The sequence below is a fragment of the Lathyrus oleraceus genome, chromosome 3, assembly GCF_024323335.1.
Source record: "Lathyrus oleraceus cultivar Zhongwan6 chromosome 3, CAAS_Psat_ZW6_1.0, whole genome shotgun sequence".
Classification (NCBI taxonomy): Eukaryota; Viridiplantae; Streptophyta; class Magnoliopsida; order Fabales; family Fabaceae; genus Lathyrus; species Lathyrus oleraceus.
The window spans coordinates 345,192,196-345,264,284 of NC_066581.1; the positions used below are offsets into that span (position 1 = coordinate 345,192,196).

The following is a 72,089-nucleotide window of genomic DNA, read 5'->3' on the forward strand; positions in this document are numbered from 1 at the left end:
ATTTGATCAGTGGGCTCCCTAGCGGGGTTTTCATTCACTTTGCATTTTGCATGTAGTGATCATTGCATCCTCAAATCGCGTAGCATTTCCATTCATAATGGAGCATTACGCCATAGAAAAATTCAAACATATGCATTCATGTGTTAACCCGATCAGACCGTCTCCCCGGCAGAGGCAGCTTCTTGTTCGACGTCTGTACAGCGCTTTCGCTACAGTTGCTCCTGACGGCACTCAGGATTGGTACCCCCAGAGAGGTTTATTTCCTCATCCGTTGGTGAAAGAAAAACCTGGTTCTACCCAGTAGCCTCCTAGTAGATGTGGGTGTGTCTGATCTCTCCATGTAGAGTCTACCCCTTAAGCAGAAAGTGTCCATCCTTTCCTGCCATTTCCCCACTGAGATACATCCTCGTGGATGACGGTTGCTTCCGTTCCCTCCCTAATGGGATGGGTTTTCCCTATTGAGTTCTTTCCTCATTAGGATGAGTCTTGATTAAGTTTGCCTTTTTGGATCGATCCTAAATTGGCTTCTTGTTGACTGTCTCTTGTGTTGCCCTGGGGCATGAATGAATAGTGGCTCACTAACCGGTACTCATTCATCTTATCCTCAACGGAATTTGTGGGCTTCTACCTACAAACCGGTAGTTGTAAGTCCTATCTTTGTGGTTTTCTACCCAACCGGTAGTTGTAAAATCCCACTTTCATCCCCTAGCAGAGGTAACCTTTGTGGTTCATTCTATCGGTTGGCTTCTACCTACAACCTGGTAGTTGTAAGTCCTATCTTTGTGGTTTTCTACCTACAAATCGGTAGTTGTAAAATCCCACTTTCATCCCCTTGGTGGAGTTAACCCTGTGTGCTCATCTTATCGATGACTGGTTACTTTTCCGTGGTTTTCTGCCTACTAACCGGTAGATGTAATCCCCTCTTTGCAGTTATCAGTATCCGGTTTGCGGTATTGATATTCTTTTCCCCTCTGGATACTCGCCTTGATCAAGCAGTATTGTCCCCAGTGGGTCTCCCCCTTTCTTTTGGGTATTTGCTCCGAGTCAGCAACTTTATCCTCTTTTGATTGGTCATCTTTGCATACCTGTTCCTGGTACACGATGCCTTTCTTTTCGGTCGTTTATCCATCTAACAACCTATAACCCGGTTATGGATAATCTTCCATGCGAGTGTGTTATCTACGTTTTGACGGCTATAGATAATATGTCTCATGCACTCTCTGGTCAGTCTTTTGATTGTTTTCTCCAGCAGAGTAAGATTCGTATTCCTTGTGGAATCGAATTTCCATCCTTTAACAAGTTTGCTTTCGCTCTCTTCAGGATGATTTCGGTCGTTTTATCCATCTAACAACCTACAACCCGGTTATGGATAATCTTCCATGCGAGTCTATTATCTACGTTTTGACGGCTATAGGTAATCTGTCAAACGCGCTCTTGGGTCGAAGTCGTCCTCCCCAGTCGAGTAAGATTCGTATTCCTTGTGGAATTGAATGTCCATCCTCTAACAAGACTGCTTTTCTAGCCCTCTTCAGGATGTTGAGTGTTTTTGAACACAAACCAATTCACGTTTTGGTCGGTCACCTGTTTTCTGCCTACAACCCGGCATCCTTGGTGTTCCTTCCTGTCTACTCTCTGTCATGACTTTGATCCCCAGTGATTTTCCTCCTCTCCGTTGGTGTCAATAAACGTCGAGTTTTTCCCCATCATCCATTGATGATTTGGTTGTGTTCGCCCTCCCTAGAAGAGTCCTCCTCTCCGTTGGTGTCGATAAACGTCGAGTTTTTCCTATGCGTCCGTTGGCGTATAGTTGATATCTTTCCCCACAGGGTCTTCCCCAGTTGAACCTCCTCTCCGTTGGTGTCGATAAACGTCGAGTTTTTCCTAGTCGTCCGATGATGTCTAGTTGCTTATTCCCTACAGATCATTTGGTAATACCATATGATTCCCCTCAGAGTTTTCTCCTCTCCGTTGGTGTCGATAAACGTCGAGTTTTTCCTATTCGTCCTATGACGTCTAGTTGTACCCTTCCCCAAGTGGATTTACCTCCCCGTTGGTTTCAATAAACGTTGTGTTTTTCTCTTTCGTCCGATGACGTCTGATTGTATACCCTATTCCCAGTCATTCATTAATGTCTGGTTGATTTCCCAGCCAGAATCCCCAGTAGACGTCCTATTTGGTGTCCGGTTGTGGTCTCCCTTTCGTCCTATGACGTCTGGCTGAGTTTTCTCCTTCTCCGTTGGTGTCGATAAACGTCGAGTTTTTCCTATGCGTCTGATGACGTATAGTTGCTTATTCCCCGCAGATCATTCATTAACGACTGTTGATTCCCCTCAGAGTTTCCTCCTCTCCGTTGGTGTCGATAAACGTCGAGTTTTTCCTATTCGTCCTATGACGTCTAGTTGTACCCTTCCCCATGTGGATTTACCTCCCCGTTGGTTTCGATAAACGTCGAGTTTTTCTCATTCGTCCGTTGACGTCTGATTGTGTACCCCATTCCCAGTCATTCATTAATGTCTGGTTGATTCCCAGCCAGAATCCCCAGTAGACGTCCTATTAGGTTTCTGATTGTGGTGCCTTTCCCTCGTGAAGTGGCTTTCTCCTTCTCCGTTGGTGTCGATAAACGTCGAGCTGCTCCCTTTCGTCCGATGACGTCTGGTCGAGTCTCCCTTTCGTCCGTTGGTGTCTGGTTGAGTTTTCTCCTTCTCCGTTGGTGTCGATAAACGTCGAGTTGCTCCCTTTCGTCCGATGACGTCTGGTCGAGTCTCCCTTTCGTCCGTTGGCGTCTGGTTGAGTTTTCTCCTTCTCCGTTGGTGTCGATAAACGTCGAGCGTCTCTCTTTCGTCCGATGACGTCTGGTCGAGTATTCCCAGTTCATTCATTAATGTCTGGTTACCTCTCCGTTGGTCTTGGTAAACGTCGAGTTTTTCCTGGTCGTCCCAGCTGATTCACCTCTCCGTTGGTTTCGGTAAACGTTGAGTTTTTCCCATTACGTCCGCTGACGTATGGTTGTATCCTTTCCTGGTTATCCCCAGTAGAGTTGATTTACCTCTCCATTGGTCTTGGTAAACGTTGAGTGTTTCCTAGTTGTCCGTTGGCATCTAGTTGAGATTTATGTTCCCATTCATCGTGTGTCGATGTCTGGATGTGGTTGTGCTTCTGAAAGAAGAAAAACAACAAGAAAAATCCCAGCAGTGTGCAAATTTCTACGGTTCTTGGTATTCAATCCCTGTTTACCCTGAAAGTCTGACAGCCGTTGCTCTCATCCGTTCAGGTTCCCAGCTGATTGAATAGGGGCAGCTGTAGCACCTCAAATTTGCACCCTAACATTTTGTACATTCATTTCATATTAGGTCATAACATAACATAGGCCACTGCATAACATTGCATTGTCCATTTGCCCAAGTGCAAGCTCAGCTGACCAATTGGGTCAAACTGATCAGGAGATCAGGTCAAACAAGCAAGCATGTGCCATTTCCATTGAGAAAAAGCCCTAGGGTTTGGCCCAAGATTGGATGCTCAAAGCTCAACAGTCAAGCTGGATTTCTTCAGAAACCCTAGAAAGTCAACTATGGTCAACTGTGCCTGATTTTATGGATTGGAAGGTGTGAGATGGTTTGAAAAGCTTCGTTCATGTCCTTACAAGTCTCATTTGACATATCAAAGACCAAGGTTGAAGATTTGGAGGTCAGACAAGAAGTTTCCAAAAATAGCAGGTGACCTGTAATTTCAACTGCCCGAAATGGAAAGTTTTTCTCCTCAAAATTACTTCATCATACAAGCTTCAAATGGAATTTTGTCCAACATGAAAGTTGAAGATCTTGATCTCACCATTCCAAAAGGTCCAAGAACTTGAAATTCCCATGTGTGGTTGGCAAGATATGGTCCATTCATTTTCCAAAAATGCCCAAATTCAAAGTGTCATAACTTTCACATGGAATGACCAAATTGGATGGTTTTTCTTTGAGCAAACCACATTTGATGTGTACTTTCATAATCCATCATCACATTTTGCCAAAAGCCTTCACATAAAAAGGCCATTTTTCAAGTGCACTAATTAAAATCCAAGGGCAAAATGGTCCAATTTGAGAAATACTTGGAATTTTGAAATGAGGCTTTTTGCAACACTTTCTAAATGTCATTTGTGACCTGTTGGAACCAAGTTTGGAGAGAAAAACCAGCTGCATTAACCAAGGGCATTTTGGCCAAAAGTGGTGAAATTGCACATTACACTAATCATCCTAATTTGCTTAATTTGGATTAATTTGTGATTAAGCCTTGGTATAAATAGATAATTGTAACTGTAATCACTAACCACTAATCATTTTTTAAGATCCAAACAGAAAATCACAAAAAACTCTCTCAATTCTCTCACTTTTTCTCCATTGTTCATAAACTTTTTTTCTCAAATTCATCAATAATTCATCATTTTTCGTGCAATTTCTTGGTGTAGTTCTCATTTGCAGGTGTTAATCAAGAGCTGTTTGCATCAATTGGAGCTCAAAACCATCAAAAACTCCAACTGTCCAAGATCGTTCATCAATGGCAAATCAAGAATTCGAGCACCTGGAGTATTGTTGAGCTACCAAAGCTGTACCAATCATCTTCCTAATCAACATACTTCACCTGTTTTCGTGAATTGAAGCGAAACAAGCACAAATCCGGAACTGCACTCGAACTAAGGTTGGAATTCGACTCTAACGATTTTCAAAATTGTGATGTGGATATTGTAGATCTTTGATTGTAGAATGCATTGCAAGTTGTGGAATCAAAATCCGTTAAGATTTGAGAGAGATATCTTGATCCAAAGTTTGCATGACGAAACTTCTTTCGATCGAATCTTCGCGTGTGATAATCTTTAGGAAATTTCGTTTGCATATTTGTAACCTACGTTGAAAGACGAAGAGATCCGTATATCATCTGCGTATTTTCGTTGAGATTGGATCGTAACCGAAGCTGGCAATGGAAGAAGCTATGAACACGGTATGAACATGAGAGATTCTGGGAAAATACCGTGCTTAATCCGTTCCAAGGCCAGGCGAATTTTGAATTTTGTTTCCCACCACATGCCAGCGAATCACCACGTGACAGCGAAATAATGCTGCTATGCGTTTTGGCTTGGCAATGGATTAATCACGTTACTGCCATTAATTTAATTAACTAATTCGTATAACTTAAATAAATATCTTAATAAATATTACAAAACTTAAAAAATTCATAAAAAATTCAATATTAGTCCAACATAGGTGGGATTTTTTTTGTTTGTTTCCAAATTTTATCTACTTTTTTTTAGGCATAGTAGTGTAAGTTGTGCCTGATAAAATTTTGGAATGGTATATTGATTTTTGACATGTGTGCAATATTCATATGTTTTACCATTTTAATCACCAAATAATCATACTAGCTCCAAATTAATTGAAAATTCATATGATGATTCTTGACACATTCCTGGAGATTTTTGATGTATAATTTGTAATTTTTGGATCTCTGGTTTGGTAGATATGATTTATTCAATTTGAGTGTGACAATATGTATCACACTATGCCATGCTGAGTTCATGAATTAATTTACCATGCTTCCCCTAGGTCTATGGCCCTGATTTTTTGCATGAGATGACATGTATATGTTAACTTTCAACATGAATTTTTGTGGATTTAATTAATCCATTTTCCATTTAATTAGGATTTTTGATTGCTGTTTGGCATTTTTTGGTCTTTGCTTGACTACTTGACTTCCATGTCTCATGAAATGCTCATACTATATCATATGAATGTGAAATTTGATGGAGTGATTCATAACATGTTTAGGTGTAGTTTGGCTTTGATCCCATTAATTTCTTAATTGTTTTCACTGTTTGGCATGTGATTAAAGTTGATGCTCATTTTGTTACCATGTGATGACTTGTTTGGATGTCTGCTGACTTTTTGATTTTCATTGACCTACTTCCTGTTGTCCAAATGGTATGAAAATTGATATGTAGCTCATTGAATATGTTTTGTTTAGACATGAATTTTTGTGGAATTTATCGAGATGTTTTGGTTTGGCTTTAATTGAAATCATTCTGTTTGTGTATATGTGGTTCTTACTTGCCTAGTTTGACTTAGATTGTACATGAAATTAACTTGGTGTATAGTTTAGACATGAGACCAATTGGATTCTCTTTGTATGTGATTAATGTTGATGTTGATCATGTTTGACTTGCTGTTTTGACTTTTTTCCTCCTTTTTGACCCTAGGCTTGTCCTAGTGGTCTTGTATCTCATGTTTGAATGTGATTTTCAGGTTAAGAGGCAAAATACCTTAAGGAGGTGGATTCACTTTTGATTGAGATATCATTTGACAATTGTACACTAATATGTTCTGTTTTGTAGGATGTTTGGCTTTTGAGTTGCTTGCACTTTGGTGCATTGGATTGTGTTTGTCTGTTTATAGTTAATTGTGAACCATTTGCTGTTTAATTCTGTGATTGGTATACTGATGATATTTGATTGATTTCAGGTACATTAGTTGCTAATATTGCTTTGCTTTGCTTGATAAGCAATTTGCACTGAGGTATAACATTCTTGTCTCCATGTAGTCTGGAAGACCTGGCCTGTTACTTGGCCAGGCAACTGTCTGAACTCCTCCTTAAGAGGCGATGTTTGTGCTTGTTTACATTTGTGCCAAGCAGGGAAAGTCCTTATTTAAGGCAATTGGCGGAACCCAAGGGATATGCAATCTATCCCCCGCTATTCTGTTGAGTCGTCCCTCTGCTCACACCACTGTGTTGATGCATTGGGACACAAACCCAAGATCTTGTACAATGTACAGTGTGTCAGAGTCTTGAGTGTAGAAGGGTTCCTCCTTTCTGAACCCACGCTCCTTTGTCTATAGCTCTCCCTGGCCAGGGATAAGAGCTGTGAAGTCTTATCTTCACTCTCCTTTCATCAGCTTCACCTTAGCCCCTCAATGGCAAGGTTAAGAGCTAACACCACCCCTGTACAGATGACTTGCTCTTGCAGTCTTACCCCTTGATTGAGACCCTTTGGTGTGCATATAGTGTGTGCTACGTGTGAATGCTTGATTTGCTGTTTACTTGTGTTGAATAGGATAGGCTTGCTTCCTGTGCAAGTTAGCTAGGAACCTTGACTTAGGGACAACTTTGCATGATAACAGCTAGGCTCGAGTCGTAGTCTCCCTAGTTGTGTTTCCCTCTGTCATCTGGTTAGGCTAGCCCTGTGTCCCTTCGTAGGGGAACTACGTCGCCCTGATCCTCATACCAGATGAGGTACGTAGGCAGGAGATGAGCAGATCTCTCCGGGCGCCTGTGTCTTTGTTTTGTCTTGTTGTGTGCTTGGAAGCTGATGTAAGTCCATCGAGTGGCGTTCGGGTTCCAGTGTGCGTGTGTTTTGGGTTCGGATGCTGATGTAAGTCCAGTGATTGGCATTCAGGCTCCATGTTTGCCTTTGCCTGTGTTCGTTTGTGTGCGTGTTAGCCGGGCTACGGATGCTCTGATTCTCCTTCGTCCAAGAAGATACGTATGCATAGGATGCGACATCCTAGCGAGCATGTGTCGTTTTCCCCAGTCCGAACTACTTTGACTCTGATGTCTATGCCTGATAGACTAAGTAGGCCCAGGATGCGATATCCTGCCGAGTCAGTTTCAGTTTAAGTCTCGTTTGTTTTCTTGTGTCTCCTTCAGCCTGTGTAGATGTTTGTGAGCAGTGTTTTAGCAACCATTTTCCTTCCTATTGTGCGTGGATCCCGTCGAGTACGACGGATGCGTAGGGGTGCTAATACCTTCCCTTCGCATAACCGACTCCCGATCCCATTCTCTTTGGTCGCGAGACCATGCTTTTTCCAGGTTTACTCTGAGCGTTTCCTTTCCCTCTTTAGGGATAAATAACGCACGGTGGCGGCTCTGTTGTTCTTGTTTTCCCGCCGGTTTTTCGCGTAATGCGACAGCTGGCGACTCTGCTGGGGAAAACCGAGAAGTTGACCTGTGCTGGTCCTTCTTCCCTGAGCGAGTCTCTCCTAGCGCTCTCTAGGTTAGGGCTTTGGTTGCTATCTGCTGATATTTATTGCATTCATTTCATTTACTGTTTGCATTCCATGTGTGCATTAATGTTTGCATTCATTCATTTCATCTGCTGTGCTGGCTGTGTGTTCTATGATTGGGGGTGGGAGTTCTATGAGGTAAAAGGCCCAATACCCAGGCTATGAGTGCAATCTAGGAAACCTAGGAATAGAGTGATTCATGGGAAGCGGGTGGTGTACGCCACTTAGCGGAACATCGATATCACGAGCAGTTCAGACTCTGATGGGGTATTATCGGTGCATACATCTGGTGTGCACAGGATGATATTCTTGAAAGGGTTGTTTATCCTGTGTTTCTCTCAACCTTACCCTGGCCTAGATGACACCCGTGAGTGGGGAGGGAATGATCATTTTAACAGGTACAGATGGTGACTGTTGGTGACTTGATGGTGACTCAGTGTGTTCCAGTTGGTGACTCAGCTTTCCAGATTGGGTTCAGACGACAGTTGACCAGTTGACTTTGGGTTTCAGATGATTGTTGTTCAGATTTCGAGCCGAAGCTTCGATCCTGTGTTCAGAGATGCACAGCTTGCCAGTCGTGTCTGCATCATGTGCATCACATCATGTTTATTTTTCAAAAGAAATGCAAAAAAATTTTTTGAAAGAAAAATGAAAAAAAGAAAAAGCTAATCTCTGCATGCATATCATTTCTCGGATACATTCCAGAGTCTGTTCACTGATGGATCCGGGTGCTCATTTACAGATGAAATTGTTGGTACTCATTGCTCTTGTATACCGCGCCGTGTTGTTGCAGATTGCTATCCTTTAAAGATGAATCAGGCTCTTTGAATGCCTGAGAAATGATCATTATCATGTGCATCATATGCATTAGCATCATATTCATATCATTTGCATAACAGGGGTTCTAATTCGGGCTCCTCACTCTGGTTCCTGTGTCAGGCAGGATAGATGATCAGAGACCGCATCGTTACTCAACCAGACTCAATCATCAGAAGCATGGATCAGGTTCAGACGGAGTTGGCTGAGATGAGGGCGAGCATGGCTCAGTTTATGATGATGATGCAAGGAGTTGTTCAGGGGCAAGAGGAGCTGTGAGCCTTAGCCCAGAGACTGGAAGCCGTGATTCTTCCGTCAGACTGTGCTTCACCAGCGGGTGTACCCGTTCATGAGAATGTTGCTGTCACTATTCTTGTCGGTGATTATGCCGTGGGTGATGAATTGAGGGGGATCAGAATCAGTGAACAGCCTCTTGCTGCAGAGACTGTTAATGTCAGAACAACCCGGGCTCCGGTTCGCCATCCTGGCTCTTCCAGTTCTTCCGGTTCTAAGAAACCATTCTCTGGGGCACCCAGAAGGGGAGAAGGTGAAACGAATGTTGTGCAGCATAGAAGAAAGGCAAACAGAGGACAATACCGTCAAGTGGCCGCTGTGACTATTCCAGCAACCCAACAGCAACAGAGAAGACCAACTCAGCAATATCAGCATCAACAACATCGTCCTCAGCAGCAGGCTTACCAGCCTCACCATGGTAATCAAGCCAGTACAAGTAATGATAGGAAGAAGATCATTTTTGATCCGATCCCTATGTCGTACGCAGAGCTGTATCCCTCTTTGATAGAGCGGAACTTGATTACTCCCAGAGACCCGCCGGCTATACCCGTCAACCCCCGGTGGTGGTGTAGGCCTGAGCAGCAGTGTGTGTATCATTCGGGTGCTCCTGGTCATGATGTAGATAGTTGCTTTCAGTTGAAGATGAAGGTTCAAGACCTCGTGAGGTCAGGTATTCTGAACTTTGAAGACTTGGGTCCCCGTGTTAATCAAGCTTGAAGATAACAAGTCACGGGCTGGCGCTGACTTGTCTTCCGAGGTCTTCGACAAAGAGGGTTGTTCAAAAGCAGAAGCTGCTGATGCAAAAGTTTCTGACAGTTGTTATCCCTGGTGGGATCTATCACAATTGGGTCACTGTGGGCTTTCCTACAGTTGTTCTTAAGTCAGAGTAATAATCACTTTGTTTAAAAACCCTTCTCCCATGCCAAAAGGAGAAGTGATGACATTGTGGGCAACATTTTGTGCAATGATATTTTCATTCAAATAAATTCATGTTAAACATTTGTTTTTCCGTTTGTTTTCCCTTTTCGCTTTTCGCATGAAATTGGTGATCACAAAAAACCTTAAAAACAAGAATAAAAACAATCTTTTCATCTGCATAACGATTGTCTTGTTTGATTTCCAAAAAGCTTTTCATATCAAAATCATTATGCAGGTTGTTTCTTAAACCCATTGAACATAATGATCGGACGTCATCTCCCAATTTTGAATTCCCTGTATTCGAAGCAGAAGAAGATGATGTTGAAAGGATTCCTGACGAGATGCCCCGACTTCTTGAGCAAGAAAAGAAGATCACTCAGCTGCATCTCGAGAATCAGCAGAACAGCCAACTGGGGCATATACATATAAAGAAAAAAAGGGAGGAGGGTGCATAACAAAAGAAATCAAAAGAAATCCAAGTCAAAAGAAAGAAACAAAAGAGAGATAGCACCCTCAAAGTCCCAAGTTGACTGATGCTGAATCGAGAAGGAGAGATTGACTGCCATGTATCATGGTCAGTTATATCAGCAGAGAGTGAAGAAATCATTCGATAAGAAGGTCAAGCCTCGTGTGTTCCGAGAAGGTGACCTTGTGCTCAAGAAAGTCTTGTCTTTCGTGCCCGATTCCAGGGGCAAGTGGACTCCAAGCTATGAACGTCCATATGTTTTCAAGAGAGCCTTTTCAGGCGGTGCTTTGACACTTACAGCAATGGATGAAGAAGTTCACTCGTCCTGTGAATCCAGATGCAGTCAAGAAATACTTAGCCTAAACAAAAAAAGCAAAACAGCTCGCTAAGTTGAACACCCCAAAGGGCGACTTAGGCAAAAAGGAGCGTCTCGGTGGATTGAAAACCCGAAAGGGCGATCCAGGCAAAAGTTAGAGACATGGAAAAAAAAGAATTTGCATCCCGCTAGATTAAACACCTCACACTGGGGCAATCTAGGCAAAAGTTAGGGATTTGGCAAGTAACTGCATCTTGACAAGACCGTGTTCTATATCTGTCATCCGCCAGGAATTCTCTATGCGTCGTCGACCGAAGCTCCGAATACATCGAGATTCAGAATGGTAGAGGAAAGGTCATTATGTTCAATGTAGCCCTCTCCAATATATATCACCGATTTCAAACTTGTACAGATCTATGGAGTCTCGCCCTTTGCAGACTACCATTCCATCACATCGATTTGAGCTTTTACCCCATTATTTGCACTCTTATTTGTTTCAACTCAACAAATGTTTTGCATGTTTTAATTGATAAAGTATCATTGTTTTCAAAATAAACAAAATTTTTCACAAAATTGTTCTTAAACAAAGTGAACATTCACAATGATGAAAGGATACCTAGGAGACCCGTAGTGCTCTCCCAAGGGTGGTATGATTACCGACGGGTAAGACAGTCGTTCGTATCTCGAGCATAACTGTATCTTTGTCATGTAGAACCTTTTCATGGTCTCTCCTCAGCGAGGTTGCTCAGTGCAGTGTTGGTTGAAGTTGTTCATCTTCACGTCCCCGACAGTGCAACATGTTTTCTCCAAGTCTCTGTTAGCCCTATGGTGGGGCATCCCTAATAGAGTGCTGTTTGAGCCCTATCGTGGGGCATCCCCAGCAAGGTTGTTGTTTTGGACATTATCGTGGGCCAGTTCTCAAGCAGTAGGTGTACTGAAGACTTCAATTTTCGTCTCTCCAGCAGAGCAGTCTTCTCCTCTCCCTGGCACGGATGCTTTTCTGCAACGATTCGGTATTTGGAGGATTGACGTCTCAGTATTCCGTCATTTTCTCAGGTAGGTCCTCAGCAGAGTGGTTGACATGAGGAACTTCATCGATGCCTATCTATTTTCACCAGAGATCTGGCTGATTCTTGGTATCTCTGTTCTCCAGCATGAGTGAGAAGTCAGTGCTCTCCCTATAGAGTTTTCATCAAGCAGATTTCCTCAGCAGAGTCTCCCCACAGAGTGGAGTATTTGATCAGTGGGCTCCCTAGCGGGGTTTTCATTCACTTTGCATTTTGCATGTAGTGATCATTGCATCCTCAAATCGCGTAGCATTTCCATTCATAATGGAGCATTACGCCATAGAAAAATTCAAACATATGCATTCATGTGTTAACCCGATCAGACCGTCTCCCCGGCAGAGGCAGCTTCTTGTTCGACGTCTGTACAGCGCTTTCGCTACAGTTGCTCCTGACGGCACTCAGGATTGGTACCCCCAGAGAGGTTTATTTCCTCATCCGTTGGTGAAAGAAAAACCTGGTTCTACCCAGTAGCCTCCTAGTAGATGTGGGTGTGTCTGATCTCTCCATGTAGAGTCTACCCCTTAAGCAGAAAGTGTCCATCCTTTCCTGCCATTTCCCCACTGAGATACATCCTCGTGGATGACGGTTGCTTCGTTCCCTCCCTAATGGGATGGGTTTTCCCTATTGAGTTCTTTCCTCATTAGGATGAGTCTTGATTAAGTTTGCCTTTTTGGATCGATCCTAAATTGGCTTCTTGTTGACTGTCTCTTGTGTTGCCCTGGGGCATGAATGAATAGTGGCTCACTAACCGGTACTCATTCATCTTATCCTCAGCGGAATTTGTGGGCTTCTACCTACAAACCGGTAGTTGTAAGTCCTATCTTTGTGGTTTTCTACCCAACCGGTAGTTGTAAAATCCCACTTTCATCCCCTAGCAGAGGTAACCTTTGTGGTTCATTCTATCGGTTGGCTTCTACCTACAGTCCGAACTACTTTGACTCTGATGTCTATGCCTGATAGACTAAGTAGGCCCAGGATGCGATATCCTGCCGAGTCAGTTTCAGTTTCAGTCTCGTTTGTTTTCTTGTGTCTCCTTCAGCCTGTGTAGATGTTTGTGAGCAGTGTTTTAGCAACCATTTTCCTTCCTATTGTGCGTGGATCCCGTCGAGTACGACGGATGCATAGGGGTGCTAATACCTTCCCTTCGCATAACCGACTCCCGATCCCATTCTCTTTGGTCGCGAGACCATGCTTTTTCCAGGTTTACTCTGAGCGTTTCCTTTCCCTCTTTAGGGATAAATAACGCACGGTGGCGGCTCTGTTATTCTTGTTTTCCCGTCGGTTTTTCGCGTAATGCGACATTGAGCATACCACGTTAAACTACGCGAAACATAGATTAATAAAACGGATGTCTGCAAGATTGATTAGGATATTTTTGCCCTCTAATTTGTCACACATTTGCATATTGATTCAACCGGTTTACATGTAGATCCGAAAATTTATTTTGACTGACATTTAGGCATTATGTAGTATGAAATGCATGTTATGAGATGCAGAGATGCAACAACTATGACGTATGTATTGAATTGGTGATTCAGGGTCAAAATTATGGTGTGACAATTGCCCCTATTTAAGTATTTTTCAACTAGAGAATATGAAGCGGGACACTTTTCATATGATCACAGAGGGAGATAGTTAAATACTAAGAAGACACGAATTTTGATCCTGAAATGCACATGTCATGATATGATATGATATGATATGATATGCACGATACGAAACTCTCTTTTCTTTATTTTGGTTTGATAGGGATATGATGAACCCTGGCTGGATATTTCATGATGGGTGAAGAAAGACAGACAAAACTGTGGGGAATGAAGGAGACACAGGGTAAAGGTGGCCCACAGGAAACGAAAATGAGGGCAGAAACTCGTTGGGGATAACAATCCTGCTGGAGAAAATATACACTGGGGAGTATTCAAAGTGAAAGTTGACAAATAAAACTTTAGAATATAAGAGAATTCAAAATTCATAGATTTATGACAAGAAATATATTCTACACGAAGACCTGGAGTTTTCTAACAAGAAAAGCATTTAATAAAACAGAAATGGTGATCCCTAACAAGGAATACAAACAAGACAAAACTGAGAGCTAGAAAAGCATCCACACAAAAGAAATCTGGAGATTCTTCATAAAGAAATCATCCAAGACAAAACTTGGGAATTTTCTGACAAGAAAAACACCCAATAAAAAACTTTGGGGATTCATAATAATGAACCAATCGTTGCAATGTTCTAGAGTTTTCTTACAAGAAAACATCCAATCAACAAAAAGGATTCTTAACAAGGAACTCAAATAAGGACAAACTCAGGAGGTTTCTTACAAGAAAGACATACACACAGAAAGAAACATGGAGATTCTTTACAAAGAGATCGTCCAAGATAAATCTCGGGAATTTTCTGACACGAAAAACATCCATGCAAAGGCTATGATGATTATGTACAAAGAAATCAATCAAGACAAAAAGTCGAAGTCTTCTAACAAGAATGACATCCAAAATTATGGGAATTCCTTATAATGACAAGTCATACATGACTTTCTAGGAAACATCAGGACAAATAGGGTATAAAGCTCTCTGTAGGTGCCAACAACAGTTGGACTTGGACCGTAAGTATTGGTTACATCCAGCTTTTAACGGATCAATGTCATTTACAACTAGAATTTTTAAAATGGGGTCAGTAACAACTGGACTTTAAAGGTGCCAATGACCGTCGGACTTTTCAAATGATGATGGTGACAACCAGACTTAAGTTACGAATTAGAATTGGATTTTGAAATAGAATGTCAGTTACAACTGGACTTTAGAAAAGATGTGAATGACAATTGGATTTTTCGAACAATGTTGGTGACAACCAGACTTAAGATACCAATTACAATTGGATTTTGAAATAGAAGGTCAGTCACAACTGGACTTTAGAAAACATGCCAATGACAATTGGACTTGCAAACAATGCCAGTAACAACTTGACTTTAAAAGGCACCAATTACAATTGGATTTTAAAATGTGACAGATACAATTGGACTTAAAAGGTACCAATTACAAAGGGATTTGAAAATAATGTCAGTAACAACTGGACTTAAGATACCAATTATAATTGGATTCCAAAACAGAATACCCGTTACAACTGGACTTAATATGGTACCAATAACAATTGGATTTAGAAAAGGTGCCAGTTACAATTGGACTTTAAAGGGTACCAGTAACAATTGGATTTTGAACAACAAAGTGACAGTTACAACTAGACTTAAAAGGATAGTGTCATACGGTGAACTGGACTTTATTGGATTTTTAATCGCAATGTCGCGGTTAGCAAGAGTCGCCACCGACTTTTCTTTTATCCCATAAGGAAAGGTGGAAAAGAACAGGAAAGACCTTAATTTTAAATTCTTAGGTTCGGGAGGTACTTTATACAAAGGGAAGGTATTAGCACCCTTTGTATCCATGGTTATCCATGGGCTCTTAATTGCTCAATCATTTATGTTTTCTAGTTTGAAAAAGGTGGTTGAGAAATGTGTGAAAAATGTTTTGAAAATGAGAATTTAACTTTGTAATGATTCTTGCATGAATGTATACAAAGTGGTTATCTCGTATAGTTTTTGAAAGTAGTTTAGAAAAATATAACTCGGCAATGATCCTAGTACGGATGTATGCTAAGTGACGATTTTCCAAAAGATGTTTGAAAGGTGTGAGGTGTGAAAAGTATTTTTTTTGTTATGAATGAGCAATTAAGGTTATACCTGTCCGAGGTCTTTCCGGGCATTTCCTATCCTTATGAGGGTAAAACTGTCCTGACTATTGAGAAGTAAGTAGTTTTATCCTTGGGATGTAGAAGGGTCATCGTAGGGTCATCGGCTGGTCATTGAAGGCAACAGTTGTGAGGATACCTTAGCATTCGAAGGGACTATCATCATTTAACCGTAGGCTACACCGAAGGGTCATCGAGGAACAAAATCGTGCTTTCGAAGGCAACGTCCGAGGGACTATGATGATTTTACCGAAGGGTCTTTGCTAAGGATATCCCCATATTCGCGGGACATGACCGTAATATTGTAATCGTGGGGTAATAAAGAGAGGTCCGATATCATTTATTTAAAGTCCATGTTTTAAGTTCATTAGGTAATTATGGTGATACCGCATTAAATCGATACATTAAAATCAACACATTAAGGATCACTACATTAAAATTAATTAGGCAATCAATATGAATCTTCACATTCAAGTGAAATAATTTAGAATCCCTCTCCATGAAGGCTTCCCATGCATAAAGCGGAGTACCTAGCCGGCTATTTCTTCGGAAGTATGCTAGCCCTTACACCATGAACACACGGATTAAAGCATCGAGGTAAAATACAATTGGAAATTGCACCATAAGATAAATATAACAGCCAGGACTTTAAGCCAAATAATGCAGAATCATCATCAGGTAAACATGAACTGGGCAGCAAAAAGGCAAAGCAGCCCCTGGCCCGGTCGCCTCTGCTTCGCCTAGCGAAGGCTCAGCGAAGGCTCGCTGCGGGCTCGCCTAGCGATGAGCTAGCGAGCGGCCACGGGTTTGAAATTTGAGAACATTATGACCTCAACCTGCAGCATGGCTTATGGCATCCAACACATAATTATATGGTTCAATTTCACAATATTCAAGCACATTTAAATTCTCATGCTCAACTTCAAAATGTTTATGAATTCAATTATAATATCCTCCACAAATTAAGAACGTGGAGTGGTACCATATGCCAAATGAGAGTACAAAACGATATCACATGCAAATTAAGGCACTAAAGCGGTACCACATGCAAAATAAGAACACAAAGTGATAATCATATGTAGATTAAGACCCTAAAGTGATATCATATGCCAATTAAGAAACTAAAGCGATAATAATGATGCAAACCTGTTTGCAAATCGAGTTGCAACCTTGAATTGGCGAGCCGGATTGAGTTGGGCGGCGGTAGCTTCGGAGCGGGTAAGCGGCCTTCAGGGTTTCCGCCTTCTGAACTCTTTGGATCAGCAGGGTTTCGGTGCTAGGGTTTCCTCCGGGTCTCTGTGTGAGTGTCTCCGTGTGGGTGAGTCCCTCTCTGTCTGTTCTTTTTCGTGGCAGAAGAGCAGGTATTTATATTAGTAGTGGTGGTGACCTAATGGGCTTAAAATGAGGTCCAGAACTTCAAATTTTCGCAAGCTTCGCTAGGCGAAGGAATTGCTCGCCTAGCGAGCAAACTAGGTCTGGGCTTTTTCCTGGATCCAACGCTTCGCTGGGCGAGTGGCATGATGCAATGTTCGCTAGGCGAAGAAGCTGCTCGCCTAGCGAGCCAGTTATTTTGGGCCGCCTGTGGATTGGGCCTGTTGTGAGTGGGCTTTTGTCCATTTGATATCAGTGCCTTGCAGAACAAGTCAGAGGGTCTTGGAAAATGCTTTGTAATATCAACGGGCAAATTTTGGGGTATGACAGCTGCCCCTGTTCAATACTCTTGAACCGAGAGAGTAGAATGGTATGTGTCGTTCGTGATCTGGAGGTGAAAGATTATTGAACACTAGAATGCCCCAAAAATTTGCGCTTGTCCATTAGGAGCTAGTCTTGATGGAGATGGGCTTAGAGATGCCATCCGGGAAACTTGATGAGGAGATTACCAGATTGCGCCGTACGTTAGACGATATCTGGAGACATGGGTGTCACACCGGGTCGTACATCAGACTGTATAGTGAATCATCTATCCTGCTGTTGACTTCGTTGGGGAGTCAGAGTATGTTATATACTGCTGGGGATAAGGGATCAGAATGGACCGTATATTAGACCGTGTCTGAATACCAGAGTGAGTTATTCATTAGGCGGATGACTTTGTTGGGGATGAAAGATCAGAATGGATCGTACGCTAGATCGTATCTGAGTTGCAGAATGAGCCGTACGTTAGGTTGAAGCTGCTGAAAAGGGAGTAGTCGTATACTAGACTACCATTCAGAAATGTACCTGTCCGAAGGTAGCACCTGAGCAAGGGAGTAGCCATATACCAGACTACCATTCAGGAATGTACCTGTCCGAAGGTAGCACCTGAGCAAGGGAGTAGCCGTATACCGGACTACCATTCAGGAATGTACATGTCCGAAGGTAGCACCTGAGCAAGGGAGTAGCCGTATACCAGACCACCATTCAGAAATGTACCTGTCCGAAGGTAGCATCTGAGGAGGGAGTAGCCGTATACCAGACCACCATTCAGGAATGTACCTGTCCGAAGGTAGCACCTGAGGAGGGAGTAGCCGTATACTAGACTACCATTCAGAAATGTACCTGTCCGAAGGTAGCATCTGAGGAAGGGAGTAGCCGTATACTAGACTACCATTCAGAAATGTACCTGTCCGAAGGTAGCATCTGAGGAAGGGAGTAGCCGTATACTAGACTACCATTCAGGAATGTACCTGTCCGAAGGTAGCACCTGAGAAAGGGAGTAGCCGTATACTAGACTACCATTCAGGAATGTACCTGTCCGAAGGTAGCACCTGAGCAAGGGAGTAGTCGTATACTAGACTACCATTCAGAAATGTACCTGTCCGAAGGTAGCATCTGAGGAAATGAAGGTCAGAATGGATCGTACGCTAGATCGTATCTGAGTTGAAGGAGTCATATGTTGGGCAGAATCAGAATGAACCGTACGCTAGGCTATATCTGATAGTATTTGTGTATGCTGTATTTGCAATAAATGTCTGGGATGGGCTTATAGATGCCATCGTTAGGAGGATGTCTGAATGAATGTTGTCATGGAGTGTATCTGAAAGATGTATCTGAAGAAGAAAGTAGTCGTACGCTAGACTACACCTCGGAATATACCGTACGCTAGGCAGTATCTGAGGGATATAGTTGAATCTTGAATGTAATTGATAAAGATGTCCGTCTGAACGGACCTTTGTGTTGGTTGTATCAAGAGGATAATTAACCTGAAAAATAAAGTTAGCTTCGTGCCATGTCATGATGCATGAGATGCAAATGTTGTATGTATGCGTGTGCCGTGAAATGATGTAAAGCATATGATGGGGTATGAAGTGAACGTGAGCATTGTATGCATGTATATGTTATGAAATGATGTAATGTATATGATGCGGAATGGAAATTGTATGTAGGTGTGTAATATGAAATGATGTAATGAATGCACTATGTGTCTGAACATTCTTCCAGGGAATTCTACTGGGGGAATAAATCTCAGTCTGCTGGTCGGAGATATTTGTATTGATGACCCTTTCTTAGCTGGGGGATGCTTGATTTCTGTCTGATGGTGAAAACACTCCACAGAGCCTGGCTGGGGATAGAAGAGATGACCAATTCGTCTAGTGATGCCCATTTCTTCTGGGGAATAACTGGCTTAGCCGGGGAATCGAATTAGCAACAGATTCATTGGGAAGCATGGTTAGACCTTCTCCTCGATCCTGAAGTCGTGTAGTAATTGCTATTACTATTCTAGGCATGCATTTTTGGTAAACATTGATCATATTCAAATGCATATATCAATTCAAGTTAAATCAATGGACGTTTATGCAATCAAAACGGAAAAAGTAAAAACAAAAGCATCTTTTTTTGGAGATAAAATTGTATTGATTTTGAAAGAGGGCCTATAAACAGGCAATTTGTGTACAAGGAGACAAAAATCCTAGTAAGAGGAAATTGTCAAGAACACAAAGAGAAAGCTATGCAGAGAAAGTCCTATTGATTTTAATTCCACTACTGTCATCATGTCTTCAAGCATCTCATCTTCTGCTGTCGGATAGAGGTGATTGGCTTGTTCAGTCCCTTGAACTTGGTTGAAGCTGACAGAGAACGGGGCATAGTCATACGCTTTAATCCCTAATTTTTGCCTGGACCGCCTTTTCAGGTTTTCAGTCCACCAGGATACCCATTTTTGCCCAAGCCGCCTTTTCAGGTTTTCGACTTGCCGGGTGTACATTTTTATATGTTTATCCCTAATTTTTGCCCGAACCCTTTTGGTTCGCCGGGATGCCCTTACTTTTGCCTAGGTACGTCGACCTAGCGGGTCTCTGTTATGCGTAGTATTTTTTAACTATGTCCGCGTTCACAGGATGCGGGAAGTCTTCGCCATCCATTGTAGCAAGTATCATGGCTCCACCGGAGAATACCTTCTTAACCACAAATGGCCCTTCGTATGTGGGAGTCCATTTGCCTCTGGGATCCCCTTGTGGTAGAATGATACGCTTGATCACCAAGTCGCCAACTTGATACACCTGTCTCTTGACTCTTTTGTTAAATGCTTGGGTCATGTGCTTCTGATATATCTGCCCATGACAAACAGCCGCCAGTCTCTTCTCATCAATCAAGTTTATCTGATCGAGTCGAGTCTGAATCCATTCATCTTCATCTAAGCCCGCCTCTTTCATGATTCTTAGAGAGGGAATCTGGACTTCCACTGGTAAAACAGCTTCCGTTCCGTAGACTAAAGAGAAAGGAGTTGCCCCTGTCGAAGTGCGTACTGAAGTGCGATAACCATGGAGAGCAAATGGTAACATCTCGTGCCAGTCTTTGTACGTTACTGTCATCTTTTGTATGATCTTCTTAATGTTCTTATTAGCAGCCTCCACGGCGCCATTCATCTTTGGCCGGTACGGAGAAGAGTTATGGTGCTTAATTTTGAACTGCGTGCAGAGTTCAGTAATCATCTTGTTGTTCAAATTAGTACCATTGTCAGTGATAATCCTTTCAGGGATGCCATACCGACAAATAAGGCTATTCTTGACGAACCGTGCCACCACATTCTTGGTGACAGAAGCGAATGAGGCTGCCTCTACCCACTTGGTGAAGTAATCAATAGCGACGAGGATGAAGCGATGTCCATTAGAAGCCGTAGGTTTAATTTCTCCAATCATATCGATGCCCCACATTGCAAAGGGCCAAGGAGCTGTCAACACGTTCAATGGAGCAGGAGGCACATGTACTTTGTCCGCATAGATCTGACACTTGTGACAGGTTCTGGAGTGATGGTGGCAATCAGCTTCCATGGTAGACCAATAATACCCTGACCTCAGAATCTTCTTGGCCATTGTATGTCCATTAGAATGAGTCCCAAAAATACCGTCATGCATGTCTTCCATAATCCTTTCTGCTTCCTTTTTATCCACACAGCGAAGCAGAGTCGAGTCATGATTACGTTTGTATAATACTCCATTACTCAGAAAGAATTTAGCGGAGAACTTCCTCAGGAATTTTCTGTCATTGATGGATGCCCCTTCAGGGTATTCCTGAGCTTCTAAATATCTTTTCACGTCGTGGAACCAAGGTTTCCCTTGTACCTTTTCAGTGTGAAGTTCATAACAGTATGCCGGTTCATCCAATCGTTCAATAGTAATCCTGGGAGCTTCACCGTCCCATCTGACTCTGAACATAGATGACATGGTAGCTAATGCGTCTGCCAACTGATTCTCCTCTCGTGGAATATGTTCAAATGTAATCTCTTCAAAGTATGGGATTAATGTCATCACCCGCTCTCTATAAGGGATGAGATTTGGATGTTTAGTCTCCCATTCTCCGTTGATCTGACTGATTACCAAGGCCGAATCTCCGTACACACTCAAAAACTTGATTCGCCAATCTATAGCAGCTTTGAGTCCAAAAATACATGCTTCATACTCAGCCATATTATTGGTACAATGAAAACATAGTCTAGCTGTGAAAGGCGTATGGTAACCCTCGGGAGAAATGAGTACAACCCCAACACCATGGCCCAATGCATTAGAAGATCCATCAAAGACCATAGTCCATCGGGCTCCCAATTCGGGTCCTTCATCTGGTTTAGGTTTTTCGTAATCAGTAACAAGCATGACATCCTCATCCGGAAACTCAAAATTCATAGATTGATAATCGTCCACCGCTTGATGAGCCAAATGATCAGCTAGCACGCTTCCTTTGATAGCTTTCTGGGTAGTATACTGGATGTCGTACTCTGTTAAGATCATCTGCCATCTCGCTATTCTTCCGGAGAGGGCAGGCTTCTCGAACATGTATTTGATGGGATCCATCCTAGAAATCAACAAAGTGGTATGATTCAACATATACTGTCTTAGCCGGCGAGCAGCCCAGGCCAAAGCACAGCAAGTTCTCTCGAGCAGTGAGTATCTTGTTTCATAGTCGGTGAACTTTTTGCTCAGGTAGTATATGGCATGCTCTTTTCGACCAGACTCGTCATGTTGCCCCAACACGCACCCCATTGAACCTTCTAACACGGTCAAATACATGATTAGAGGTCTTCCTTCAACTGGTGGTATCAGAATTGGAGGTTCCTGGAGATACTTCTTGATTTTGTCAAAGGCTTCTTGGCATTCGTCATTCCATATCATCTCTTGATTCTTCCTCAGTAATTTGAAGATAGGTTTACAGGTAGCGGTCAAGTGGGAGATAAATCGGGCAATGTAGTTCAAGCGTCCCAAGAAACCTCTGACCTCCTTCTCCGTACGGGGAACTGGCATTTCTTGAATAGCCTTCACTTTAGCCGGGTCAACCTCAATTCCTTTACCACTGACAATAAAGCCCAAGAGTTTACCGGATCTTACTCCAAAAGTGCATTTGTTCGGATTCAATCTCAACTTGTACTTCTTCAACCTCTCGAATAGTTTGTATAAATGATCGAGATGTTCCTCTTCAGTATGAGATCTGGCGATCATGTCATCCACGTATACTTCTATTTCATGATGAATCATATCATGGAACAAAACCACCATAGCACGCTGGTACGTTGCCCCGGCGTTCTTTAAACCGAATGGCATTACTTTGTAACAGAAAGTGCCCCATTGCGTCACAAACGTAGTTTTTTCCATGTCCTCAGGTGCCATCTTAATCTGGTTATAACCCGAGAATCCATCCATGAATGAGAATATTTTGTGTTGAGCGGTGTTATCTACCAGAACATCAATGTGCGGGAGTGGAAAGTCATCTTTGGGACTCGCTTTATTCAAATCTCGGTAATCTACGCACATTCGCACCTTACCATCCTTCTTTGGCACCGGCACCACATTAGCAACCCATTGAGGATAAGAAGTAACGGCTAGAAAACCGGCATTGAATTGTTTCATAACCTCGGCCTTGATTTTCTCAGACATTTCAGGACGCATGCGGCGAACCTTTTGTTTGACAGGACGGCAGTCTTCCTTCGTAGGCAGCCGATGCACCACTATATCAGTATCCAACCCGGGCATGTCTTCATAAGACCAGGCGAAAACCTCTACATAGTTATGTAACATTCGAATCAATCTTTCTTTGATACTGTTTTCCAAACCTGCTCCTATTTTGACTTCTTTTCTATCCACTTCAGTACCTAGATTTACGACTTCGAGTGACTCTTCATGCGGCTGTATGGTCCTTTCCTCTTGCAGTAATAGTCTGGCAAGCTCTCCAGGGACTTCACAATCTTCCTCACTTCCATCTTCGGCTTGGTAGATTGGATTTTCGAAGTCATAATGAACAGTAGCGGAATTATTATCAATAGGATCCAGAGTGGATACGGATCTGCAATTTGTTACGTGAGTGTGTGTAAGAAAGCATAGCTTGTTTGAAAGACGACAAGAAAAATAAAGAGCGCAATATTTGAATGCGAAAAAGTCCATTGATTTATTGAATATGAATATGCTTATGAAATGACAAAACCCTTAACAAATTAGCTATTGTGCCCCGGGCATAGACACAATGCTTTAAGAAGTTCAATTAAAATTTGCAATACTAAATGGACAATAACAATTACTCCTGACTAAAGGAGATCGGGATAGTGTCTTCAGCCTTCCAATTATTGAGTCCGTCGCCAATCGTTGGGAAGATCCAGCTATCCAGGTCGCAATCACTGTCAGCGTCTTCTACAGCATTGATTTGATCTTTGGCCATCCTCTCAGATCTAAATCCCAGACCAGATTTATCAGACTTGTAGGGTATGCTGATCAGTTGACCCCAGCCAGTGCAGCCACCATCTTCAACCACAGCTTGAGCGTCCTTCAGGGAAACCATGGCAGGAGGAGCTCGAATAACCTCGGGCACAAGGGGAGTTGGCTTAAGGACAGGACTAGGCGGAGGAACCACTTCAAATGACTGGGACGGAGTCTCGAAGAATTCACCATCCATCTCAACGTATCTGAAGGTATGCACACTACTGACAATGTATTCTTCTTCCCCACACACAGTGACAATCCTTCCCTCTATTGGATATCTCAGCTTTTGATGGAGAGACGAAGCTACAGCACCTGCCCCATGAATCCAAGGGCGTCCCAGCAAGCAGGAATAGGCGGGGCGAATGTTCATTACATGAAAGGTAGTGTTGAAGACTTGAGGTCCTATCTTGATAGGGAGAACAACTTCACCGTGGACAACACTCTTTGCACCATCGTAAGCACGCACCACAATGTCACTAGGCTTCAATTCAACGCTCTTGTAGTCAAGTTTATCGAGCACGGCTTTCGGTAACACATTCAACGAAGAGCCATTATCGATCAACACATGAGACAAGGTGATCCCCTTACACTCAATGGAGATATGCAGAGCCCTATTGTGGTTCTTTCCTGCTGGTGTCAGGTCAGCATTGGAAAAACCTAGGCCATCGTCAACAGTCAGGTTAGCAACATAGTTTTCAAACTGATCGACGGAGGTCCCCTGAGGTACATGGGCCGTCTTCAGGAATTTTATCAAGGCATTGGCATGAGATTCAGAAGATAGCAACAAGGATAACATCGAGATTTTGGAAGGGGTGTGCCCCAACTGTTCTACAACATCAAAATCACTCTTGCGAATGATTTTCAGCACTTCTTCCATTTCTCGTTTGGCAACGTCTTCAGTAGTAGTTTCGATCGGTATCTCTGACTGAGAAGGGTCGACTGGTTCCTTTCCTCGAGTTTCGGGAACTGGAGGTGAGATCTCTGGAGAGAAGATCCTTCCGCTTCGAGTAACTTTACTAGTCCCAACAATGTCATTAGGATTAGCAGAATCACCAACTTGCTTCACGCCATGGATGTAAACATCACCTCCATAGTTCCACGGAATGGCTTTGCTTGAGGAATACGGGATCGGGCCAGGTGCAGTAATGATCAGGGGAGCTACTCTGGGCTCAGCAATAATCTTCACAGGTGTTTTGGGAGCAGTAATCTTCACTGGAACCTTGGACCTTGCAATCACAGATATTTCTTCAACAGGGTCTTCCACCTTAGGAATCTTTTCGAAGAGAATGGTATGATCGTCCATCAGCCGTTGGATACCACCTCTCAACTTCAAACAGTCCTCGGGCCAGAGTATGCAGAGATTGCAATCTTCAGTACAACCTGGAAATAAACCAGCTTGCAATAAATTCTTCTTTACGATCGGGAGAGGAGATGTCAAGTCCGCTACAGTAGTGATGAGAGAATCGTCATCGAGAGCATTAACAGCCTTGTCATGATTAGGCATAGGAGCAGTGATGACATTAGGAGTCTCCGGAGGCTCGAACTCAATTTCCCCAGTGTCGATCATGTCCTGAATCTTATTCTTCAACAGCCAACAATCGTTCGTATCATGCCCGGGGCTATCGGAGTGATATGCACACCTGGCATTGGGATTATAACGAGGCGAAGCAGTGTTGACATTTGCAGGAGGACCTCTGAGAGTGATTAAATTTACCTTCAGCATGCTTTGCAGTGCTTGTGCTAAAGTCATATTGAGCTTGGTAAACTGCCTTCTTGGTCTGTCTTGTCTTTGCTGGAAGTTTTGAGCCGGCGGGGCTGCGATCGTCACTGCTCCAATGGCATGGTCACCATTTTTCTTGTTATGATTCTTTTGACTATACACAGCATTCGATTCATTCTTCCCATGATAGGACTTTTTACTGCTTGTAGAAGTAGCCACCTGTAACTTTCCACTTCGAATGCCGCTCTCCACCCGTTCACCTGTCAGTATAAGTTCAGTGAAACCTGATGAAGAACTTCCCAGTAGATGGCTGTAGAATGGGCCAGTCAGGGTACCCATGAACAGGTCTACTAATTCTCGGTCCGTCATAGGGGGTTTGACCCTGCCGGCCAAATCTCTCCATTTCTGAGCATACTCCTTGAAGCTTTCTTTAGATCCCATGGCCATATTCTGCAACTGTAGCCGAGTAGGTGCTAATTCAGAATTGTATTGGTACTGTTTATAGAAGGCTGTTGCTAGATCAGTCCAGGTGCGGATGTCAGAACTCTCGAGCTGATAATACCATTCCAACTGTGTGCCAGACAGGCTCTCTTGGAAGAAATGGATCCACAGTTTCTTGTCAGTGGTATGCGGCTGAATCTTTCTCACATAAGCTCTCAGATGCATCTGAGGACAAGACGCACCATCGTACTTAGTGAAAGTGGGGATTTTGAATTTGCGAGGAATGGTCACATCGGAGACCAGACCCAAACTTTCGAAATCCAGACCGGGCGCCTTCTGACCCTCCATAGCTAGCATACGTTCTTCCAGCAACTTATACTTATCATCTCTTGGAGAGTATTGCTCATTCTCATACTCTTCATCATCATCCTCAGGGTTAGAGAAATCAGCATTCTCCTCCTCTGAATCATTCTCCGCCCCCTCTTCTGGACCATTCGGGATTCCAAATTTGATTCCCGTAGCCTGTCCTTTACGCCTTCTGCCCGGGTTAATGAAGCTCACAGCTTTCTTGTCCTTCTTCTTTTCGGCCAAAAGAGCCTTCAGTTCCTCCTGCCCCTTGGATAAGCTTAGCATCATCTCCTTGAATTGAGCATTCTGAGTCTGGAGATCTTTGACAGTTTGTTCGAGATCCATTTTTCTGTTTAAGAGGCAGACCGTGAGAATATGGTCCTTTGGAATACCTGTTATGCAATGTTATGTTATGCGATGCAATGCATGAAATGTTTTCAAGGACTTTTGGGAATTTAACTTTGCGTAAGTTGCCAACAAGAGAGAAATGTTTATTGCTAATTTTTTCAATGTTCATTACAAAAGGAATAATGATAAAATACAATGAAAGTTCAAGTCTCCCAGGGGCGACTTCTTTTTGGGCGAAGATATGCATTGAGTCTTCGTTCCTCATTAAGCTGACTGGTGAGCTCTAGTACTTTCTTCCTTTCTGCATTGAACTGAGCTTCGAAAGTATCTCTCTCTTCTCTCAACTGGGTCCAGGATCTTTTCAATTCCTCAGCATCAGTAGGCATATCTGGATAAGGAATGATCCGGGAAGTACTTCCTTCGACCTCTGATTCAACAATCAATGGTCCGACTGCAAGATATGGCATGACAAGTTCGCGAGCTCTGGCGCGCACCCATCTGAGATAAGGTTCCAAAGGAATAGAATTTTTCTTCCCTAAATTGCTTCTTTTCACCATGCCCCAAGCTCGTACAAACCTTTGGCGGAGACCTTGAGAGTCATTGTCATAGTCAAACACCATACCTTGAACAATCATTTCATGTGGACCATCCCTTCGAGCATACCCAAACTGACGTAGGGCTAAGGTAGGATTATAAGTAATACCTCCTCTTATCCCCATGAGGGGTACATTAGGGAATTCTCCACAACGGTCGATGATGATAACATTTTCTCTGAGGTTAGAACACCAACGGATGTCTAAATGGGAGAGTGCCATTATCCTTTGGGACCATTTCAGATTTTGATCATTCTTCAAGATTGATTGAGGAAGGTGCGAAATAAACCACCTAGACAACAAAGGTACGCAGCACATGAGAGTCCCTTGCTTCTTCATAGTACGAGTGTGAAGGGAATGCAAGATATCTCCAAGCAAGGTAGGCACAGGGTTATGAGTGAGGAATATCTTAATAGCATTCACATCTATGAATTGGTCCGGATTAGGGAATAGCACCAAACCATAGATTAGCAATGCTAGAACATCTTCAAAAGCATGGACATTCATAACTTTTAGGAATTCTCGGGCCTTACTTATCAGAAATTTGGCAAGTAAACCTTTAATTCCACTTCTTGTTACCCAATTAGTTTCAATGTCGGACTTTGTCATGTGTAAAGCTGCGACAACTTCTTCAGCCTTCGGAATCTTTTCCAGACCACTGAAAGGTATTTGATCAAGGATAGGTATCCCAAGCAGCTTGGAGAATTCTTCCAATGTGGGTACCAACTGATAATCTGGGAAAGTGAAGCAGTGATGCTTAGGATCGAAGAACTGGAATAGGACTCTCATCATATCTTCTTTGAAACCAGTGGTAACTAAGTTGAGAAGATGACCATGTTTCTTGTTGAACTGAGCATGATCGGGGAGTTCTGACACCAAATCCTTGAGTTGAGGAGAGATTGCTACAAGATTGATCCGGATAGTCTTCCTGGAAGCCATAACCTGTTCAACAGAGCAAAGCTAAATTCCTAAGTCCTTGAAATGGTTAGTATGATGATGTTATGATGTTATGATGTTATGATGTTATGCAAGCACAAGCATGTCACACAACAATTATTCCTAGGTTTTAAGGCTTGCATGAGTTCCATAGGTAAGTACCCTCCCCACTGAAGTTTGGTTGGTTCAACCTGCCCTAGAATAGTAACCGGGTTCTAGAAGGATCTCAGATCATCGACCTTTCTTTAGGTCCACTTTAGTGCAACACCAAGTGGTTGACCGAAGCTTCCCTAAAGTCCAATCTCAAAGAGTGTAGTATCGAGTATCAACCAACCTCAGTCGGAACCGAAGCCAGTTATCTCACTACTTTCTAATGGCTAGGATGAGTCAATTAGGGTTCTAAAGGTCTGGTTAATGCTTTGATGACACCACGCGGAAGCCAAATTTTTCCTCAAGTAACATGAGGAACATCAGGACAACCAAAGTTCACATTAACCGTAGCCATCATTTTAACCATTCCAGTATACGCCGGATAGTCGCGATGATCTATTGCTACTTACCTAAGGTACACTAGATCCGGGTGTAGGATCTTTCACTCAGACAATCCCTTAAACGAAGGAACAATTTAAAACATAAATGATTTTTTTTTTTTTTAAGATGGACCTCTCTCTTTAGATCCCCAGCAGAGTCGCCAGTTCTGTCATACGGTGAACTGGACTTTATTGGATTTTTAATCGCAATGTCGCGGTTAGCAAGAGTCGCCACCGACTTTTCTTTTATCCCATAAGGAAAGGTGGAAAAGAACAGGAAAGACCTTAATTTTAAATTCTTAGGTTCGGGAGGTACTTTATACAAAGGGAAGGTATTAGCACCCTTTGTATCCATGGTTATCCATGGGCTCTTAATTGCTCAATCATTTATGTTTTCTAGTTTGAAAAAGGTGGTTGAGAAATGTGTGAAAAATGTTTTGAAAATGAGAATTTAACTTTGTAATGATTCTTGCATGAATGTATACAAAGTGGTTATCTCATATAGTTTTTGAAAGTAGTTTAGAAAAAATATAACTCGGCAATGATCCTAGTACGGATGTATGCTAAGTGACGATTTTCCAAAAGATGTTTGAAAGGTGTGAGGTGTGAAAAGTATTTTTTTTGTTATGAATGAGCAATTAAGGTTATACCTGTCCGAGGTCTTTCCGGGCATTTCCTATCCTTATGAGGGTAAAACTGTCCTGACTATTGAGAAGTAAGTAGTTTTATCCTTGGGATGTAGAAGGGTCATCGTAGGGTCATCGGCTGGTCATTGAAGGCAACAGTTGTGAGGATACCTTAGCATTCGAAGGGACTATCATCATTTAACCGTAGGCTACACCGAAGGGTCATCGAGGAACAAAATCGTGCTTTCGAAGGCAACGTCCGAGGGACTATGATGATTTTACCGAAGGGTCTTTGCTAAGGATATCCCCATATTCGCGGGACATGACCGTAATATTGTAATCGTGGGGTAATAAAGAGAGGTCCGATATCATTTATTTAAAGTCCATGTTTTAAGTTCATTAGGTAATTATGGTGATACCGCATTAAATCGATACATTAAAATCAACACATTAAGGATCACTACATTAAAATTAATTAGGCAATCAATATGAATCTTCACATTCAAGTGAAATAATTTAGAATCCCTCTCCATGAAGGCTTCCCATGCATAAAGCGGAGTACCTAGCCGGCTATTTCTTCGGAAGTATGCTAGCCCTTACACCATGAACACACGGATTAAAGCATCGAGGTAAAATACAATTGGAAATTGCACCATAAGATAAATATAACAGCCAGGACTTTAAGCCAAATAATGCAGAATCATCATCAGGTAAACATGAACTGGGCAGCAAAAAGGCAAAGCAGCCCCTGGCCCGGTCGCCTCTGCTTCGCCTAGCGAAGGCTCAGCGAAGGCTCGCTGCGGGCTCGCCTAGCGATGAGCTAGCGAGCGGCCACGGGTTTGAAATTTGAGAACATTATGACCTCAACCTGCAGCATGGCTTATGGCATCCAACACATAATTATATGGTTCAATTTCACAATATTCAAGCACATTTAAATTCTCATGCTCAACTTCAAAATGTTTATGAATTCAATTATAATATCCTCCACAAATTAAGAACGTGGAGTGGTACTATATGCCAAATGAGAGTACAAAACGATATCACATGCAAATTAAGGCACTAAAGCGGTACCACATGCAAAATAAGAACACAAAGTGATAATCATATGTAGATTAAGACCCTAAAGTGATATCATATGCCAATTAAGAAACTAAAGCGATAATAATGATGCAAACCTGTTTGCAAATCGAGTTGCAACCTTGAATTGGCGAGCCGGATTGAGTTGGGCGGCGGTAGCTTCGGAGCGGGTAAGCGGCCTTCAGGGTTTCCGCCTTCTGAACTCTTTGGATCAGCAGGGTTTCGGTGCTAGGGTTTCCTCCGGGTCTCTGTGTGAGTGTCTCCGTGTGGGTGAGTCCCTCTCTGTCTGTTCTTTTTCGTGGCAGAAGAGCAGGTATTTATATTAGTAGTGGTGGTGACCTAATGGGCTTAAAATGAGGTCCAGAACTTCAAATTTTCGCAAGCTTCGCTAGGCGAAGGAATTGCTCGCCTAGCGAGCAAACTAGGTCTGGGCTTTTTCCTGGATCCAACGCTTCGCTGGGCGAGTGGCATGATGCAATGTTCGCTAGGCGAAGAAGCTGCTCGCCTAGCGAGCCAGTTATTTTGGGCCGCCTGTGGATTGGGCCTGTTGTGAGTGGGCTTTTGTCCATTTGATATCAGTGCCTTGCAGAACAAGTCAGAGGGTCTTGGAAAATGCTTTGTAATATCAACGGGCAAATTTTGGGGTATGACAGATAGCAATGACAACCTAATTTTAAAATAGTGGGCCAGTTACAACCGGACTTAAAAGGGCACCAGTGACAAATTGGATTTTGAGAACGAAGACCAATGACAATCGGATTCTGTAGGGGATACCGGTAACAACTGGACTTTAAAAATATAAACTGGTGTGTTGGTGTAAGCCCTAGAGACCAATACTTTTGGTACTTGTATCGAATTATTTATTAATAATAAAAGACTTTTTGTTTATTATGTTTGTTTAATAAAGTCCATAGAATAGATAATCCGTTTAATGTATCAAGTGTAACTTAATCATGAGATCCCATTAAATATAAGAACATTATTCTTAAAGTATCTGTAGTCGAGCTTTGATGTGAAGTGGGATAACATTAAAGCATTAAGAGTATTATGTATATAGACTGATGATCACATCTCATAGATCATGGATAAAGAGTTATCAAGTCTTAAACATAAGTATGAATATTATGAGTAATATTTATACTGGATTGACCTTCTATGAGAATACCATATAGAATATTATGCAAAGTGTCATAAGTTATTCTCATGGTGATAGTGGTGTATACCATCCTTTGACCTGAAACCACTATGGACCCTAGATGTAGAGTCGAGTGCTTTATTGTTGATCAAACGTTGTCCGTAGTTGGATGACCATAAAGACAGTTGATGGGTACTCCACGAAGCATGTTGAGGGACATGAGTGACCTAGATAGAATTTTCTCATCCTGCGTAATAGGATAAATGTTTACGGGCCCAATATTAAACTGGACAAGGATGACAAAGTCTATGCCTTGTGTTCAATATAGACATAAGGGGAAAAGGGTAATTGTACACGTAAGTATTATCATAAAAGGATTTGTCAGATCACATGACATTTTCGTGTCTTAGGTACCAGTGATGTGTTGCTAGATACCATTTACTGTTTATTATGTTAAATACGTGATTTAATATAATTTCTAATGTCGTGAAAACCTACAGGGTCACACACAAAAGGACAGATTGATGAGAGATAGAGTAAATAAGGAACACCGTAAGGTACGATGCACTTAAGTGAATTGTAGAACATCGTAAGGTATGGTGTACTTAAGTAGGATACGAAATATGGTAAGGTACCACGCGCTTAAGTGATTTTGGCATATCATAAGATATGAGCCACATACACTTAAGTGAGCCTTTTAGCTTGTAGCCCACACAAGTGGTTCTATAAATAGAACCCTTGTGCGGTTAAAATTTTCGTTTCTCTCTCTCACACACAAAAAGCCTTCATTCGTAGTAGCTAGCACTGAGATTGAAGGAATCCGTTCGTGTGGACTGAGTAGATGCGTTGTCACCATCCAACGTTCGTGATCACTCCTTAGATCTGCATCAAAGGTTTCAATCGCCACAAGAGGTAACGATTCTATCATTGATCATGCTCATTCGTAAGGATCACTAAAGGAGAAATTTTTAATTTCCGATGCGTTTTAGATCGCTATTATCCTTCATGGTGACAACCAGATTTTAAAGAGATACTAGTTACAAATGGATTTTAAAGACATACACTGATAACAATTAGCCTTTACAAGCGATACCAGTGACAACTGGACTTGGGGTACCAATGACAATTGGATTTCAAGACAAAGTTCCAATAACAATTGGACTTCGAGAGTAAAGATGGTAACAACCAGGCTTGGAAAATAGTGTCAGTCACAACTGGACTTTTGATGCCAATGACAATTGGACTTTGAAAATAGGATATCAGTTACAACTGGAATTTAAAATATGCATGCTGGTAACAACTAGACTTTTAGTTACCAATAATAAATGGAATTTGACAAATAGGTGAAGTGACAACTAGACTTTTAATTGTACCAATAACAATTGGACTTTGAATACCAATAACCATTGGAATACAAACAACGAGTTCCAATAACAATTGGACTTTGGGATGATACTAGTCACAAATGGGTTTTGAAGATAATACCAGTGATAATTGGAACTCAAGGGTATACTAATGACAATTGGATTTTAAAGCAGATACTAGTAACAAATAGTTGTTGAACAATATGCCAGTGACAACTGGACTTCGGGGAGTACCAATAACAATTGGATTTCAAATGATTCCAGCGACAACTGGATTTTGGATATACAAATAACAATTGGATTTGCAAGCAGTGTAAGTGATAACTGGACTTTAGAGAATGTCAGTAACAACTGAACTTAGGTGTCAAGGGATAACAATCAACAACGAGACCTAAGATAATACAAATGAGCACGAAGTACACTCCGGGTTATGTGTAACACCCTAAACCCCATACATAAAATTATCATGGAATTTTATTAAAGATACTACAACCACTCAGAGTGTCACACACTACAAACACATAACCTGCTCCATAATACGGGTTACGATAGAATAGTTTAATACACACATTTGTACTTGGGATGTATACATGACATCCAACTCATCTGATATGTTCTGGAGATATTTACACGACATCCAACTCATCTGATATGTATCACGTACTCATGTAAAAGGCATTCAAAACCTATCATCGCATACTCATCCAAATATTTATGGTGTCATCGCAGCGAAATCATTAATAAAGCAACTAACAACAATATTATTACTTACAACATTTAGTCTCATAAACGTCAACTTCCTAACATAAGCAAAATGAGTTTATAACATTCAATTCAAAACAACTTAGAAATCTCAACAACATAAATTGTCTTGAGTTCAAACATAAAACGACATAATAATCAATTCAAACGGTTATCCCCAACCCGATGTTACATGATTAGAGCAAGACACCACTAGTCAAAGCAATAAACTAAAGAAATAACTCCAAGAGCTATCTTCTACTTACTTCAGCAATGCTACTCCGAAGTATTTGTACGATGCTCATGTAAAGGTAACATTCAAACAGAAGGGGTAAGAATTCATAATTAATAATAATAATAGGCATATAATCCAAGATAGGATATCAACAATAACATATCCTACACAATCTCAATCATAGTATATCAATTATATTTCCACACCTAACTCACCAAATCAATCACAACTCAACAAATATATCTAAAAAAATGCACATATGACTCGTTACTGTTATGCAACCCGTCTATGAAACTCCATGCATATGCATGTGGTTCCAACTCAACATTTGGTTCTCTCTGGAACCGGGTCCCCTATTCTGAACCCCTGGGCCCCCTCTTCAGAGCTCTAAGCCCCCTATTTTGAGCTTGGAACAAGTCATTAGTCTCTCCTTCTGAATTAGTGAACATGCCTCTTGACACAACTCAACATGAATGTATGAATGTGTTAACAAAATTTAATGTGTTAAGGCCCCTCTTCTGATCCTAACATACATGCAATGACAAACTCGCGTAATCCTCTATCCTGGATTACCACAACAACTCACATATACTCAACATAGAAACATAACTTCATCATATATAATGATTTAACTCAATAAAATTACCAATTCACATATATGTAATTCACCTTTAAATCAACGATACACAACAACATACTTATAAAAATCAACAAGTATTCAAGAGAAAGCATAGTAATCCGGCACAACATCATCAACTCTTATATACATAACCATCTTTGATAAAATTAATAAAGTCAAATAAACTTATTTTTAATCATTTAAGTCACGTCAAACATCCCCTAACACTATTCAATGGTAGCCAACAGTCCCGAAAACTTAAAAGAATCAAAAATACATTTTTATGAGTTCCTAATATATCAACAAAATATTTGTATTAATATGTTCTATAGTCTTAACTTGTAAAAAGTCATACCAATTTATAATTATAACTCAACAAAGTCACCAATGAACTCTAAGAAACTCTACAACAATTCATACTACTCTACAATAACTCTAAAATGCTCAAAAATGCTATACTAATAACTCTTGTACATAAAGATAACTCTTATGAACTTAATTGGTTGTTCTAACAACTCTATTTACGACTCTAAATAATAAATATCTTCAATTCAACTCTAAAATATTATTATTAATTACTCAACAACTATTTTAACTCTTTTTCCTTAACAACCTTAAACACATAAAAATATTATTCAAAAGGTAATTTTATAATGTCAACAGTTCTCCAAGTTCAACTCAAGTGTATCCTATATTCTGATCTTCAACTATAAACAACTCAAAAGCAACTTTGACAATTTTATAGCAACTTTAACCAAATAAAATAGGACTCTTAAACTCTTAAAATATCATTAACCTCTATTTCTAACACAAGTAACAACATCCCAAAAAGACTTACGAAACTCAAGTTATGTCTGAAACATGATGACCAACGCAAAGCTGAAACTGACTATGCCTCATGTATAAAAATCAGCAAACTGCTACTATTCTAGCGCCCCTAAACCCAATTTGTCTATTTCAAAATAAGGATTATCGTGTTAGTTTTTTAATGCTTCAAACCTTATCTCAATCCGAGTCTTGAAACTCAAGTTATGCCTTAAATAAGGTGGTCAATCCTCTCATATGTCTACCTGCGATTTCCATGCTTTCCTCTCTATTGAACATATTTTAAAACTCGTATATTTCACCTATTTGAGTTCTAACCACCCTCAAAAATATACTTATCATGCTCTAAACAAGTATATACCATAATTTGATTATTATTAGGAAAATTCACCCCAAAGGGCACAAACATGAATCATCACACAATTACAAAGCAAAACAGAGATCCCAAATAAATAGTTATTCTTAACCTTATACAAGGTATTCAAGAATATGACATCAACAGGGTTATCACATTGACCTTGCTTTATCAAAGGCATCAACATATGTATCGAATCAAAATACAAGAATGCACACAGATCACTCAATAGAGCATAAAAAAAAATCATACAACAACAACAGAACAAAATAAAATTTACACGGTCCCTATTGGAGGTTAAGAACTCCTCTACTCTATCCCTCATGCATAAGCTCTTTTTATTAAAAGTTATTCTCCCCCTTACCTTAATTTCTCTTGCAATTTCTTCCAAACTTCTCTGATTAGTGCTCTTCTATGTCATAGCCTTCTCCCTCCTCTTGCCTATTTTCATATTTTCTCTACGTAGTGTCAAACTCCCCTTCTAATTCTCTTTTTACTCTAGAAACCTAATATCTTAATTAAGATGTTCCTACTTTACCCTTAATTTTCTCTCTAGTCCCCACCTTGCCCTCAATATCTCTACAACTTCTATTTTATTTTTATTTTATTTATTTTATTTCAATAATATAACCAAATAATTGTTTTTAATTAATAAAATAATTCTAATTATTCTCTTTTCCTCTAATTACTCTCCACACCATATCATAAGGTCATATACCCAAACTATCACCGACAATTATTTAATTAGCCACACATAATAATTAAATTAATACACAAAATTATAATTACATTAAAATAAAATAATTTACTAAAAATAAGGTGTTACAACTCCCCCTCACTTAAATAATTTTCGCTCTCGAAAATTACAGATTCAGATATTATTTACGCTGAAAATGGTAAGCAACCGCTGGTCTCTAAATTAAGGGTTACTTGCAGGATCAACCAGTGAATCCTAGGACATAGTGTCAGATAACCACTTTCTTTCTGATTCTATTATGTTAAAATGATTGTTTTCGACTTGGTCAAAAAAATAGGGTATTAGGCGACCGTAAAAATGAAAGGCATCGACTTCGACTACTTCAAAATTGTATAAAAGAAAAGATAAAGACTGGAAATGCTGAATAAAATTACTTGAATAATACTGAAAATAAATGAAATAAGGCAAAGTGAAACATTAATACTAGAAAATTTGCATCCAAAGTAAAAGGTTGACAATTCATCGGTTCTTACATTCTCTCAGTCATTCGCTCGTTTCTCTATACGCTGATACTTTGAGTTTTCGGTGAGATTTTGTAATATCATGAGCACCCTGAATTCAAAGTCATGAACTCCTATATATACAAGTATGAAATAACTACCCCTAATGTTTCTATCTTCAGAGTTCTCCATGTAAAGCTCTACATGCAACATGTCTTTTTGCTTTCTCCGCGTGTCTCTTTAGAAGGAAACCCACATGCAGTTATTGATATTTCAACGTAACATTGTGCACCCAAATAACTGCCTTGTCAACTGATTTTCCACTGTCGTAAGACCTACATGGTCGGTGCTATCACATAGTCGAAATGTCTCTTGCAACATTCGAAAATTTCACTAAGTCCAGCTTCTGGTCAAACCAAAAAATTTCGTCTTTGCCCTTGTTTGTTGAGGCTTTTCCTCCTGTCAAAAATCTCAGCAAACAAATTTCCCCCAAAAAAGGTCATTTCGATGATTTTAGGAGATAGCGGCATTTTTATATTTTCACACACTAATCACCTAGTTGGATGACGTCATACTCATCATGACGTTTCTTTCAAACATCACCTCGAAAACATGCATTTCCCACTCTTTCATACCTCTAATCATCATGGCGCAGAATTCGTAGGATATTGGCTACATATAGTCAATCGCCTCAGTTCTTCTTCTAGGGAAGCGCCATATGCCACTTCTCTTGTCCCAACTGTAACATTGAGAAAAATGAACAATCTCAACTCTTTTCACTATAAATAGCACATCACCACCATTTCGATATTTTTCCAGCATTTCTTCTGAACTTTACTCTAAAACTATTTCTTATCTTTTCAATATTCTTCAACAAAAAGTTCTCTATTTTCAACGATGACACCTGTAAACAAAAATGTTAAGGCCTCCAAAGAACCTGTTCTTCAGGCCTACATGTTGCACAACACCACCGTGATTGGGAATCAGGAGTATGTTCTAGAACCTCCCAACTTTGAGGAAAAACTTTGAATCTACAAATCTCGGGTACTCATTCCATATGGTATTTCTGGGACAAGCCATGCTCTCATGGGTCCTACGCTTGACCCTGCAAAGGGTCTTACTAAGTTCAAAGACTTTTTTCCTGCTTACCATAGCACAAACCCATAGTTACTATTAAGGAACCCATGAACTTAGAACACCATACTGGCACTCTGCGAGTTTTTCGCTCAGCTCCTCCGACCAAAAAACATGATGACTATCTAGATAAGATAGAAGCCAAAATAAGCGGAATTTGGAAAGAAATGGGCATCTTCGACTTGATCCAACTGTCAAGGAATGGCCCTTTGTATTGCCAAAACATGTTTGTCGCCTCCCATTACTATTGGAAGAGCATGACTAACACCTTTCAACTTCCTTGCAGAATGTTGACACCCACGCTTTTCGATGTGGCGGCCATTACTGGCCTTCGCCCTGATGGCGGAAACTTTGACCCCAATGAGCAGGACAAAGATAATGTCGAGTTTGACACCGATCGCGTTGACTTCACAAGGTATATTAGGGATTATCACGTCACTGATACCCCTGAAGTCTCTGCTAAAGAACATATTGCCTTTCTGGCTTTGTGGCTCTCTAGATGTGTGTTCTGATGTCGATCCCTTAAGGTAGCAAAGAGATGTCTGACCCTTGCCAACAAACTTCATTAGGGAAAGGATGTATGTCTTATCCATAGAAGCCCTGAGAAATATCAAACCCAAAGACGACCTTTTGCTTGCTGGGCCATTTTGGCTACTTCAGTTGTGGCTCAATGCCACCTTTAAAGCTTCATTCGAAGTCAAACTCCCTGACGACACTGACCCCAATGATAAGTTGCCAAGTGTTCCATTCTTCCTGGCCAATTAAAATTCTGATTTTCCTAATCCTCTTTATAAATTAATTTGAATTATAAAAATACATTTTGAAAAAATATAAAACAAAATATAAATACACAACAAAAATTCAAACTAAAAACATGGTTAATTCTAAATAATTGTCCCAATTATTTTGACTAGAAAACAAAAATAAATGGATCAAAAATGAATTAGAATCGGACACAAAAATGCCCATAAAATTAAAATAAATACACCACCATGATCGGTGCAAAATAAACTTCTCGGAAACATATAGATTTTTGTCAAATTTTTAAATAGAAAATGCTCGGTTAAAACGTTCAGATGTATTAAAATGGGATCGAAAAAGTAGCTGAAAAATAAATCGATCACACCAGATTAAACTACGCAAAACATAGATTAACTGATGTCTACAGGCTTTATTTAGAAATTTTTCCCCTTGATTTGTCACACATTTGCTTATTGATCCAACCGGTTTGCCTGTAGATCCGAAAATTTATTTCGATTGACATTCTAGGCATTATGTTGTATGAAATGCATGTTATGAGATGCAGAGATGCAACAGCTATGACATATGTATTCAATCGGTGACCCAGAGTCAAAATTGGGGTGTGACAAGTACCTCAGGGACATGGCACAACTGGCACACATGGTTCGCTAGGTCGAACGCTTAAAGGTTGAAAAAGCCAGAACGAATAAGTATCATAAAAAAGAAAAAGTTGTGTACATAGAGTCATACGAGTACCTCTCAGGCCTAGGCGACGGGTATGTCAGAGAGAATTAGGTCAAGTTGTTGAACTTAAGCCAGAACCTCTATACGTATTAATTTGCTGAAGCCATCGAATGGGAAAAAACCTGTCAAACCTAGCAAGAATGATAAATTCGTCACAAGAACATATACTTTTGATATGAAAAAGTGTGACGAGATTTTTGATTTGTTAGTTACTGATGGACAAATAATAGTAGTGCCTTTGGGCCTGAAAATTCTTCTTTAGAATAGAGGAAAAAAGAGGTTTTTGTAAGTATCATAATTTTTTGGATCATAAAACATCTCAATGTGTGCTTTTCAGGGATTTGGTGCAAAAGGATCTGAACAAAGGCGGATTTCAATTTGGAAAGAAGCCAAAGGCATAAATGCAAGAGGATACTAACCCGTTGCAAACTGAGGATGCTCACTACGCAGAGCCCATTAAGATCCTGATGGTCGAAGCTACTGAGGGTTTCGACATGGAGGTCGAGAAAGATGAACATATATTTGTTGTTGTTAATTCAGATATGCATATGGTCCACCCTCAAGATGATGCGGATTTGATCGACTTCCTAGAGCATTTCAGGATGAGTGATTCCAAGACAATGCTCTTCCTAAGGTGTAGTGATGTCTTCGACGAGGAGCAGAGGTGCCAAACTGCTAGGTCCACTTCAGATAAAAGAGGTGGCCCTCGCAGAAATGAATAATACAAGAAATAATTTCGATAGCCTCATCGGTTAACAAATTTCTCACCACACGTGTCAAAATAAGGCTATGAAACATTTCAATAATGGGATTGCATTTAATGTGCTTTTCCCCCACTAATTTTTTCAACTTATTATAGGAGTTTCAGTTCTATTTCACATCGGACCATATCCTGGAGGCCGACTAACATTACTTAATGCTTTCCTTCGCTCCTTCAGTGCCCAACAAAGCCTTGGGGGAAATTATTCTAAGCTGGCCAGAGGCTCAAATGATCAAGGAATAATTCATCTTAAACCATTCCACTTGATCCAAGATGTAAAATCAGTCCACACGCTAAAGGCAAGGTACATTCTATGATCTCCATTTTTTACTACACTCATCTTGAATTTTAAACTAACTTGAACGTGTGAGTGCTAACCATGCAGGTCACCCTGCACCGTCGTAACAAAAATCAACATCATCACTTCAAGATCATTAGTTCTTCAACTACATAAACTTATGGTTCTTGAATAGAATAATAAGTTTTAATATTCAATTGACTTTAGTCACTACTAATCAATGGAAGTTTTATACTCTCTTTAGTATTATAATGAATTTGTTGGATCAAGATAGAAACCAACTAATTTTCTTAAGGACTTTCCTTTATCCTGAGTAATTTTTAAGTAATCTACAGAGGTACCTACATTATGTTAAGCATCATCTTTTCCTATATCTATCCTCTTATGTTGAGAAAAATAAAAACAATGTGAAATGGAAGCCTACTCCTATTAAATTTTACAAACTCAATATTTACGGATCGTCTTTTAGTAGGACAATAATAAAAATGACCGGTTCTGATTTTTTAGAGGCCCATGACTAATAATAAAAATGGACCCCTAAAAGATTGAGCAACTAACCCTGAATTTTGATCATATAATAATTTTTTAAATATTTAATTATAAAAATAAATATTTTTTAAATTTTACATTAAAGGTTAATGATTAAGAAATGATTATATATAAATATAAAAGTGCATATGAGCAAAGAATTTGATTAGTTTAGATGGGTGAACTTGCATTTTCCAATTGCATTGGGTTCAATTCTATTTGACATTATTTGTCGGCGATTTATTAAAAGAGTTATTTAAAATTATAAATGCTAAAATCAAAGTTCAAACACATATTAGTTTTTCAACATTGCATATATATATATATATATATATATATATATATATATATATATATATATATATATATATATATATATAATCATATTACTATTTATTTTAATAAATTCCGTCACCCAAAATTTTGAGACTCTATTTTGGTTGATCTGGCCCAAGATCGGCCAAGTAAGGGTGAGTAATTTAATTTCTCTTTCTTGTTTATCGAGATGGATTTCCTTGTTGTGGTTAATTTGATTATTTCTCCGACTTGTAATATTCGTTTACTCCCCTTTTTTCTCGAAATATTATTTCTCATGAATCAAACAAATTGAAAATGCGAGATCAAATATATTTATCGAAAAACTAATCATTGCGCATATTATCTTGCAAATATCAGTCACAATGATGAATTTGGTTTGATAGAGTTTTCAACTCTCCATCCTTCTTTAACTTCATTGTTGTCTAAGGATTGTATAAAGACATCTTTCCTTCGTGTTGTTATTTAGTTGTCGTTTTTAAATTTTATTTTTAATAAATAAATACAACTAAATAAAATAACAGATAATTTAGATAATTAATTCAATTTTTAATAAATAGTAATAAAATTATATAACTAATTATAATAAGTGTGTATGTGTAAGTACTTAGTTTTATTTATACTTTATTAAGGATGGAGTAATTCATATTTATTTATTTTTAATAATAATAATAATAATAATAAAATTTGAGAGAATTTTATATAAATAATTTAAACTCCAAATTTTTAATATCACGTGTCAGTTCATAGAAAACGTTTACCTCTTCTTTTGGAAGAATAAGTCTTTAAATTATTATAAATAAATAAAATTATTCTTTTAATCGAAATCCCCGATTTTTTGCAACAACAATACCTTTTCCTTCGTCCTCTGATACCATGTGTCAATTCATATTTGAAACCAAATTTTCTTCAACAAATTTCACCTTTCTAGTTGAATAGTTCTTCCCTTATACCCGCTAACAATTCCCACAATTATCGACTTTTGTCTGGTACAAAAGCTGCTTTTAAGTGATTCAATAAATCAAAATAGATTGAACCTTTCGATCTTTAGATTTGTTATTACTATTCACTTCTCTATGGCTACTCTTCTACGTAAGTTGAATTTGTGTACTTCAACCAAGGTAAGAATTTTGGTAGATGAAGTTAGAAACAAGGTTTTATTTCTCCAAGCAGGGAAAGACTTTGTTGATGTGTTACTAAGCTTCTTAACATTGCCATTAGGCACCATTGCAAGGCTTGTGAGCCAAGAATCTAACATGGAGAATGTTAATGTTGGAAGCATAAACTTTTTATATGAAAGTGTGGCCAATCTTGACAAAGGGAAATTCTTATCGGCTTTGGAAAAAGAACTACTGGTTCGACCTATTAACTCAATGCAACAGTATTGCCGGTTTCTAAAACTCAACGTTGACGACACGGAAAAGTCGAGGTCTTTTAATTGTCGTCGCAGACAGTGCCCGGGTGTAGGCGGGAGTCGAAATTGCAGGTGTTTTATAGATAAGAGAGATGCGTTATGCAGTGTACTTTCAACTCCAAAAAAAGGTTTTGTTCCGAAAACAGCAACTTTTATTATTTCAGATGATTTGAGAGTGAAGCCTGATAATTCTCAAAGTCAGATTTCTATAGCTAAGTATCTTGGATGCGAAGATGTAGATACCATCAAGATATTAACAGTCAATGTCACTCGCAAAGAGGTATTTAACTGTCTATCCATTCATCTATCTGAGTCCAATTTGTACATTCCTTGTTACTAAAGTTATCTAAATTTCACTTGTTTTTGTAGATAATGGATCTGGTGAAGTGCTCCTTGGTGTCTGCGACACCTTTAACAGATGTATTTGTGTCGAAGAAGCTGTTTTGTGAGAATCCAAGACCCGTCAATGTATTGGATTTAGATGATTATAGAAATGGAGCACTGCTTGTAAGGAACATAATAGAAGTAAAGACAATGGTAAGAAAATCCAATAACAAAATATTGTATGCTTTGGGGGAAGAGGATTTCGCTGACTTGTTACTGATGTTCTTGACATTACCTTTGGGAGGAGTTGAGAACATGTTAAATGGAAACTCGGGTTTTGACAACATCGATAATTTATTCAAGAGTATGCTTGATTTGGATCCTGAAAGGTATATGAAATCCAGACAAGATATGGTCTCTACGCAACACAAATTTAACTTTGATGCGAAAAAAATCATGAAGAGTCCTTCCATGTATATGGTAACAGATGACTTAGTCGTCACGCCAGGTTCTTCAACCTTGGCCATCTCGTTTCTCTCTGATATGAAAATTCCTTTCTTTGATTTGGAAGAAAGACTGATTAGAATTGGCAATAAAGAGGTAAAGTGTGTAGTTATCAATTAAACTTCTTCTATTTCAACCAAGTTCATTATTATATAAAAATGTTTGATTATATGTTACATTTATTTGATTTTTTGTGTGGAAGTGCAGGCTCATAGTCTTTTGAAAGCTTCTTTGATCTCACCAACAGCTCTCACTCATGGTCTTGGTCCATTTCTTGCAACCAAATAAATCAAAATCATTGAGATAAGGATCATTATGCGTTTCGCAGATTTGATATCAACGATGCTGCAATAATTAGCTTTTTAGTAACTTATTAAGAAAAATACATTGTTCCCCAATAGAAAAAATTATAGTCGTATTTTGTTTCAAATCTAGTCAGTTCTTATAGATCTGCATTTATTTTAGATTTGCTTCTTCATTTTTTGTAGATCAACACTTATGTTATCAATTGATATCGGTTTCAGTTTTTTCCCTTCAACTCTACTATTCTGTTCTGAATTATGAGCAACATTTTATTGTTTAGCAATCCTGATAAACTAATCACTTCGCATGACATTCAGATGTAAACATTTATGTAATGCATTCAATAAGCACTTTCAATCTCCGACATGATTATAACCTTATTCTAAAAAGCTTATGAAAAGAAGCTGAAAAACAAGATGTTCTTTGTTAATCTTAAGCTGTAATTATTACTTCAATCCAAAATCCATCAATAATAACTGTCATTAACACATAAACACAAACACAAAAGGAAAATTCATGTTTTCATAAATAACCAGTACTGAAAAATCAAACAAAACCAATCACAAAACACAAAGAATTCATCAAAATCAATACTTTTTTTAACGGATTATCAAAATCAATTCTGATTAGAATAGAGACGACGACCAATCTCAAATGAAACAAAAGCATCAACCGTTGCATATTTAACCTGTTCAGCATTAAGCCAAACATTATCCCATCTACTCATCGAAACTCTCTTCGGTTTCTGAATACTTTTCCCCATCACACGTTGCGCCAACGATTTAATACCAGTCCTCAGCATCTCTCGATCATTCAACACATCAGCCGCAAGGTTTCGTAAATCAACGAAATTCGCCACGATCATATTATAATCTTCTAGAAGCTTCTTTACATCAGCTTCAATACCAACGCCAACGAATCTGTTGTTAGGGTTGGCGAGGAAGGATAAGAGGGAATCAGGGATGAAGGGGGAATGGATGATTTGGAAAACAAGGCAGCGGTTATTGATGCAGAGCTGGAGGACGGCGGCTGGGTTTGATTGGCCGCGTTGGAAGTTAGGGCGCCATTCGATGTCGAGGCCGACGAGGATGGGGGAGGGGGTTTGGAGACGGAGGGTTTCGAGGAACCAGGTGTCGACTATGGAGGGGGTTGAGGTTAGGAGGGTTTGGATAGGGGGGTTTGAATCGAAGGTGATGTCGTAGATGTTGTGGGTGTCGTATGGAAGGAAGTGGTCAACGACGGTGATGACAAAGGGTTGTTGTGATGGTGATGTGGGGGTGGCGATGAGCGTGCCGTTGCGGTCTCTACGAATAGATGGCATTCTCAATTACTAAGAGAAAGAGAGGAAGTGGGCGGACTTTGAAATTTTAGGAAGAAGTGTTGTGTGAGGGGAGTGAAAACAGAGGAAAACAAGACGAAAGGGTGTGAAAGGAATTTTACGCATTAAAGAAAAACTGTTTTTAATTAGGATTTAATGAATATACAGCTTTACAATGTCATTCAATAAAAATATTAAAATATAACTCTTTATTTTAAGTTGAGTAGTACTATTTGATTAATACTTTTTGTATAGGAAAGTGTATATTTGATTTTATTGAAATATGAATTGCTATTAGATTTATTTTTATTAGACTTAGATGGTCTATGGAAGGTCATAGGGAAGTTACTAAAACTAATTAAAATTTTATTGTATGATTTATTATTTATGTCAACGTTAACTATGTCAAGCATATAAGTTGTTTTGGGTTGATAAGAGGTCTACCAAATTTATAGGCTAAATCCAGCAAAGTGTTACATTCTTTGACGGTGAACCTTTATTTTTAGCTATCACACACCGGAGATAAGTATCACTTCCCTTTCATCTTGATTATCGATTTACATCTAACAATCATCTGCATTTTAGGTTCGATCAATAATAAATGATTCTAATTATCTCATCTATATAAGTGTGATCATGAGTAATGTTTTGGTATTCTTTACACACATTTGCATAGTTTCATCTCATTCAAACAATAGGCAAAATATATTTTTGATCTCTTTATTATATTTTTGGATTCAGATTGATCCCTTAATTATTTTGTGTCAGATTGGTCTCTTAACTCTTTAAATGTGTCATGTTGATCCTTTTTGTCTAATTAGCGATGAATTTAGCTACCGATTTTTGAATTTTTCTGTTGCTAATTAGACAAAAAGGACCAATAATGGGCTGATCATATCATGATGAAAATCCAAATAGACCTACTATAAGTGGAATCTTCGTAATGTTCCAACAAGGTGTAGACCCCTCGGTCAATACTACACATTCACTTACCCTAATAACAGGTTTCTTGGTTCAAGAGGTTTCTAAAGTCATGAATCTTAATCAAAACTTCCAACACAATAATGGGCTAGTCACACCGTGAAAAAAATTCCGAAGAGATATATTCTAGGTGGAGTCTTCGTATTGTTCCAACGAGGTGTATACCTCTTGATTCAATACTACACAACTTCCAATTCTAAGGTTTTACTTAGAACTTAGATACAAAGCTTATCTCACTGAATGTATCAAGCAATAAAGCACCCATCATAGTATCATATAACTACATAACAAATATGATAGTTAACAAAATAAGATAAAGAGAAAAGGATGAAAGAAAGCAAACAAACAATATTAACATTCATCACAAATTGAACTAAGTTAGACTAGACTCTCTCTTGCAGGAGCAATAATCCTCATCAGAGTCTTCAGCTGTCGCATCTCAAAAAATTACGACCTTACGAGCATTTACGCGCTCGCGTAATGATTGAACAGAGTCGCCATCAAACTTTATTTATTTCAAATAAGGAAAGAGAAAATAGAAAATATCGATAAAACCATTAAAAGAAAGAGAAAATGGTCATCACAATCAAATTTGGGTTCGGGAGTCGATTACGCAAGGGGAAGATATTAGTACCCCTCACGTTCGTTCTGCCTTAGCCAAAACACTCAACGATCATTTAACACCAACAGTTCCTCCTCCTATTATAGCCAAGAAGCACAAACATCACAAAACCAAAACATGCAACAACCATATGACTACCAAACACCACAACAATCATTTCAACCTTTCATCGACGCATCATTCACATCAATGTCGCCCTTCAATCGTCATGGTCACCCTCCAATAACTTAAACACAATCCAACTACTCTGGTATGGGTCACGAACTCAACTATGGATGTAGTGTTTCATTGCATACACATGACTATGCGGATTTGTCTGAATATCTTAGGCGATCTCCTGCAGGTGGTGGTGATGTTCTTGGGCTCTCAAATCCTCAAACACCTAGGGTGAATCATCAGCGTGGGTTAGGGCAACGCGTTCGGGTAGCTAAGGGATGTGATACCAAATGTCGGTTAGGTCATCCCGGTCAACGACATTAGTTTTTTGGTATTCGTATGGAAACGCATATTAACATTAATAACAATTGGTCTGATTTCGATTTTTATCTAAAATGTACATTATTTTTCAAAAAAAAAAATACACAACACACATATGTGCCAGACTAATTGGAGTTTTCTCTTAAACTTAACACTCATACGCCAATTGAATTGACAACACTATGTGCATAAGCCAATCCAATTGGTACAACCTCTTTAATTTGGAGAGTATGCGTCAATTCATCTGGCATCACCTCTTCAAAATGAGATAATTTGATAATTAATCTAAAAAATGAGTTATTTTAGGAATTTTTTTAAATAACTGAATTATGTAAGTAAAAAATTCATCATAAAAATATAGTATGATATAATATCTTAAAAATAATATAAATAATATTTATTGAGATTAATTACTACGCATTGGTCAGGATAAAAAGATTTACACTATCAATGTATTTCAATTAAATCCATATTTATTAGAGATAAAGTTAATAAAAAATATTTAATATTGCAATGATAACATACAAAAATTCTTAGAAACTTATTTTATTTTAAGACAGAGACTTTTATTTTATATTGAGACAGTGGGAGGACTAATTTATAGAAAATTTGGAACAAATGATAAACCCAAGGAAATCATAGCGAATATTCATTACAATTTTTTTTAGTTTTAACAACTCTGATCCAGAATAACGATCAGCAATTCACCTAACACAAATAGAAAGGAAAAAAACCCAAATATTAACCTAAAAACTAAGAACACTAACATCTCACAAAGCTAAAACGACACTAAACAAATCAAAACGGCAGAGAACAGAGAAATCATCATTATCATCATTCAATAACCTGATTAGAGTATAGACGACGCCCAATCTCAAACGAAAGATATGCATCAACGGCAGCATACTTAACCTGATCCACATGCAGCCACGGATTATCCCATCTACTCCTTGTAATCCTCTGCGGCTTCTCAACAATCTTCCCAAGAACACGTTCCGCCAATTTCTTAATCCCAAACATCAACATCGCCCGATCTTCCAACACCTCAGCAGCAAGGTTTCGCAGATCAACATAATTCGCAACAGAGATGTTGTAATCTTCTATAAGCTTCTCGACGTCGGCTTCGATTCCGACTCCAACGAATCTGTTGCTAGGGTTAGCCATGAAGGTTAAGAGGGAGGTTGGAATGTGAGGGGAATGGATGATCTGGAAAACGAGGCAGCGGTTGTTGACGCAGAGTTGAAGTGTGGCGGCGGGGTTTGATTGGCCGCGTTGGGAGTTCGGGCGCCACTCGATGTCGAGGCCGATGGTGGTTGGGGAAGTGAGGGAGAGAGTTTGGGTTTGGGTTTGGGTTTCGAGGATCCAGGATTCGACTAGGGAAGGGCATGAGGTGAGGAGGGTTTGGATGGTGACTGTTGAATCGAGGGTGATGGCGTAGGTGTTGTGGGTGTCGTGAGGGAGGTAGTGGTCGACGACGGTGATGGCGAGCGGTGTTGGAACTGGTGTGGGATCGGAGATGCAACTACGGATGCTGACGTGTCGGCCGTTATGGTCTACGAGAGAAATCGGCATGTTGAGAATTGATATTTTGGTGATTTTGGAAGAAGAGTGATTGTGGGGAGAAACTGAAAGAAGGAATATAGTGAGTGGAGGAAATCACGGAAGCGAGAATATGGTTACAGAATCTGGGTATTTGATTTGTTGAATTTTCTTTTTGATAAATATATTAAAATTGCAAAATAATACTATAGGGGTATTTGGTCCCATAATTAGGTGTTTTTATTTTTTTTCTCCTTACCTTTTTGGAAAATGATATGAATAGAATAATTTACTAATTAATAATTTTTATCGAATTAATTAATTAGTTATTTATTATTTTAATTAAATTTATTTAAAAATAGTTTTGGGTATTAATTAGTTCAAACTTTAAAAGAATTTTTCGGGCATAAGGTGCAAGTCATTTTAGCACCTGATACACAAGAAGACAATGTACAAAGTATATGAACATTAATATCATTCAAGAACAAAATGATGTCGCATTATAGGAACACATGGTTTCTACTATTTACCATCTATCAATTATAAACCAATGGCAGGTTTTTGCCTAAATTATTCTTTCTGTTTAAACAAATTATACTACCCAAAAAAAACTTTTCGTAAATAACAAATATATGAAACTTCTACTCAAATACTCAATTTTTTAAAAAAAAATTCTAAAATAAGTCAGTTTTCAAAAAACATTTTCAAACTACCCAAGTTTCAAAAAAAAAAATGTAAGACATAAATGCCAGAGCAATTGACGCATACCCTTAAACTTTAAGTGGAAGTGTCAATTGGATTGCCTACAACACATGGTGTTGTCAATCCAATTGACGCTCATGTGTTATTTGGAAGAGGAGATGTCAATTGGTCTAGTGCCTCAATGTAAAGTGAATTTTTTTTGTTATAAATAGATGTGTTGTGTGATTCATTTTTTCACATCTCATTTCGTCATATTGCAAACATGTTCGGTGTTCGTCGTCACTATGGAAAAGTGATTTATTCGAGAGACAAGTCTCTGATGTTGATGTTCTTCTGGAATATCTGTAGTTTCAATCAACTGAAGAGGAAGTTGGTTCGTTGGTTAGATGGAAAAATAACAGAAGGGGAAAAATTAGAAGTATTGAGAGACTGATAGTATATTTGGTTGGGTGCGAGTCAAAACTGATAAGGATGCTAGGGAAATGATGTTTGGACGAGATGACATCAGTTTGATTGTTGTAATCAGTTAGAAATATTCTATTTTAAGTTTGCTTATGTTGTAGTGATGTTTGTTGTTAACCTTGTTGTAACAAAAAGATAATGATATATAAAAATCCAAGGTTACAAAAATTGAAAGGAGATACTAAATTATGATGCAGATGTTGCTCATAGATTGAGACATTTGTTCTTATTGTGTCCTGGTTGACGACATATACTACATAATCTTATCATTTTATCAGTCGTATCCATTTATGTTCTAATACATGTGTTGTTTGGTCGTCCTTTCTTCTTTCTTCGCATCTCATCGTTATGTCAAACTATGTCACCTTCAGATGGAGGCAAGTATTCCTCCATTGATAGCACTGAGAAGCTTTTGTTATACACATTCATGATGGTAATGGTCTTGTAAACATCAGATAGATGGTTGTAAGCGTCTTGACGAGTATGTGCGCATGCCACAATGACATGGGAGCAAGGAATACGGAAGGCCTAGAACATTCCACAATCGCACAAACTTCTGTTTAGTTTGACAGCATGGGATAAATTTGGCATCCCCTCATTGTGGTCCATGGTTTCCTGTACATTGAGATTTTGCCTATGGCAGTCAAAGACTGTAACCGCGTGTGTGCTACTTTGATACTTCTCTCTTTCATCACTTTCATACAACATTCACTGAATATTTGACCCGACATTAACACTGCACTCCATCTTTCACCTCTGGTTGCGAAGGTAGAAGCCAACCTAAAATAGGTTGTTCTGACCAAAGCGGTTATTGATAAATTTCTAATGCCTTTGAATATGTCGTTCATGCATTCCATAAGATTTGTTGTCATGTGGTCCCATCGATAACCTCTGTCAAATGCCCTTGTCAACTGCTCTACTGGTATGTTATCCACCCTTCTTCCTACATCTGCATTAGATAATCTAATTTCATCACGGTAATATAGAAATGACGACTGAGTTAAAGCACACTCTACATTCATCACTTTTTTGCGAATGTTCTTATCTGTGATTGCACGCATGAAGTTTTGTGCGATATGTCTAATGCAATAGACATGGGTAGAAGAAGGATCATGCCATCCGTTATCATGATTTTTGTAAGCACTCTCAATGGAAGCATGTCTATCTAAAATCAAACAGAGATTGACTTATGGAGCGACATGTGTTCTGAGATGTCGAAGGAAGAAACCCCAACCACCAGCGATTTCACCTTAAACCAGAGAAAATGCCATGGGAAAGACATTATTGTTGTCATCTTGTGCAACAAGCATAAGCAAAGTACATTTGTATTTTACGTATAACCATGTTCCACCAATTTGAATAATAGGTTTATAGAATGCAAAATCTTTGATGCACGGTTCAAACGCCCAAAAGCGGTGGTGAAAGATTCTATTTCCAGCAACACAGGTTCTGTCTAGCATAAATGTTGGCAATGTCTCCATAATTGCAACACTTCCTGGTATGTATGTTTTTAGGACCCATAAAAACCGTGACAACTCTTTGTATGAATCCTCCCAGTTGCTGAGGGAAGTGATGTTTGGACCAAATGATATCAGTTTGATTATTGTAATCAGTTAGAAATGTTGTTTTAAAATATTGTGGTTAAGTACTTTTATCTCTTTAGATATCTGTTGTTTGTGTTGTTTATTCAGACCTATCACCAATGTTCGATTTGTGATATCTGGTTTCTTGTTGGGAAGTGTTGTTGTTTTTAAGTGTGTTTAAGTTGTGGTGATGTTTGTTGTTAACATTATTGTAACAAAAACTTATTAATATATCAAAATCAAAGGTTATAAAAGTTGAAAGGAAGTACTAAATTATGATGCAGAGGTTGCTCCGAGATTGGGACATTTATTCTTACTGTGTTCGGGTTGACGACATATACTACATAATCTTATCATTTTATCAGCTGTATCCATTTTTGTTCTAATACGCGTGTTGTTTGAACGTTATTTTTTCTTTCTTTGCATCTCATCGTTGTGCCAAACTATGTTCCCTTGATATGAAGACCAATATTCCTCAATTGCTAGCATTGTGAAGCTTTCGTTGTAGACATTCATGACGGTAATGGTCTTGTAAACACCAGATAGATGGCTATAAGCTTCTTGGCGAGTATGTGCGCATGCTGCAATGACATGATAACAAGGTATACGAAAGACCTAGAACTTTCCACAGTCGCACCAACTTCTGTTTAGTCTGACAATATAGGATAAATTAGGCATCCCCTCATTGTGGTCCATGGTTTCATGTACACTGAAATTTCTCCTATGACGGTCAAAGATTGTAACCGCGTGTGTGCTAACTTTGATAGTTTCCTTTTTCATCACTTTCATACAACATTCACCGAATAATTGACCCGACATTAACATTGCACTTCATTTTTCTCCTTTGGATGCGAATGTCGATGCCAACCTAAAATAGGTTGTTCTCACTAATGCGGTTATTGGTAGATTTCCAATGCCTTTGAAGACGTCGTTTATGCATTCCACAAGGTTTGTTTTCACGGGACCCCATCGACATCCTCCGTCAAATGCCTGTGTCCATTGCTCTAATGATATGTTATCCATCCACATTCCTGCATTTGCATTTGACAATCTAACTTTGTCGCAGTAATGTTGAAATGAGGGCTGAGTTAGAGCATACCTTGCATTCACCATGAAGTTTTGTGTGATATGTCTAATGCAATAGACATGGTTAGAAGGAGGATTATGTCATTCGTTATCATGGTTATTGTAATCACTCTCAATAGCAGCATGTCTCTCTGAAATCAAACAGAGATTGACTTGTGGAGCGACATGTGTTTTGAGATGACTAAGGAAGAAACCCTAACCACCAACGGTTTCACCTTCAACCAGACCAAAGGCAATGGGAAAGACATTATTATTGTCGTCTTGTGCAACAACCATAAGCAAGGTACCTTTGTATTTTCTGTATAACATGTTCCATCAATTTGAATAATAGGTTTGCAAAATGCAAAACCTTTGATGTATGGTTGAAACTCCCAAAAGAGTCGGTGAAATATTCTATTTCCACCAACACAAGTTCCGTTAGGCGTAAATGCTTGCAATCCATGCTTTCTTGTAAGAGAGAGTATAATTATATTATGTGACAATATGAGTTATTATTATACTCACCTTCACTGATGGGTCCTTGTTAACAAGCGGCAAAATGTCTTGACATATCAATTCAACGCTTAATTTTCGGTGATCTTGTACAATATTAGTGGCAGTGCAACTGTGAGGTGCGTCTATATAAACTATCTGTCAATCATCATTTCTCCTCTTGTGAGACGCAGCCAGCCGAAACTTGCAAAGAATGTTACGACATTCAATGACATACCTTCTCGAATCAGTGCGTTTCACAGTGAAATCAGCAGAGTTATCTATGTGAAATTTTTTTATAGCTCGCACAAATTTCTTTTTAAAAAATTAATTAAATTTGAAATAATTCAATAAACATTATGAAAGTTTATTCAATTCTTACAAAAATTAAATTAATCAATTTTCAAATAACTCGATAAAAAATGATGCGAATTAATTTAATTTCTATAAAAATGAAAATAATTTTTTGTCTCTTAATAAAAACGATAATATTGTCACTACTCAAATCACTCACAAAAAAAATCGATTTTGTAACAATATTTATAAAGATACAATTTATTTTATACTAATCATAATTTTTATTTTTTTTCGTATCTATCTTCTTTTTTTTGTCTCTATCAATATTTCTAAAATAAAATACATTATATAGTATTTTACTCCATAAAAAAGTATGCATAAAATAATTTTTTTTATATAAATTATTCGCAACTATTAGTTTTAAAAGCATAATAACAACGAAAAAAACACATTATAATGTTTAAAACAAAGTAGCCAAACAATACTACTTCTAAATATGCAAATAAATATTTTAATATTAATTTTAAAATATAATTCTTATTTATAAATGCAATTATATGTTATAAAATTTAACTTCAAATATTAAATCTCATTACAATACTAAAAAAATTATCAAACAATTCTTTCAAATTTAATTTTTAATTTTTAAATAGACGAACAAATATTTAAAACTATTTCTAATATATTATTTTGAATTATAATTACAAATACATATTACAAACTAAACCGATATTTTTCAACTATAGTTTATAATTCATTATATAACAATGTCCTATAATATATTATTAAAATATAAACAATTGAAATTAAAAGGATAATTCAATTGAATTAAATTAAATATAAATATTGAAAATTAATGATAAAATAAAATCTAAAATACATAATATTACTTTAAAAAAACTCATCTAAACTCAATCTAGTTTAATTATTATTTTTAGTAATATTTGAGCTAACATGTTTTTCCGATATCTACCCATTACAAATATAACATCACTCAGATTTAAAATGTGAACTTTTTCTTAATTACAATTTATTAGATATTTATATGACCACTAAAAACATATACTTAATTATAATTTAATATTTTTATCACGTGATATATATACAAAAAATTTAATTCATACATATACATTATAAACTAAATTATACAATTTTATAATTTAATACATAAATCTCACAGTTAATTTTTTGTAAAATTAAAAAAAAAATTACGTCAAATTACTAAAAACATAATCTTTAACAATTTAAAATCTATTTAATTTATGTTTGTATCTTAAATCTAATTCTATTATAAATTTCTTAAATAAAATGATTATGTAAATAAAAAAATTTATTTTAAAATATTAAATCTATATATCCAACAAATAATAAATTGGAAAATAGTTTTTACCAAAAATAAAATAAATCAAAATCCAATAGTTACACCTAATAATTTTTAACATTTATAAGACATTTTAACTTAAAAAATGTCACTTCAAATTTGATTCTTTTCAAACATTTGGACATAATTCTAATGAAAAAAATCACCATTGAAAAATAAAACACTAAATACAATTCAAGATTAAAAGAAATGTAATATGATTTTATTGAACGTTTAAAATTAAATAAAAATGTTTAACTTAAAAGGTCGCATATAAAAAAAATTAGAGTTATCATTATTCTTATATACCCGTACTAATCCAGGAGGACTTGAGATTTATGACCTCCTCATTTCTATCTAACCTCCCGGACATCATGAACACGATGAAAACAGAAAATAATACACATTAAGGTTAATCCATTGAAGCTACGGCAAAAGCTCTAAATCAGTCATTTCTCCATCTTAATGGTGATTTTGAAATGTTAGACTTGGGATCGACCAATTTAAGTCTTATGAACTTTTCTTCATACCGTTCATCCTTGTGAGATTTGAGATACTTTCATATAATGACCTAATGCTGCCAAACTTAACTGCTTCAATATTTGAATTTTCAGCGACGAGTCTTGCAATAGTACCTAAGGGCAATGTAAAGAAGCCGAAGAGAACATCAACAAAATCTTTGCCAGAGTCAGCATACAAAACTCTGTTACTTTCTTTGTCAACCAAAACTCTCAGGCATGTTTTGTCAACTTGTTCAACGGATTGACTTTTAGTGGAAGCCATTGTGTAACAATAGAAGAACATACAAACTATCCAAAACATGTTTATAAATTGTGGATGTTCAAGAGACTAACTATAACTAGTAGTAGTATATTCTTGAATAACTCGGTTAGTTAAAGGGATATTGGACACTACAAATTTTAAAAAGATAAAGAAAAAAAATATTTTCATACTTTAATTTATAAATTTGATAAGGCATTTTTGTAAAACAATATTTCCACACTTTCAATTATAAATTTGATAAGGGAATTTGGTTTTATAAATTTGATAAGGGAATTTGTTTTTAATAAGAAAAAAAAACTCTTTTAAGCTTTAAGTTCCTCAATTAACTTAATATTCAATTTAAATAATTGTTTATAGGTAAGACTTGTTATGTAACAACCATCTTTTTCGTATGAGGTTTTTAAGCAAATATGAACATCATCTTCGGACATTTTTGTATATCTATATGATTATAAGTATGAAGTTGATGATCTTGTTAAATATTTTTCTAATGTTTTGATGACGACAACACCGATAATTATAGAAGTCGGTAGTACTAATTTTTTAATTTTCTGATGATGGTGACCAGACTTGAAGACATCTCAAACCTCATCAAGTAGGAAACTCAGGATTCTATTGAACTGCTCATATATAATATATATTGAAATAATATTCTCAGGATTATTATTACCAGGAATATTATTCCTACTCATGTGTATGGTAGAGATTTAAGTTTTTTTTAAGAATAATATAAAATTTATTTAATTTAAAATTATAAAAAATTAAAATTAAAAATAAATGTGAAAGATAGTGGGAAGTTATAGTTGGTTAAACTTATTTTCATGGGAATGTTGTATTCCCACCCTTTACATTGGAATAAAAATAGAAAATTCAGGTGTAAATAAGATTCCTATGAATAAAAGGTTCATTGGAATAATTTTGTAAAACTTGAATCAAACATGGGAATATTGCATTTCCATAATCATATTCATAGGAATATTTTTTCATACCTTGAAACAAACACACCCTTAAAGTTATGAAAGAGATTAAGTGTGAAAAGAGAAAGTGTGAAAGCTCACATGACTGTGTCTGTCTGAATAACTAGAGTTTTGTGAAAGTAGAAGAGTAACTCCTAAAATACTAAGGTAACTCTCACACACACACACACACACAAAAGTGTTTTTGAAATTTTTCTTAACTAAAAAATACCTAAAAATGTTTGGAAGTCGTGACCAATTGATTAGAAACCTATCAACTTCATTTAGAGCAATTTGTTGAACCATCTAATCGGTTGAGGCATATACTAAATCAATTAGAACAATGTCTTAATGATTGATAACGACTCTCTATCCAAAATTTTCATAATCGTCTCAAATAATTGATTATTTAGATCATCTAATTGATTGAAATGAGGATCTAATCAACTAGATAATTAATTTTTTCCATTTATTGTTTTCTTTTTTAGCTAATTCTTCTCCTATATAAAGGAAACGCCTCTCTCTCCTCTTAATATCACACCAAAATTCTGAATTGCTCTATTTATTTAGAATCTCTCTCTCTCTCTCTCTCTCTCTCTCTCTCTCTATATATATATATATATATATATATATATATATATATATATATATATATATATATATATATATATATAATATTTTTCTTTTCACCAAAGTTCTTTTAGTGCCTTGTGAGTGAAAACTAATTGTGAGGAAGTTTTGTATTGGTGTCGTGCCATTGTTATTATTCTCAAAAGTGTGATATTCTTGAGAAATCGAGTATGATTCTTGAGATTAATCAATCTTAAGATCTCTATTTGGCTCTAGAACTTAGTATGAAAAAAAATTATTTTGGTTATTGAGATTAACATAAAAATCTTTAATTGCTTCGTTAGCTCGGTCTGGATAAAAGCTTTCTTTGGTTGATGATAAATCATTGTAAAATCTCAAGAATTGCTTGTATGAGAGGTTTGTGGGCATAACCTATGATAGCTCAAATTTATAGTCAAATTTTCAAGAAGATATATTGGGGACAAGAGTAGGCAAGAGTTTCCAGAGCCTGGATAAACCACTGGTGGCATCTCTATAAACTCTTATCTGTTACTTTTTGCTATTACTTTAGTGTTTTTATTCTCTGCTGTTCATTTTACTCTGATCTTAAACAATACTGACACAATTCACTTTTTAAGTAATAAAACCTTAAATATAATCGCGGATTTTGAATACCACGATTCACCCCCCTTTTGTGCTCGAAGTCATTTGTCCAACAAGTTGTATCAGAGACTAACTCCTATTAAAGATTAATCATCTTAGGAGAAAAATAAATTCAAGCTATTCACTGAATAAACCCCTTCTTCAATGGAGAAGGGTATAGTTTGTGGAAAGAGAAAAATAATTTTTCATAGAAGGGATGGATATTGTGGTATTTGGAAGGCTGAGAAAGAAATTCCATTTGTTCCTACTTACAAAATTAAATGTGTTGTAATAAACCTGAAAACGATTGGATCAAAGATGATAAAGAAAATGTACATTGCAATTTAAAGGTGAAAGTTGTCATCACTACTACTCTCGGTCTTAATGAGTTTTTGTTAGTTTCTCAATGCGATACTGCAAAAGAAATGTGTTACACCCTCCAAATTACCCATGAAGAAACTAGTGAGGTAATGAGGGCAAGGTTGGACATATTAATCCACTAGTAATAACTCTTCAGAATGAAACCTAAGAGAGTATAAATTAGACGCAAACACTATTTACACATATAGTGAGCCATATAAGAACTATGGGAAAAATAATTTTCAAATATGGAACTAGGTGTAAAAATTATTATATGCCTAAACTATAGCTGGAATCCTAAAGTCACTATGATATGTGAATATAAGGCTATAAAAATTATGGACACACATGCATGCGCATACACAGACACACAAACACACTCTCTCTCTCTCTCTCTCTCTCTCTCTCTCTCTCTCTCTCTCTCTGTTAAATTGAATGAACATGAGAAGAAGATGACAAGAAAAAGGAGACAAATATTTCATTAAAAGCCAAAAGCATTAAAGATATGAAGCCATAAGATAAAGAGTTTCAAAGTAAAAGTCATAAATTCATGTTTCAAAAATTTAAGGAATTCCTAAAGCACAAATAAAAACTTCAAGGCTCCATAAACAAAGTGAAAAAATTTCCTCGTTCATTCTTATATGTAATCAATGGGAAGATAAATGGCACATAAGACCAAACTTCCACAAAACCAGATGGGAAACCAAAATCAAAGAAAGTTCAAGAAATCACAGAGATAAGTAAAGAGAGCATACATATCCTGGGATAACAATAACATGAAATTCTCAGATAAGGAAGAAACAAACATTTGTCTCATGGCATATCATCAAGACGATGGACTAACGACTCACTTTTCTTATAAATATTTATTTACATTTGAAAGACGCTACAAAAGAAAAAAGTAAATTATAATAAATTATCTCTACCTCAAAGACAATATCTCTTCCCTTTAATTGAAAAATAAAAAAAAATATTGGAAGAAATAGAAAGTCTTAGAGAGAGAGACAAGATGATCTAATTTAAAACTCTTCCTCCTGTCACAGAGTCTTAGATGAATCTATCAAGTTTGACCATTGTAATATTTTGAAAAATAAAATTGATGATCTTCAAAACATACTTGATTAATTCACTAAAGGAATAAACAACTTGAATCTTTTGTTAGAAAATCAAATAGCATCTTACAATAAGTCTGGTATTGGCTATGAACCTAAGAATAACATTAAAATCTTTAGTAACCTTTTCAATTCTAAGTCCACCTCTCATTGCAAGACCTTAAAATGAAACTATTATAATAAAGGTCATATTGTCACATTAAGTTTTATTAAGAACAACCATGAGAGCTAAGAAGGACACCCGATGATCGGTCACCATTTTTACTTAGTTTTCATCATCCATCCATCATGAATCTTCAAGAATCGGTAACACTTTGTTCTTTCTTTTAAGTGATTTCCTAAGTTTTATCGCATTTCATATTTTCCTTCTTGTTTTATGTTTTATTAGTGATTCATCTCTTTTTGTCGCATTTTATGCATTTCCGTGGTAGTTCTATTGGTTTCCAGGTCTAGCCATATGCCCGAAAGATGCGTAAGGGAAGAACGGGAGTCAAAAATGGTTTACAAAGCGAAATATGCGCAAAACAGGATGCTGACACGGGTGCCCGTGTCAGCTGACAGGGCCTGTGTCAGCCTGTGTAGAAGTGGGAAAGCAAGAAAGCAGAAAACAGGGTGCTGACACGGGTGCCCGTGTCAGCCTGTGCAGAAGTGGGAAAGCAAGAAAGCAGAAAACAGGGGGGCTGACACGGGTGCCCGTGTCAGCTGACACGACCCGTGTCAGCAAAGTCTGAATGAGAAAAGTTAACAGGGAGCCAACACGGGCGCCCGTGTCAGCTGACACGACCCGTGTTGGCCAATTCGCTCCTTTTGCTGATTTTTATTTTTCAAGTCTCTTTGTAATTCCAGAGGGTAATCTTGGTATTTCACGATGCTTTTGGATGATTTGGAACTATTTAGTCTACTATTGGTGAAGAAAAAAGGGATTTTTTTGGAGGGCACGAAGAATAGACAGAAAAGAGAAGAGAGCTTTCAAAGGTTTGGAGAAGAAGAGATTTTGAAGATCGGAAGAGATTGAAGATCAACCTTCATCACCAAAGAATTGTAATGTCTCTATTTTGTAATTTGCTTTCTTTGAATCCTATGAGAAGCTAAATGATGCATATATTAGTTATAACTGCTTAGACAGTTATATATAGTTAGTTTGGGTTGTTATAACTGTTTTTGACAGTTATAAATAGTTAGAAACTAACCATTCCATGTATGCTATTATTGAATAAATGAAATTCTCCCTTCCTATCTCTACTCTCTATTCTCTCTCTCTCTCTCTCTCTCTCTCTCTCTCTCTCTCTCTCTCTCTCTCTCTCTACATTCTCCATCTTTTCCCTATCATTGGTATCTAGAGCCTGTGGACCTCGACCACACCATTCATGGCAGAAGCGACGCGACTGCAGAACGTCATTCGTGAGGCGGAGGAACGCATCATGGCGACAGTGGAGCCATGTATCACGAGGAAAATTCGTGAATTGGAGAATCGTTTTGAAACTCAATTCACCAATGTGCAAGAAGCCATGCGCGGAATTGGATTGCAGATGTCGGAGTTAACGGCGGCGCGTCGCCATGGCGGCGCCGGCGACAAGCCATGCGCGGAATTGGATTGCAGATGTCGGAGTTAACGGCGGCGCATCGCCATGGCGGCGCCGGCGACGGTGCAACTCGACCAGCAACGCGATTAACGCGTCTGGATTTTCCAAAATTCACTCGAGACGATGTGGAATCTTGGATCGCGAAATGCGAACGTTTTTTTTCGTTGGATGGAACGCAAGAAGGGGACAAGGTCTCGGTTGCGAGTATCGCTCTTGATGATAACTCTTTTCGTTGGTTCGAAAGTCTAGAACAGGGATCAAATGGCCGATTGACATGGCCGAATTTCACCGAGGCATTGAAGATGCGATTTAGCCTCGAGTTCGATTCACCTATGGAAGAACTCAAGAAATTGGTGCAAACTGGTTCGCTGGAAGCATATCAGGAATCGTTCGACAATCTGGTGGGTAGAACAGCGTTGACAGAATCTCAAAAGCTCCAGTGCTATTTGGGAGGCCTTCAACAGGAATTGTGTAATGGTGTGAAGATGTTCGCCCCGCGTACAGTGTTGGAAGCTACTCGTATTGCAAAGTTGCAAGAACGAAGCTTGGATTTGTTGCAGAAACGGTTGGTGCCGGCAAATCGAACCCAAAGTTCTTGGAGTGAGAAGAAGAATACAGTTTCTAACACCTTTGACAAGAAAGTGATGCCTCAGGAGAAGAAAGGGATTGTCGAAGGTTCTCAGAAGAGCATTTTGGGAAAGCCGGCATATACGTTTCAGAAGAAACTTTCCCCTAAAGAAATGGATGAACATAGGGCTCAAAACTTGTGTTTTTTCTGTCATGACAAATTCTTTCCTGGACATGATTGTCCCCAGAGGAAAAAAATGCAAGTTTTCCTTATGGAGGTTGGGGAGGAAAATCAATTAGACTCAATTGAAGTTGATTTTGTTTCTGAGGAAGTGTCTAATGAGCCTATTCAAAGTGTTGATCCTACTGTTTCTCTTAATGCCATTCAGGGAGACTCTTCTCATCCTATGATGAGATTGATTGGTTGGCTGGGAAAAAAGAGAGTTCATGTACTCATAGACACTGGCAGCACTCATAATTTTATTAGCCAGAAATTATGTAAGGAGGGGCTTAATATTCTACAACCGATGCATCCCTTGCGGATAACTGTAGCTAATGGCGGGCTTATACATGGTGCAGGACGGTGTGAAGGCATCAGGTTAAAGCTTCAAGGGTATGACTTTCTTACTGACGCTATTGCTATACCATTGTCTAGTTGTGATGTTATATTGGGCATGCAATGGTTAAGGCAATAGGGTGTCATACAATGGGATTTCACCAATATGGCTATGGAATTCTCTATGAATGGTATGAATGTGAAGTTGCAGGCTGTTAAAGAAAATAAAAGTAAGGTGGTTTCTGCTTCTAAATTGCATCAATTAATGGTGGAAGATAGCTTCTGTTACATGCTACAGCTACTACCTTGTTCAGCAGAGGCAGTGTGTTGTTCTGTGGCCACTAAGGAGCTAGAGGATCCGGTGATGACGGCGCATAGAGAATCTGTTTTACAGGAGTTCCAGGAGGTCTTTGAAACACCTACTGAGCTGCCACCCTTTAGGGGTATTCATGATCATCAAATTGTGCTAAAGGAGGGTTCTAACCCAATTAGTTTAAGACCTTATAGATATCCACTAGCTCAGAAGGATATCATTGATGGTATGGTTAGGGAGCTCTTGGATTCCGGAGTAATTCAACCAAGTTCTTCCCCTTTTGCTTCTCCAGTTGTGTTAGTCAAAAAGAAATATGGGAGTTGGCGAATGTGTGTGGATTATAGGAGGTTGAATGAAATGACGGTGAAGGCTAAATTTCCAATTCCCTTGGTGGAGGATTTATTGGATGAATTAGGTGGTGCAGTGGTGTTTTTGAAACTGGATCTTAGGGCTGGATATCACCAAATAAGGATGAAAAGGGAGGACGTACCTAAGACAACTTTTCAAACGCATGGGGGGTAGTATAAATATGTGGTGATGCCTTTTGGATTGTCCAACGTACCAGCTACTTTTCAGGGCACAATGAACACTAATTTTTCGGGATTATTGAGGAAGTGTGTTCTTATTTTCTTTGATGATATATTAGTGTACAACCCATATTTGGAGGCACATGTGGATCATCTCCGACAAGTGTTTCAGATCCTCAAAGCTCACACTTTCTATGTTAAGAAAAGTAAGTGTGCATTCTTCACTACACAGATCGAATACTTAGGTCATTTCATTACACCTACAGGAGTCACTACTGATCTAATTAAAGTTCAAGCTGTGAGAGCTTGGCCGACACCTCAAACAGTTAAGCAATTGAGGGGATTTTTGGGATTGACGGGTTACTACAGGCGGTTCATTAAAGGTTATAGTATTATTGCCTCTCCTCTTACTGATTTACTCAAGCGGGATTCTTTCCATTGGCCCGAAGAGGCACACACCGCCTTCATTACATTGAAAGATGCTTTGAGTAATTCCCCGGTGTTGGCCATCCCTGATATGCAAAAGCCATTTGTGGTTGAAACAGATGCTTCAAGCACTGGAATTGGTGTTGTGCTAATGCAGGACAGGCACCCTGTGGCTTTTATTAGCAAGGTTTTATCTCCTAAAAATAGGCTTTTGTCAGTTTATGACAGGGAATTATTGGCACTGGTTCATGCAGTCTCTAAGTGGCACCAATACCTCTCCCTGAACACATTTACTATCCTTACTGACCAGCACAGTTTGAAGTACTTATTGGAGCAACGTCTATCTACTCCAGCCCAATATAGATGGGTCACTAAGCTCATGGGTCTTTCTTATGAAATTCTGTATAAGAAGGGTAAGGATAATGTGGCTGCAGATGCATTATCTAGAGCCTCTCACGGTGAAGTTTTACAACTGACTGTTTCTTCTATTTCTTCTGAGTTATGGGATTCTCTTCTTAAGAGCTATGAGCATGATTCCGCTTTACAGGGCCTCAAGCTGCAGGTTCTCTCTAATCCAACCTTGCATCCCCATTTTTATATTTTGGACAATTTGCTGTATAGAAAACAGAAGTTGGTCATTCCTAATGATGGACAAGTGCGGCTAGTGATTCTACAATGGTTTCATTCTTCACATCAAGGAGGCCACTCAGGCATCAGGGCTTCTATAGCAAGGATAAAGAGCATGTTTTATTGGAAAGGCCTTGCCAAGGATGTCACAAAGTTCATCCAGCAATGTGAGACTTGCCTTCGATGCAAGTATGAACCGAGAGCTGTTGCGGGTTTACTTCAGCCCCTGCCAGTCCCAGAGGGAGTGTGGAAAAGTATAGCCATGTACTTCATTGAAAAGCTTCCTAAATCTTATGGTAAAGACACGATTTGGGTAGTTATCGATAGGCTGAGCAAATATGCCCATTTTATCCCTATTGCTCACCCTTTTATTGCATCCAAATTAGCTGAAATTTTCATTGCTGAAATCTACAAGTTACATGGTGCACCCGCCAACATCGTGAGTGACAGAGATCCCTTATTTACGAGTAAATTTTGGGGTTCTTTTCTTGGTCAGTTGGGCATTTCACAGAGCTTAACGACAGCTTATCATCCTCAATCGAACGGTCAAAGCGAAGTCTTGAACCATTGCTTAGAACATTACTTGCGGGCTATGACATGGCAGCGGCCTAAGGAATGGGTCAATTGGTTACCGTTGACTGAGTGGTGGTACAATACCACTTACCATTCCGCTATTCACGCTACCCCTTATGAGATTGTGTATGGCCAAGCACCACCACTGCATCTTCCTTATTGCCCTCAAAGTACCAGGGTCGAGGCGGTCGATCGAAGCTTCATTGTAAGGGAAGAAATGATCCAGAAATTATAGGGTAATTTGGTCCGGGCTCAAGCACGTATGAAGCGGCAGGCTGATAAACATCGCAATGATCGGGAATTTAAGGAAGGAGATTGGGTTTTCCTAAAGTTACAGCCCTATAGACAAGCTTCTGCTCAATATCGTGCTTCCGAAAAGCTTTCTCCTCGGTTTTATGGTCCTTATCAGGTGCTGCATAGGGTGGGAAAAGTTGCATACACCTTGATTCTTCCATCTACTTCGCGGATTCATCCTACGTTCCATGTATCTCTTTTGAAACCGTGTCCTGATGAGAACATTCCCGTGGTTGCACTTCCTGAGGAGTGGGGCAGTTTGGATGATCCTAAGGGACCATTTAAGATTTTGAAGAGGTGCTCCATTCAGAGGCACAATAGGGCGGTTACTGAGGTTTTGATTCAGTGGAATGGAGAGGCTATGGAAGAGGCTACTTGGGAGTTGCTATACAAACTCAAACTCCAGTTTCCTTATTTTGATGTTACAGCTGTTCCTTGAGGACAAGGAAGATTTTAAGGGGCGGGATATGATGCATATATTAGTTATAACTGCTTAGACAGTTATATATAGTTAGTTTGGGTTGTTATAACTGTTTTTGACAGTTATAAATAGTTAGAAACTAACCATTCCATGTATGCTATTATTGAATAAATGAAATTCTCCCTTCCTATCTCTACTCTCTATTCTCTCTCTCTCTCTACATTCTCCATCTTTTCCCTATCACTAAACCCCCTAATGTTAGGGGGGGGTCCCTGAATTGCTAATGTATGAACAATATTTCTATGTTTTTATGATCATCAACGTTGTTCTTAATTCAAATTATTATACAAAGTTCTTAATGCTTTTTTTTATCGGACAAATAGAATTTTGATCTATGGTTAGGGTTTAGGTCGGACAAACCACCTTATCGCTTTTTGTATAAGAATACTTCGGTATAATCGCTTAGGAATAAGGATCAAACCGTAGTAGCCGTAAATTCTTATTAGTATTTCTTAACGTCATTTTGAATAGCTAATGAATTAGGATGGAAAATGACTGTTAATAGTTTTCGGCTAAGGAATTAGAGAAAACAATTCTTGAGAATCGGCGTTGAATAATTACAACGTAGATATTATATAATATGGAAGTAGTGTAGTACAAATAAATTCATACATCTTGCCCTAGCATGCTTTCTTATATCGATTAACAGACTTTTATACGCTTTGTGTAATTTTTTCTCGTAATTATCATTTCGAAAACAATCAACAAAACCCCTTTGATCTTTTGTTCAATTTAATTATTGTAAAGGTTTGTACTTAATACGCAGTCCTCGAGATCGATACTCGGGGTAACTCCCATTTTATTACTACATCGGTGTAAATAGTACACTTGTTATATTACCGATCAAGTTTTTGGCGCCGTTGCCGGGGACTGCCAAAGTATAAGTGAATAATAATTCAATTGAAATTTTGTTGCTCTGCAACCAAAATTTTATTTCTCTGTACTATTGTTCCACTTTATAAATTTTAATAATTGTCTAATCTTTGTATGCGAGGTAAGGCCTCAGCTGAATTTCTTTTTGACGCAGAACCAGAAAGATTATTGCATGCAAGACGCCGAAAATCTAGATTGGAACTATCAGAAGCAACCCTCATTGTTTCTGAGTCTGAACAAGAAGAAGTTGTTTCCGTTCATTCGGAAGAATCTGACACCGTATCTGAAACAATGCTGAAGCTCCACCTCCCGTGGAAAGACTTCTGGGTGACTATGGAGGTGCGAATTCCCCAAATGGAAGGTTAACAATAGTAAACCAACCGGTAAATGTTGATCATTTTCAGCTACACCCTTCAACGATTCATCAACTCGAAAGGAGACCGTTCTCCAGAAAAATCAATGAAGATGCCAACAAGCATTTACAAAGATTTCTGACCATGACGACATCGTTGAAAATTGAGGGACACTCAGAAGAAGCTAAGAAGTTGGTGATGTTTCCGTTTACATTATCGGAAGATTCCGAAGAGTGGTTTTACTCTTTACCCGCGGGAAGCATTACAACTTGGCAACAAATGGAGACAACATTTTTGAATGAGTACTTCCCTGCTTCTGTTTATATCCGTAAGAGATATGACATAGTTAATTTCAAACAGAAGGAAGGAGAGTCACTCGGAGACGCTTACAAGAGGTTCAAGCGATTGTTGGTTGCATGTCCTACTCATAACATGGATGCAACTGAACAGATGCAAAATTTTGTGAATGACCTTAGAATGAAAACTAAGCAATTCATAGACACGGCTGCCGGTGGCTTAACAAATTTTACAACAACCATTGGAATAAAGAAAATCATCGAAGCCATTGCAGCAAATGAGCATCTGAAGCTATATGGCCGCAGTGTAAGTCAATCTGAATGTATCATTGATCTCAAGCTAGCAAATCAAGTTGTGAAAATGGAAGATCAAATAATAGCTGAAGTAGAGCGAAAACTCAAGAAAATGGATCTTGACACTCAATCGGTGGCACAAGTTCAATCGGTTCAACCAATTCAAGCGGTTTGTTGTGAAATTTGTGAGGGACCTCACTTCACCATGCATTATATGGCAACTGCACAACAGGTAGAAGAGATTAATTTTCTGAAGCAGAACAACCCTTACTCAAATACATATAATCCTGGATGGAAAAATCATCCAAATTTCTCCTGGAAGGACCAGCAAGGAAATGTTCAGAAGCAAGCGCCCAATCAATATCAAAGCCAACCACAACAACAGTATCGACCCCAACAACAATTTCAACAACAGGTACCAAGAAAAGCGGATTGGGAAATTGCTATTGAAAAAATGGCGGCTCAAAATTCCCAATTTCAAGAGGAGACTAGAAGTAATCTAAGAAACATGGGTGCTTCGATAAAAAATCTGGAAATGCAAATGAGTTAGATTACTCAACAACTTGCGGGTTCTCAAGCACCGGGTGCATTACCGAGTGCTACAGTTACAAATCCTAGAGAGCATAATAATGTGAGTGTTGTAACCACAAGGAGTGGTAAATCGAAAGAAGTCCCTGAGAAAGATGACGAAGAAGAAGACCAATTGCTTGAAGTTGAGTTGGAGATAAAAGAAAATGAGGTTGTGAGTGAAGAGGTGGTGGTGCCTAAACAGGTGGTTAAAGAAAAAGTTAGTGAACCAAAGCCGGTTGTCAAACTCCCTTTCCCCCACAAGAAATAAGAAGAAAGCGCAACATGAGAAGAACTTCGAGAAATTCTTAGAGATGTTCAAAAAGCTTGAGATTAACATTCCGTTCTTGGGGGCACTTGAACAAATGCCCTCTTATGCCAAATTTATGAAGGATATTATTTCAAAGAAGAGGAGCATCGATAATGACCCTATTGAACTAACCGAAACTTGTAGTGCAATTTTGCAGGGTATGAAGATTTCGGTGAAGAAAAAAGATCGAGGCTCGGTAACTATCCTTGCACTATTGGGGATAAATCTTTCAAAAAGGCCCTTATAGACTTGGGGGCAAGTGTGAGTCTCATGCCGTTATCCATTTACAAGAGGTTGGGGATCAGAAAAGTGCAAGATACCAGAATGACACTTCAATTTGCTGACCACTCTGTGAAGAGACCCTATGGAGTAGTGGAAGATGTTCTTGTGAAGATTGATAAGTTTGTGTTTCCGGTGGACTTTGTCATCTTAGAAATGCCGGAAGATGAAGAGATACTGCTCATTCTTGGTAGACCATTTTTGGAGACAGGAAGATGTTTGATAGATATAAAAGAAGGCACCATGACTCTAAAAGTTTACAGATGAAGAGTTAAAAATTGATGTGCGAAACACCATGAGATACAAAGATGATGTGGCCACCAGTCAACACGTAGAGGTGATTAATCAAGTGGTTTTGCAAGAAAATCCTTTAGGTGAACCACAATTGCCCTTGGAGAGAGTTATAAGTCTATCAGTTTCTGAAGACACTCAAGAAGTTGATGAAAAGGAGAGGGAATTGTTAGCTATGATGGAAACACAACCATCCTTTAAAGGATCCCGATCACTCCGGTGGGAAAACTTAAGGGAACCTCAGTTGGAGGAAAAGAAAGATAAGACCAAGAAAGTAGCTGAACTGAAACAACTTCCTGGAAATCTCAAGTATGTTTTTTTAGATTCTGAAAGGAGATGCCCGACTATTATAAGCTCTAGTTTAGAAGGTTCCCAAGAAGACAAGCTCGTAAAGGTGCTGAAGAAGCACAAAAGTGCAATGGGACATGCAATAGAATACTTGAAGGGGATTAGTCCTACGGTATGTATGCATAAAATTCTCATGGAGGATGGTCACAAACCAGTGGTGCAACACCAAAGAAGACTAAATCCCGCAATGAAGGAAGTGGTTAGGAAAGAGGTTGTTAAACTATTAGATGCGAGGTTAATTTATCCCATATCCGATAGCTCTTGGGTAAGTCCTGTTCACGTGGTTCCAAAGAAAGGAGGGACTATCGTGATAAAGAATGAGAAAAATGAGTTGCTCCCTACAAGGAAAATTACGGGGTGGCGTGTATGCATCGATTACAGAAGGTTGAACTTGGCGACAAGAAATGATCACTTTCCTTTACCATTCATCGATCTAATGTTGGAAAGGTTGGCTGGTCATGACTACTATTGTTTCCTTGATGGCTACTCTGGATATAATCAGATAGAGGTTGCACCAGAAGATCAAGAGAAGACATATTTTACATGCCCCTATGGTATTTTTGCTTACAGAAGAATGCCATTTGAGTTATGTAATACGCCAGCCACATTTCAAAGATGCATGACTTCCATTTTTGCTGACATGCTTGAAAAACATATGGAGGTCTTCATGGATGACTTCTCGGTATCTGGTTTCTCTTTTGATAATTGTTTGACTAACCTTTCCCTTGTCTTAGAAAGATGCCAACAGACCAATTTGATTCTCAATTGGGAGAAGTGCCACTTCATGGTGCGAGAAGGCATAGTCTTGGGTAACAAAATTTCCCACAAGGGAATAGAAGTGGACCAAGCCAAGATCGAGGTAATAACAAAGTTGCCCCCTCCAATAAACGAAAAAGGTATAAGAAGTTTCTTAGGGCATGCGGGTTTCTACCGCAGGTTTATAAGAGACTTTTCTAAGATAGCTAAACCTTTAACTACCCTTTTGGTTAATGACAAGGCTTTTATTTTTGATAAAGAGCGTGTCGTTGCATTTGAAACTATAAAAAATAAATTGGTGACGACACCAATTGTCATTGCCCCAGATTGGTCTCTAACTTTTGAGATCATGTGTGATGCGAGTGACATTGCAGTGGGAGTAGTTCTTGGGAAACGTAGAGATAAACTATTGCATGTCATATATTATGCTAGTCATGTTTTGAACCCTGCACATATGAACTATGCGACTACCGAGAAGGAGTTGCTAGTGGTGGTCTATGCCTTCGATAAATTCAGGCAATATCTGTTGGGTTCTAGAGTCATTGTTTATACTGACCATGTTGCCTTGAAGTATTTATTTGCTAAGCAGGACTCTAAGCCAAGACTATTGAGATGGATCTTACTCCTTCAAGAGTTTGATGTGGAAATTCGTGACAAGAGAGGGTGTGAAAATATTGTGGCCGATCACCTCTCTCGGATGTCCCCTATTGAGGAGAATGAGGAAAAACGTCCAATAAAGGATGAGTTTGCTGACGAACACATCCTTGCTGTTATTGGAATGCCATGGTTCACAGACTATACGAACTATCTAGTAGCTGGGGTGATCCCTAGCGATTTTGACTCTAACAAAAAGAAAAAGTTTGTGCATGATTGCAGGTTTTACTTGTGGGATGACCCATTCTTGTACAAGAAAGGAGTAGACGGGTTGGTTAGAAGATGTGTTCCCGAAGAAGAACAGAGAGATATCCTGAAAGCATGCCATGACTCTGACTATGGTGGACACTTTAGTGGTGATAGAACCGCAACCAAAGTCCTCCAGTCAGGCTTATACTGGCCTACACTTTTCGAAGATGCTCAATAATTAATCAAAGAGTGCGATAAGTGTCAAAGGATGGGTAACATCTCAAAAAGAAATCAGATGCCTCAGAACCCCATGTTGGAAGTTGAACTCTTTGATGTTTGGGGTATCGACTTTATGGGACCATTTCCACCTTCATTTGGAAAGAACTATATTTTGGTGGCGGTAGATTATGTATCCAAGTGGGTAGAAGCAGTTGCTCTACCAACGAATGATGCAAAAGTGGTAGTCAAGTTTCTAAAGGAGAACATATTTGTCAGGTTTGGAGTGCCAAGAGCTCTAATAAATGATGAGGGAACTCATTTCTTAAATCACCTAATGGAGAAGCTACTCTTGAAGTATAATGTACAACATCGTATAGCCACTCCGTACCATCCGCAAACAAGTGGTCAAGTTGAAATGTAAAATAGGCAGCTGAAACAAATTCTTGAGAAGACGGTTAACTCATCTCGCAAAGATTGGGCAAGTAAGCTTGATGATGCGCTTTGGGCATACCGAACTGCTTTTAAAACACCGATTGGTATGTCTCCTTATCAATTGGTATATGGTAAGGCCTGTCACTTACCCTTAGAACTTGAACACAAAGCTTTGTGGGCTTCAAAATTCCTTAATTTGGATCTTTCGAAAGCGGGAGAGTCCCGAATTCTTCAACTCCATAAGTTAGAAGAATTTAGGAACCGAGCATAGCCAAAAATTACAAAGATCAAACAAAAAAATGGCATGATAGAAGGATCCAAAAGAAGGAATTTTGGGAAGGACAAATGGTGTTATTGTTTAATTTGAGGATGAAGTTGTTCTCGGTAAAGCTGAGATCAAAATGGTCGGGACCGTTTATGGTACACAAGGTATATCCCCATGGAGCAATTGAAATAAAAAATCAATCCAATGGGGACATTTTTAAAGTGAATGGCCAAAGGTTAAAACCTTACAATGTGGAGCAAGAAGTTGGTCAAATTGATGTTGTTCATCTTGTCTGATAAGATGAATAACCGTCGAGCCAGGCGACGTTAAACGAAGCGCTACGTGGGAGGCAACCCACGCTTTTGTGTCTAATTATTTTCTTTGTTTTGTTGTGTGTTATTGACTTGTAGGTTTGAACAATGTTTGCTAGAGGAGCCAAAATTCATGTGCAAAAAGTATGTGGAAAATTGGAAGCAGAAGCCCGGTTACTGATAACGCAAAAATACATCAGATATTTGCCTTGATTTACACTCAAAGATCATACCACTTTAATTAATATTCCGATTATTCCGCAAGTATTCGAGTTGTTTTTGCAGGTATTTAAATTTCCAAGCATTAATGAGCAAAATGAAGAAAAGGAAGAAAAAGAAGAAGAAACAGATGAGAAAGCACAGAAAAAAGCAGAAAACTAGAATTACAGAAAATGCTGATGTGACGACCATCA

General features: G+C 38.6%; 3 protein-coding genes across 3 annotated transcripts; 1 reads left to right on the forward strand and 2 right to left on the reverse strand.

The window, feature by feature from the left end:
• Positions 1–42,271: 42,271 nt before the first annotated feature.
• Positions 42,272–44,189, forward strand: LOC127127569 (uncharacterized). The gene is made up of 3 exons (XM_051056779.1): positions 42,272–43,120; positions 43,210–43,764; positions 43,876–44,189. The coding sequence occupies exons 1-3, from the start codon at positions 42,503–42,505 to the stop codon at positions 43,954–43,956; spliced, it is 1,254 nt and encodes a 417-aa protein (XP_050912736.1). The 5' UTR covers positions 42,272–42,502; the 3' UTR covers positions 43,957–44,189.
• Positions 44,190–44,376: 187 nt separating this feature from the next.
• LOC127127570 (3'-5' exonuclease) lies at positions 44,377–45,410 on the reverse strand. The gene has a single exon (XM_051056780.1). It carries the CDS (start codon positions 45,290–45,292, stop codon positions 44,588–44,590), a length of 705 nt encoding a protein of 234 aa, XP_050912737.1. The 5' UTR covers positions 45,293–45,410; the 3' UTR covers positions 44,377–44,587.
• Positions 45,411–47,991: 2,581 nt separating this feature from the next.
• LOC127127571 (3'-5' exonuclease) lies at positions 47,992–49,129 on the reverse strand. Its single transcript, XM_051056782.1, has one exon. It carries the CDS (start codon positions 48,939–48,941, stop codon positions 48,204–48,206), a length of 738 nt encoding a protein of 245 aa, XP_050912739.1. The 5' UTR covers positions 48,942–49,129; the 3' UTR covers positions 47,992–48,203.
• Between the last annotated feature and the right edge of the window lie 22,960 nt (positions 49,130–72,089).

Excerpts from the sequence above, each read along its gene's own strand:
- LOC127127569 (XM_051056779.1), top strand. The coding sequence starts at position 42,503 with ATGGCTACTCTTCTACGTAAGTTGAATTTGTGTACTTCAACCAAGGTA. Across the intron at positions 43,121-43,209 it reads TCAATGTCACTCGCAAAGAG|ATAATGGATCTGGTGAAGTG; the intron begins GTATTTAACTGT and ends TTGTTTTTGTAG. Across the intron at positions 43,765-43,875 it reads TTAGAATTGGCAATAAAGAG|GCTCATAGTCTTTTGAAAGC; the intron begins GTAAAGTGTGTA and ends GTGGAAGTGCAG.
- LOC127127570 (XM_051056780.1), bottom strand. The coding sequence starts at position 45,292 with ATGCCATCTATTCGTAGAGACCGCAACGGCACGCTCATCGCCACCCCC.
- LOC127127571 (XM_051056782.1), bottom strand. The coding sequence starts at position 48,941 with ATGCCGATTTCTCTCGTAGACCATAACGGCCGACACGTCAGCATCCGT.